General features: G+C 44.9%; 6 protein-coding genes across 6 annotated transcripts; 2 read left to right on the forward strand and 4 right to left on the reverse strand.

Annotated features, from left to right (window-relative positions):
* Positions 1-2631: 2631 nt before the first annotated feature.
* Positions 2632-7753, forward strand: srpra (SRP receptor subunit alpha). Its single transcript, XM_068745401.1, has 15 exons — positions 2632-2716; positions 2828-2965; positions 3166-3249; positions 3343-3506; positions 3661-3821; positions 3896-4058; positions 4244-4394; positions 4469-4617; positions 4687-4808; positions 4910-4996; positions 5092-5264; positions 5918-6131; positions 6244-6407; positions 6564-6662; positions 6745-7753. The coding sequence occupies exons 2-15, from the start codon at positions 2843-2845 to the stop codon at positions 6871-6873; spliced, it is 1983 nt and encodes a 660-aa protein (XP_068601502.1). The 5' UTR covers positions 2632-2716; positions 2828-2842; the 3' UTR covers positions 6874-7753.
* A 776-nt stretch (positions 7754-8529) lies between these two features.
* On the reverse strand, positions 8530-12872 carry fam118b (family with sequence similarity 118 member B). Its single transcript, XM_068745602.1, has 6 exons — positions 12790-12872; positions 12330-12639; positions 9742-9969; positions 9108-9236; positions 8708-9020; positions 8530-8600 (listed from the first exon to the last, which is right to left on the reverse strand). Exons 1-6 carry the CDS (start codon positions 12870-12872, stop codon positions 8530-8532), a joined length of 1134 nt encoding a protein of 377 aa, XP_068601703.1.
* A 3250-nt stretch (positions 12873-16122) lies between these two features.
* ilvbl (ilvB (bacterial acetolactate synthase)-like) lies at positions 16123-22083 on the reverse strand. Its single transcript, XM_068745569.1, has 14 exons — positions 21979-22083; positions 20812-21013; positions 20477-20604; positions 19665-19915; positions 19387-19486; positions 19139-19236; positions 18812-18948; positions 18544-18678; positions 18239-18353; positions 17754-17923; positions 17588-17658; positions 17410-17481; positions 17082-17187; positions 16123-16988 (listed from the first exon to the last, which is right to left on the reverse strand). The coding sequence occupies exons 1-14, from the start codon at positions 22081-22083 to the stop codon at positions 16810-16812; spliced, it is 1869 nt and encodes a 622-aa protein (XP_068601670.1). The 3' UTR covers positions 16123-16809.
* A 660-nt stretch (positions 22084-22743) lies between these two features.
* glb1l2 (galactosidase beta 1 like 2) lies at positions 22744-27901 on the reverse strand. Its single transcript, XM_068745568.1, has 18 exons — positions 27738-27901; positions 27452-27520; positions 27275-27370; positions 27085-27193; positions 26909-27001; positions 26740-26821; positions 26116-26180; positions 25953-26037; positions 25732-25869; positions 25563-25643; positions 25355-25461; positions 24845-24991; positions 24660-24731; positions 24437-24515; positions 24242-24329; positions 23769-23883; positions 23501-23617; positions 22744-23360 (listed from the first exon to the last, which is right to left on the reverse strand). Exons 1-18 carry the CDS (start codon positions 27899-27901, stop codon positions 23250-23252), a joined length of 1818 nt encoding a protein of 605 aa, XP_068601669.1. The 3' UTR covers positions 22744-23249.
* Positions 27902-28941: 1040 nt separating this feature from the next.
* Positions 28942-44748, forward strand: LOC137901529 (beta-galactosidase-1-like protein 2). The gene is made up of 19 exons (XM_068745566.1): positions 28942-29048; positions 29631-29816; positions 29932-30000; positions 30376-30471; positions 30933-31041; positions 31534-31626; positions 31738-31819; positions 32208-32272; positions 32793-32877; positions 35063-35206; positions 35876-35956; positions 37718-37824; positions 38703-38849; positions 39099-39170; positions 39290-39368; positions 39455-39542; positions 40458-40575; positions 40902-41018; positions 42082-44748. The coding sequence occupies exons 1-19, from the start codon at positions 28942-28944 to the stop codon at positions 42166-42168; spliced, it is 1932 nt and encodes a 643-aa protein (XP_068601667.1). The 3' UTR covers positions 42169-44748.
* Positions 44741-53287, reverse strand: LOC137901532 (galactosylgalactosylxylosylprotein 3-beta-glucuronosyltransferase 1-like). The gene is made up of 5 exons (XM_068745570.1): positions 53176-53287; positions 50640-50711; positions 50013-50524; positions 47024-47320; positions 44741-45217 (listed from the first exon to the last, which is right to left on the reverse strand). Exons 1-5 carry the CDS (start codon positions 53285-53287, stop codon positions 45131-45133), a joined length of 1080 nt encoding a protein of 359 aa, XP_068601671.1. The 3' UTR covers positions 44741-45130.
* Between the last annotated feature and the right edge of the window lie 15560 nt (positions 53288-68847).

Raw genomic sequence — 68847 nt, forward strand, 5'->3', positions numbered from 1 at the left:
AAGTCGCTTTCTTTACCACTTTGGAAGGAGGGAATAATGGGTTTAGGAATGCCATAGGACAAGGTATTGAATGAGAAGGCTGCCTGTGGCTGAAGAGGGCCTGGTTGAGGCAGAGCTGCAGTAAAGCATGATGCTGTCTGGGCTGGGTAGGTGAATGCTGAACTGGATTGGTAGTGAAATGGATGATCGGGACGTGAGGTCGTTGCAGGGGGAACAGCCGAATGTAGCAGTGGAGGAAGTGATGAATACTGCACCGGAGGCGGGGCCGCGCGTAGGGCTGGAGTTGGAGCTACAGGTGCTTGGGGTGACGCCGCGCTGAGCGGTGGTGGCGATGCTGCACGGAGTACTGGATATTGGGCCACAGGTGCGGGAGGCTGGGTTGGACTCACTGCAGGTGCTGAGGGTGGCGCCGAGCTGAGTAATGGTGGCGATACTGCATGGAGTACTGGATATTGGGCCACAGGTGCTGGAGGCTGGGTTGGAGTCACTGCGGACGGAGACACCGGGTGACCTACCTTGCCATAATATGATGGACATGGTGAAGGTTTGGTGTCATTAGGTTCCTGTGTTTTCTCTTTAAGGAGAGAAGTAACCATCTTAGCTAGCTCCAGCTCGTTCACACTTTTCTTTAGCTGTCGTCGCTTTTCCAGCTGTCTGGCTAATGACTCTTGCTTTCTAGTGGCTTCCTCTTGTAGCTGTTGGGCCTCTTTAGCTTGAGTCCGAAGCCGCTGAAATTCACCTTCAACGTGTTGATCCTCCTCCATTTGCTGCTGTAACTCTTGAAGCTCCATTTCCTTCGCTCGCTCTTCGAGCTGAGCTGTTTCCAGTTCAGAGAGAACATGTGTGGGGAACCTGCTCATGGTTGAGTGGGATGACCGTGTGGACCTGGAACTGGAGCTCCTCAGAGATGAGCATGTTTTCCTACTGTGTGACTGTTGGGACGAGGGAGCCCGTTGTGTGGTGTGGGTTTGTCCCATTGAAGGGAGAGTTGCAACCACATAGTCATTCAGGTAGGTTGGAGGGTGTCGCTCTCTCTGCGAAGTTTGTTGGGTTTCAGATTCATGCTGGATATCTGTGGGTTCCATACCTTGATTGATACTCTAATCCGGCTCGAAGGACCATAAAAGGAAGAGAGGGTTGTCTTCCGGGAATGCTGGTGGTGTAGAGTGGCAAGGTGTGATGGAGGAGTGTCCCCATTAAAGGACACGGATACAGATGTCCAACTTAAGGTCGTTTATTTTGGCTGTGGTCTGTAATAACACAGTAACAGACATAATTATCGACAAAACTCAACGGTTAGAACAAAGGACTGTATTTATAACTCGGCGACACTAGCATGCACAGCTAAACGAGCACACATTAACACAATGTGCACATTCAACTTCTAATAAATAGCTGTAATTACACTAACCTTCCGGCATGTACGCACAGCGCTGAACTGAAGGAAGTAAACGTTATCTGTTAAGACAGAAAAGCCACGGTAAAAGGGCATTGTTCCGTGTGTGGAAAGTGAAACTATTTCCAGCTCCGACGCTGCACACGGAGATATGGTGCATTCAAAGGCGTCGGAGAACTATGGTGCGTTCACGAACGTGGGATATGTGACGATTTATGTCAGAAATGAACAATTGTCGACTGAAATAATATGGGCTTTCTAACATGCTGTGTTTAAAGAATATCTGAAACTGGGTGTGTTTTTTCTTTTTTCTTTTTGGTCAGGAACAATTTTATACTTCCGCTGTGAGAAGATGATTCTCCCGTCAGCGGTTTGTTTCCAGTGGGTTTTGTCTCACTCTCAAGTTTTGTGATTATCGTTGTGAATAAAACAAGACAAATACTCATCCTAAACAGATTACATTCAATCCAAGTCACGATGGATAAAAGGGGGAGAAACGCGCCCTCTAGCGGCGACTGCCGGTAACGCAATACAGTGCTTTCTTTTAAATTAAATGGACTTCAATTTATCTCCGTTAGAACACATTTCTCTTCATCCCATAAAGGAAATGAGCTGAGTACATTTCCTGTTGTTTACCAAAATAAAAAAGAGTTAAAGTGTAAAAGACAGCTCTCAATATAAAGCCATACAACAAGGAGAGCAAGCGTAGTTCATGGAAGACTTTATTCACATTGTCCTTTTCAGTCTGACAAAGTTCAATCTTACCAATGTCTAAAGCTTGATTTAAGTATTTAGAGCAGGAATATGGAAAATAAAATCTAAATTTAAATAACAGGAAGACATGTTTCTGAAATAACAATATAGGAACATACATCTAAGGTACAATTATACACATTATCATTAACAACAGCTATAAAATAAATAAGTCAAACAGTGTTTTAGTGTTGGCTAAAAAGCCTCTTTCTTTTATTAAAGTAAGTACTCAGAGGCGTTAACTTCTAAAAGTCAGAAGTTGACAGACATGCATTTAACATTTCAAGAGGACAACAATAAAATAAAATAAAGGTTAACAGCTACGAAACTAAATTCACAAAGTTACGTTTCCTCTGGAGCTGCCATATTTTTCGTGGCCGCACATGAATCTTGTGACAACGCTTATTTGGAGGACTGCGCATGCGCACACTTCACAGCGTAGAAAAAAAGAGTCGCCGGGAAAGTGCGTCACTTCCTGGTTTTGCATCTGACGTGTCGAACACACAGTTCTAGCCCGGCGTTGGATTCTCCTGCGCGAGGATTTATTATCGCTTGAATTATTATTTGGTGAGCTATAAAAGAAAATTAAGAATTGACGCCACCATTTAATTCGTTTTACGACCAACCGTACCGTTATTTTCACCTTTATTTCCCGTGTTTTTTTTTTTTTTATTGTAGATACGCGGTGGCAAGATGCTCGATTTCTTCACCATCTTCAGCAAGGGCGGCATCGTGCTGTGGTGCTTCCAGGGAGCCGGCGTGGCCGAGTCCTTCACCGGGCCCGTCAACGCTCTGATCCGCTCCGTGATCCTCCAGGTGACGGTGGTGGTTGTTGTTGTTGTTGTTGTTGCCGTGACCGGCGAATGCTAGCGCTAATAGATAGCAAACGTTAGCGTACGGCCTGGCTATTTAATACTAGATAAAGTTGATTTAATTGAGTTTAAAGACACCGAGCTGACCGCAGCGAGCAGTGACGTCATGCTGATGACGTCTTAACGCCCTTTGTGATGTTACAGGAACGAAGTGGGAACAATTCATTCACTCATGAGGCCCTGAGTCTAAAATACAAACTCGACAACGAGTTTGAGTTGATCTTTGTGGTGAGTTTCTCAGCCGCACTTCAGACTTCGGTTGTCGGATTCACGTTTAACCCCCTTTTTCTCGCTTTTCTTGCACCCCGTCTCTCCGTCCAGGTGGGTTTTCAGAAGATCTTGACGCTGACGTACGTCGACAAGTTCATAGACGATGTTCAGCTCCACTTCAGGGATCGGTACAAGAACGAGCTGGAGCAGAAGGGCTCTTTGAAGCTCCTCAACTACAGCTACGATTTCGAGGTCGACTTCAAGATGCTTCTGAGGTAAAGACAGGATTTATGTCACGTAAGAGGAACTGATGAGGAACTCTGTTCCGTACGAGCGTCCATGTAAAGAATATGTCGGCAGTCAAAAGTGTATTTTTTTCGTGATCTAACCCCCCCCCGTCCTGACAAACATCAAATGTTCGGCATAAAGAGGGGCGGAGGACAGCAGCAAAGCTCGGAGCCCCGCCCCCATGCGGACCTTCAAGGAGTCCGACAAATCCCAAAAAACTGTGAAGTCCATGATCGAGACGAAGGGGGGAGACAAAGGCAAGGAACCGGGTGGGAAGAAGAATAAAAACACCAAAAAGGACGGTAAGTTCCGTTGGAGGAAAAGCTTTTTGCATCGTTTTCTGGCCGGCTCGATTTGATCTGCCGATCCGTTTCAGCTCCTTCAGCCGAGCTTGTCAAAGTGGATCCGGCCAAGACCTCGTCTGCCACTCCGAAGGCGGTGGAGAACGGGAACCGGGGCTTGAACTCTGACGAGATCATGCAGAAGAAGAGGGAGGAGTTCTTCCGCAAGCGGCTGGTTGGAGCTGCTGAGAAACCGAGGCAGGGCGAAATGCATTCAAAACAAAAGATTCGATACGAGATTTCGTCCAAATCAATTGTCAACGGGCACGCTCTGGGTTGCCCCCGGAAGCAAATCCATTTCACCAGCATGCGTCTTGATCTCCTCGTGGAACGTCTCGACGGGCGTGTCTTTTGTTCTGACTCTCTCGTCTTCATCTTCACAGCAAGTCCCCGAAGCCTCAGAAGCCGAGGGAGAAACAAATGCGCGTTTGGCACATGGGCGGCAGCAGCACCAAGGATCTGGACTACAGCGGGAGGAATGGAGAGGGTTCTGCCAACGGAACTGAACAGAACCCGGGAGCACAAATTGACCCAGTATGTAGTGCCCCCCGCCCCCCCCCAGCCCTAACGTGATCCCAGTCAACGAAGGGTTTGTTGATTCCTTTCAGGAGATGCGGTTAAGGCCCATGGTTGATGTGCCTTCTGTGGAATACGAGTCCAGTGACGAAGGGGGGATGGAGGAGGAGGAGGAGGAGGAGGAGGAAGAAGAAGAGGAGGAAGCGGGGCGAGTGGTTGTCCGTGAAATAAGCAAGAAGCGGTGAGAGCTTGCAGCGCGAGCGTTTCTGTGCACGTGCGATCGGTAAATGCTTTCGTTCGCTGATTCCAGCCCCGCAGCGGCCGGCGGCTTCGGGGGCATGTTCGGCATGCTGAAGGGCCTGGTGGGCTCCAAGAGCCTGAGCCGAGAGGACATGGAGTCCGTGTTGGAGAAGATGAAGGACCACCTCATCGGTCAGGCATCTCACCTCTCTCTCTCTCTCTCTCTCTTTCACTCGCTGCATGTTTGTTTTTTCTCTCTTGAAATGAATCGTCTGTAATTTGTTGTTCTGCAGCAAAGAACGTAGCGGCCGACATTTCCTCCCGGCTCTGCGACTCTGTCGCCAAAAAACTGGAGGGCAAAGTCATGGGCACGTTCACCAGTAAGTGGCCTCGCTAGCAGAGTCCCGCATGAATGAACCGCAGCGGCGCTTTTCCTCTCCGAAGTCGCTCTTTCAAATGTTTCGCCTGTCTGTAGCCGTGGCCTCAACGGTAAAGTCGGCCCTGCAGGACTCTCTGGTGCAGATCCTGCAGCCCAAGCGGAGGGTGGACATCCTCCGGGATGTCATGGAGGCGCAGAGCCAGCGGAGGCCTTTCATTATTACCTTCTGTGGCGTCAACGGGGTCGGAAAATCCACCAACCTGGCCAAGGTGAGTTAAGAGTTCATGATGTGAACACCTTTTTGAGACGACGCCCGGCGGATCTGTTTCTGCAGCCACCGTTCTGGCCTTTGTGTTGCTTTGTGGGGTTATTCTTGATTTGGGAGTCATGGGAAGTCCCCCCGGGGGGTCTTTGTGTTTAAAATGTCTGCACCGAGGGCTCTGGGTTAAGTTTGTTCTAGGTGTCGTCCTGAATCTCCGACTAAACAAGCAATAGTCTTTAATCTATACAGCTAAGCCTCATTTAGGCATTTTATTTCATCTGGATTATTGGTTTCAGCCCTTGACCCCTGCATTTAGAGAAAAGGAAGATTCAAACCAATTTTCCATTGTTGATAAAAATCTGAACTTTTTTGATTCATGGAAAATGCGAAAGTTTGTATTTTTTTTTTCTTCTGAAAAGAAATGAACAATCATCAACCATCTTTTCTTGAAGGCTGATGCTCAAGTGACATGGAAATAAAAAAAACACACAAATAAATTCAACTTTTGGGATTAAACGGGCGTGAATTTCGGTGTCAAAACATCCTCATTTATTGATTTTTAAAACCGATTTGTTTAAAAATGCCGGTGTTTATTTCTCCTATGGTAACCTCGCGTCCACACAGAGACGTGACTGCGTCTTCGTCTTTCCCTCCGTCCAGATCTCTTTCTGGCTCATAGAGAACGGTTTCACGGTGCTGATCGCGGCCTGCGACACGTTCCGCGCCGGGGCGGTGGAGCAGCTCCGTACTCACCAGCGGCGCCTGAACTCCCTGCATCCTCCGGAGCAGCACGGAGGACGTCCGGTCGTCCAGCTCTACGAGAAGGGCTACGGGAAGGACGCCGCCGGGATTGCCATGGAGGCCATCGCATACGGTACGAGGAGCGTTTGCTGTCCAAACCCGAACCCAAAGTCCGCCGACCAGGAGTCCTGTAGTCTTCCGTTGTGGTAATCGGTCTGAAATGACGACGTCCTGAATCTCTCCAGCTCGCAACCAGGCCTTTGACGTGGTGCTGGTGGACACGGCGGGGCGGATGCAGGACAACGCCCCCCTGATGACCGCCCTGGCCAAGCTGATCGCGGTCAACGTGCCTGATCTCGTGCTGTTTGTCGGCGAAGCTCTGGTGGGAAACGAGGCTGTTGATCAGCTGGTGAGAAACCTTCTAAGCGCAAACGTGGAGCGTTCTTCAGTCGTTCCGATTCTTCCTCCTGCAAAATGAAACTCGTTTCTGTTCTTCATAAACTCTCCAGTAAACCATTTTTTTGTAAGGCATAAAGTGGGACTGTCCGTCTCCTCGTGTCCTCAGGTGAAGTTCAACCAGGCTCTGGCGGATCACTCCATGTCTGACAAGCCCCGCCTCATTGATGGGATTGTTCTCACCAAGTTCGACACCATCGATGACAAGGTAAGATCTGAATGTCCCCAGAAAGGTAGTGCGGCCTCTGAAGGGGCGTTTCCTTTGACGAGTCATCCCTCGCCCCTCGCAGGTTGGCGCCGCCATCTCCATGACTTACATCACGGGGCAGCCCATCGTGTTCGTGGGCACGGGGCAGACGTACAACGACCTGCGCATCCTCAACGCCCGCGCCGTGGTCAGCGCCCTGATGAAGGCCTGATCGCCCTCGAGTTCGGCTGTCAATCCGTCATCGCAACAAAGCCAACAAGTTCCGCACGCCGCAGTGAGACGTTTGCCCCCCCCCCCCCCCCCTCCCCCACTGATCTGCGCATCTCATCCACCTCTCCCCGGCTGATCGGGAATAGTCACAAGGAATCACAGCGAAAAGGACAGAACGTTTAGAGGAGCCTATATCTGCCTCTTTTTGGGCCTGCATTGAAAAGTACCTCAGATCAGCGTAAAGTCGCATTCAAACGGCGTTTCAGCTGATGAAATGGACCTCGGCTGTAATTTTCATCAGTTTACATAGTAAAGATTTATTTAAATAAGAATCCCCTTCCTGGCATTCTGTCAGTTTTCCCTTCTGCATGCGGACGAGGTCAGGCTGCGGTGGTGTGCCGGGCATGGCATTTCAGCCGCTGCCCAACGTCTGAGGAAGGATTAGTGACCGCAGTGCCTGTCTCCAGTTCTCCATTAGCATCACATGGTTATCCATCGGGAGCCACGAGGGCTACAGCTAAGTGGTTTTGGATCCAGAACATTTATGAGCACTTAAGCAAGTAGATATTTTACTCCCTGTCCAAAAAAAGGTTTGTTAAACAGGGCAGTTCCGGGTGGATTGCATCGAGTCATCTCTGAGCTAGATTTACAGATGGATTTTTTTCAGGTTGTATATTTAATTTAATTTCTTACACCCTGTGTGATCGTTTAGCCCCTTTTTATTTTTTGATTTACATTTCGACGGCAAAGACAAAATGAAGTCCCGAGTATCATCCAGCCCCCCTGTAATATGTCGTGCAATATGAGAAGAATTTTAAAGAACATTTGAGCTAATTTATGAGAATGTGAACATTTCTAAATAAAGCTGCTACATGCAACTCGATGCTGGAGCGTTGCCTCGTGCTGCAGGTGGACGAGCAAAACGGAATGGAGGCCAAAAAGCTTTATTTTCAAAATAGTACTTATAAATACTAAGCTCAGAACACACAACATGCAAATATTAAAAATACAAAAGGGTTACGAAGAACATTTCCTACGACTGAGGAAGACGCGTGCGAAGCAAGTTCCTCCAGCAACATAAAGCTGCTTTCTGATAACGGCATGTGTGCGTTAGAGAAAACGCCGAAGCTGATGCGAGTCGGAACGGTGAATCGATGCGGCTGGAGCGGCGTCTCATCCGGGGTGGGAGGAATTCCCCCCCCCCCCCCCCCCACAGAAAGGGATCCGCTGAGCCATCCCAATAGAGCAACATCATTAAATATAAAATGGATTGAGACATTGAATGCTGGTACTGAAGATTCTACTTTCCCTTCAAAAGCGTGAATAGAGTCAAACTTAAATAGAGCATATGAAATATATTAAGAATTTATATTGTATAAATATAAAACAGACACCTGTAACACTGATATTTAGGGCTGGGCAATGAAATAGAAATGTATTGAAGCCGATTGGAACCTTAAAACAAACTGTCATGCACGCCGTCCTGCAGAGTCAGCATCCGTGGGCCTTCATACTGAACATCAAGAACACGCTCGGGCTTTCTGTCTAGCAGCATGCAGTAGGAAAACACCGTCCCGGACAGTGAGCTGTTGTATTACTCTGGAAAATGTCTTTCACAAGCGGCCGCTGCCCAAAGCTAAAGAGAAGCTTCCGGCTTCTAGCCCTGAAGGAGGCTTTTCTGCGTGTTAAAGCCGTTCTGCTGCTCCTCCCCGTTTTGTGGAGGAGACCCTGAGGAGAAAGATGAAAAGACAAGAAGAACATTCAGTCGACTCGGGACTCGGCGTGTTCACTTACGTACCGGAAGAATGAACCACGGTGCTGAAACGCCCGCTGACCTTCGTCCTCTGTGCCCCAGCCGTTCGTGGCCACGTCACGGTTGCAGATCTCATTGGCCAGCCTCTCAAAGTACTCCGGGAGGTCGGCGTACTCCTCCCCGTAGGAGATCACCTTGATGCCCTTGTCCAGCATGTTTTCGCGCAGCTTCTTGAACTCGCCCACGTCCTCCCGCCGCACGAGCATGAAGTGTTCCAGGTCAGACTTGTGCTTGACCGCCTCCAGGAACAGAGCCTGGAACGTCGTGTCGTCCACGGTGCGCCCGCAGCCCAGAAACACAAACGATTTGGTCTCGTACAGCTTCTGGATCTCGCGCTGTTGGGAAGCCAGCGTTAGGTGAGCCGGTCGATCCGTCCGTCCGTCCCCTCGTGAGACGGCTTTTAGAGTCTTCCGGCGACTCACCATGACCTCCGTGTTCCGCAGTACGTTCTGGTAGCCAGCAGGGTGCAGCACAATCCCTCGGGGGTTGGTGTAAACGCCGTGGATGTGCAAAACACTTAGCCTCCGTTTCTCCTGAGCCCACTCCAAAACCTACGCACACACACACACACACACACACACACACACACACACACACACACTTAACAGTCCATTGCACCCAATCCTGTTCTGGCTGGGCTAACAGCAGAGGATATTAGCCCCGATGGAAACGATTCATAAATACCAGGACTGGGAGGCAAAGCGACGCGTCGCTCAGAAAACGACGACCAATTCTCGCTAGTTTTGGTTCTACCTAACGAATAAGTAAACTAAATTTAGATCGACGGCCACCTGACATGAAGGTTTGACATTTTAGCAGCGACACAAACCTGTTTTAGTGGGAAAACAACAGGCTTCCCCTTCAGCGAATTCCTAAACCTAAAGCAAATGTTGTTCAGACCATAAAATGTGACAGCAGCTGAGTAACGGTTGGAACTTTAACCTTTCCCTGCCTGTCAATACACAAAAGGCTCCTTCAAGTCAAAGTCCATTTTAGTCAAAGCCAAGCCAGCTCAGAACTCTTATTAGGACAGCATTTAGTTTACTTTCCGCTCACCTTCTTCTCATCCGTCAGGTCCAAAGACTCCAGCTTGGTGCCCTGATGGGCCGCGTAGATTTCCAGCAGGTTGTCGAAGTTCGTTGTGAGGACCAGCGCGCCGCTCTCCATCAGCTGCAGCACTGAGCACAAGAGATGCTTCCCCGCGTGCTCCATCTTGCACTCCAAGTCATCAAACACCTCGTACAGACAGTCTTTGAAGAACGTGGATCGCACGTTGCCTGTTCTCTAAAAACAAAATAACAATAAATCAGGAAATGCAAGGACTATTTAAAAGCATGCAGAGACTGGATGATTCGTTCCAAATTCATTTCTGTTTCTGCTTGTCTTAACCTCAGCCGCAAACAAGAAATAATTGACCTAATTACCATACATTATGCCAAACGCCAATGCAGAACACTCGTTTGTGTGACTCTCTTTTAAATAAATGCACGTAACCTGGTTTGTCAAAGAGAATGGGAAGAAGAATCATCAAGAACCGGAACCGAAAAGCAGAATCTGAGCGGTTAGAATCCAAACAAAGCCCTGCCATAGATAACGCTTCGTGGAAACATCACACGGACTTCAGCTGCATTGCAGAGGAAGAGGGGTGGCAGTAGAATGGAGACATTTTAATGCAAGCAATGGCTTCTTGATTTACACCTGAAGAACCAGCGCGGCGCTGCGTCTGCTAATGCTAGCAGTGGGAAAGCGCGACAACCGTCTTGGGATTTATCGTCTTCTCAACACACTCGTTCCCCTATATATGAGATTCCCAGCTGTCACTACATCACAGACTCAGCACTAGCAAAGGTCAGACTCCCGCTACGCCCATATGAGGACTGGCGGTGTTAGCCTGGCGCTGAGGGCAGCGGGGGATGCCGGACAACCGAGCCTGCCATGACTTGCTCTTTTAAAGCGGTGCGGCGTCTCTGCACTAGTTTCCTAAACAGGTTTAAATCTCCTCCTCCTTACCCGACAGACAGCCCGTCGAAGGCCTGTTGAAGTGCTCTTTGCTATTCTTAGTAGTAGTTCAGAGATGTGGTGACCAAGGTGATCCCAGCACGGGGGAAATGCTCGGAGATTACAGTTCTAACAGGAACAGGAAGAGGCTTATGATCCGCATCCCGTGTTGACAGCATCCTGACCAGCATTGTCCACGGACTCGCTCGTGACTTGTGATAAAAACCAAAGTGCACATAAACAACTAGATATCATTGTGTTGTTAGTTTTAGATAAACCAAAACACACAACCCGTCCCTGTTAATCTCCGATTATCACCACAATAACTGTCAACACACGATTCCTCCAGTGAGCTCTTGAGAAATAAGCAAAGATTTCATTCCCTTTATAAAAGCCTTCTTTAGAGTGTTAATGTCAGATTCCCCTCATTACCCGACCCGTGTGCCACCGAACCACCGTCCCTGGAAAGTGGGTTCAACTCCTGCAGCCCCACTCTTGTTGGATTAACTCAAATTATAGAACATTTTCTCACACGCTCGTATCACTCTCAATGGAAAACGTACGCCAGGGGCTTGTTTTTCTAGAGTCTGCCGTGTCTGAATCCAACTGCAGCGGGCCGGCGTCTTGGACTAAACCATGGATAAAGCCATAAAAGTTCTGTTTGCTCGCTTTGTGACGCAGCAGCCTGAGGGCTGAAACAAAGAGCGTTTTATCAAAGTCAAAGATGCGATGAGACATGACTAACACCGGAGGCAAATGGTTTTAAAGCTCCCATCTGCCAGCGCCCTCCAGACCAGACTGGTCTGAGGCGGAGGAGGCCCAAGTCATCTGGAAATCTAAATATGTCCATTTTATATTCCATGACTATATATATATGTAACTGCTTTATATCTGCAGGGGTCTGAGAAGTTTTATATCTATTCATGTGGGCAACCATTCCTTGTAACAAGTAAGAATTTGTTGATTTATTTCCTCAAAGTTGTGTTTTTCTGCATGTTCTCCACTGACACATGGCGTGATGCAGCTTATTCTTCTGCGATATAAAAACAACTTCACGCATTACAAATGCTAAAGAAAAAATATGTATGAAATCAATCGTGCGTGAACGGAAGATGAAACGGTGGTTGCATTTCTCGTTTTAAGATAGCGGTCTTAAGACGGGACAAAATGAGAACCGTCCCGCACGAGAGAGACATTTAAAACTTGGAAGGGCTTCACAGCAAAATAGTTTGGCAAAGGTCTTGCCCAGTGAATGTTTCAAATTAATATAAATATTTTTTAAGAAGACAGGAAGAGTTTTTCAGCACACAGAACATTGGTTCACTGACGCTTACACACACATATATATATATATATATAAACCTAGATTAAGGAGAGAACAGGAGGCTTAAGAACACTAATCCGGTTCAGGAAGGACATCACAGGTGCTAAATGGGAAACAGGAAGAAAACTCTGCTTCTAGCATGCGTGGTTGGATTCAACGTCAACCGACTCAAACGTTTGTTTAAACTGACGGAAATCCATTCTTTGGAAAAAGCAGACAAACATTCGCCACCGGTCTTTTCACCGACATAAATCGAGGAACAACGTTCCTGCTGGAGAAATGACAGCTAGCTAACAAAAATAAATAAATGACTCGGGCTTACCGGTGAAAGTTTCTGAATGAGGTCATGAGCCACATGCACCAAATTCTTATCATCCTGCATGTGTTTCTGGAAGCGGCGGCTCTCTTCCTCCTCCAGCAGGTCGAAATCATTGGCTGCGTCGAGCAAGGCCTGGATGAGACCTTTCCAGGAGCGGAGCGCGGGGACCTGAGGAGCTACCGCAGAGCTAACCCCCGTGCCGATAACGAGGACGAGCTCGGGGGCTCGCTTGGTCTTCAGGCTGGGCAGCAGTTTCCTTTGGGGCAGGCAGAGATTGAGTGATGATGGTTCCAAAGACGACGTTTCCCAAATCCTTCCATCAGAATGAAGGTTTAAAAAACACAAGAACATTTTCACGCACACTAGCATGCAGTGTGAAATTAAAAACTACCTTTATTATGGAGTAGAAGGAAAACGTTTTTAATGGGTGTGCAGCCTGCTCCACACAGGGACCCGGGCTTACCTGGGCTTTTTTGCATTTGAGTCTGCATCCTGAGATTCAGCCGCAGGTCGCTTCTCAATTCTCACTGCTACAACGGAGGCCATTCAGTTCCTGAGAAACGGGATCGAGCACATTCTAAATCTGACAGCTAACACGGAAACAGCAATTAAAAAATGAACGTTACATGCGTCATCTGTGAAGCTTCGCTCTTAGCGGTCTTTGTCAGATACAAAATGATCCAACAGTGGTTTTAGTTTGTTTTAGTTTGATTTGATTTAGCCGTTTGTCGTGACCAAATCAAACAAGAACAATTTCAAAAGCTCAATACGACAGATAGTAATTACCATATAATATTGAATATTAATATTCCAGTCCTTAATGACATATACGAGGAATATTAGCCCATTCCTCATGGGAATCCGTGCACGTTTTCTGAAAATAAACCTCATGGACTTTGAGGAATGTTTATGATCGGCACCTTTATGGAATTGCTTCCGGGACAGCAAGACATTTTCCTATTGTTGTCAGCCTACGTGTCATTCCTCCTCCTACAGAGATATCACTAATCCAAAGGTCGAAACGGGCGTCTTTTCACCACTGCCCAAAAATGCATTCCAAAACACGCTTGGTAATAGAAATGCTGCCATTATAATAATTTTGACACTGCAGTAAATGCAATATTTAGCATTGATGATTTGCTTATTAATAAAGTTTTTTATACATATATATATATATATATATATATATTGTATATTAACTAAATATACATAGTTAAATACATTTTGGTGCAGCATGAATCCAAGTCCCTAAATATTTATAGATTGTACAGCCTTTGTAGAACATTAGCCGTCCCAAAATTAAGGATATAGTTTCAGGAAACCGACACAGACAGGATGAGGTATGAGTAGTTGGTAGTTTTCCTTAGCATTTAAACACAATTTACATTTTAATTCCGTTAATTTCTGAAGGAAGACACATTTCAGAACAGACGAGCCATTACGTCATAAGCTAACGCCTTTCTTACCTTGATACCAGTGTTTCTGTTCAATAGTAATTACAGCAATCCGTTGAATTCAGAGTCGGGGACAGTTCAAGATAAATAACTGAGATGTTTTTAATGCTAACTCCTTGACTGTATCAGTGCTACGTTCATATGACGTAACGATAACGATAAATAATCGCCCCAGCTAATGTTAGCTAAAAACTATCGTTAATAAATTAGGTGCGTTTGTCTCGTCCTTTGAGTCAAATTAGCTCCGTCCGAGGTTGTTAGAAGCACGAAAACCCCGGTAAGTGTCTAATTCAAAGTACCGGTAATATAATTCCGTTATTAATATCCCCTCGTACACATTACTTCTCTCTGTGCAAGTTTTGCGGATCTATTAAAGCCGCTACCTGAGCCGACTGAGGTGATGCACGCCGGGTGCCGTGATGCCTTCAGGTGATGTAGTAATTATCCTGTGATATCGACAGGTGAAGAAACGCACAAACCAAAACCAGGTTCGTGTATCAGAATTTAATTAAGTACACATGAAAAGACACTGTAACTGCATGTGTTTAATTTCATTTTCATGTCACCATCAACCTTGTTGTAGCACCGCAACGTCGGACCATCTGATATTCCAATATTGACCGTGACATGATTTATAATAACTTTTTAGTTCTGTCTTATCTGGATGTGCACGGTGATTGCAAATAATATGATTTTAATACTTAAATAAATCATAACATATATAAATACCAAAATTAGTTTTGCTAGAATATCACAAAGCATGTGTATAAATTCTCAAAACCATAAAATCGGACAGTTTCTGTATCACTTGAAAGCAGCAATGGCAAAGCTCCTTTTGAACGTAAGCATGTGACGTCAGAGAAGTGGAACACGTGTTGCAGTAGCCGACAACCTATAGTACCACTTGGACAACTAGTATTTATTGTGTACAGTACACATTGCCTGCTTGTGGTCTTCTTCTTCCTTTAACAGGGCAATTTAATAAAGCTTCATTCAAAAATTTAATTTGTGATTAAATATTATATATATATTTCAAAAGCTGTTAGAATAGAATAGAAATAGAATAGAAAGCCGCTATTGTCATTGCATAGTGGATATACAACGAGATTAGGAATGTTATATATATATATATAATATTGTATATATATATATATATATTACAGAAAATAACCACAACTTTACCGAATCCAAATGAGATTATCATTATTTCACTCAGCACTGTCACAGCCAAAATGATAATAATCGATTTACTACCATACATAATCATCATCCAGTCAATTTCTTAGGATAAACAGGAACACATCCGCGTTCAGTGTTTCAGTGTAACACTTAGCCTGCCATCTCCTGTTTAAAATAAAAACAGCACTTGAACCCTACTGTTATCTTTAAATATCATGAACACATTTAATCCTTGGGGTCAATCCGACCCCAGGAATATTTGCCTCCAGAAAATTAATGACCAAGTTTTTGTGTCAGGGAATTTGTTTATTCGTTGAATACATAAATAACCCCCTGATAATGAAACGTTGACCTGCACTTTAGCTCCACCATCAGGTCAAACTTTAGAAATACAGCAGTTATTTATTAGAATTAATTCATCTTTGAAAAAAAAAAATCACAATTTATAATGAAGTCTCAAAATCCTGGAAGGCCAAGTGTATATTAAATACTATCCAGTGGGCTTTAAAGTTAATTACGTGTAATTTCGAGTCCCTGACTTTAGAAACTGGTGTCATTGAACATCTACTAAATAACTGAACACACTGATGAACACCAACGAAATTAGGACCGCCTCAGAGGAGATGAAGTGATGGGCAAGTTTGGTATTCAGAGCAGAAACTTGGGATAGAACACTTATTTTCAGAAGGTGACTTGACTGTAAGGTTGTGGTAGGAGAGAATCTAGCCAGCCCACATAGGCTGGCGGTGCGTAAAATGACTCTAGTGGTGAAGAAGATGAAGAGGACTAAGGCAGAGCAGAGGACAAAGTGGTGGAGGCTGAAGAATGAAGAGTGTCGGCTTTCAGGGAAGAGGTGAGACAGGCTCTGGGTGGGCAAGAGAGGCTTCCAGAAGACTGGAGTACAACAGCTAAGGTGATCGGGGAGACGGGTAGGAGAGGACTGGGTGTGTCTTCTGGAAGGAAAGGAGACCTGATGGTGGAACTAGGAAGTGCAGAAGTGTATACAAGAAAAGGGGTTAGCTGAGAAGAGAGTCAACAGCAGTATAGGGAGATGAGACACACAGTAGTATTAATAGTAGAGTACACACAAATTGAAATGTTGAGGAATTGTTTAATTACTGAAATCATTGAAATGCATTACGTAATCAACACACAGTCTGTAAATATTAGTGCATTGAAAGACATTAAAATGCACACCTTTCTTCAGTTTGACATTTCCAAACGTTGACCATGATAGAATATCAAACCACATTATATCAAAGCACTAAAACTTCATATATCCACAAAAAAAAAACCTCCCTCTCCATTTGACGACAAGAAAAGGCAAACTGGTTTAATTTCAAAAATCACACCTCTGTTCTCTATCATGAGTGACCTCCAGTACTTCTTTATTACCATGAAAGAGTTAACTTTAACATTAAGTTAATGTTTGAAGGCAAAGCATTTGACAACAACCTCCTTCAGAGGTAACATCCCTAAAAAAACAACAACAAAAAACAAGGCTGTCTTGCTTTTCACTCACATCCATTTTGGAATTGCAGCAATTGCCTTGAAAAGAATGACGAACATGAAAGTAGCGTAGGGCAAAAGAAATGCCTTAAAGCAAAACTTAACAGCAAATAAGTCAAAGAAACAGATTATTTCGCACTCCTACGTTGAGGTAAGGACGGGTGAGCGATTCATGATGCTGAAAAGGTCATTAACAAAGTGAAATATGACCTTAAGTGCACAAAGAATTAGCATAGATTTGTTCACTCCAAAACCCGAAGGCATCGGGCAGGATCCCTTCCCATTCTCTGGAAGCGTTCAGGAGAGCCTGTTAGTGAAGTCGGTGAAGGAAGACAACTGCTCTACACAGAGACAGAACCCTCTCTAAAGTTGCTTTTCCCGATCAGAACATTGAGAAGAACAGCCTTGCCCTCCTGGGACTCCCTTTGAGCCTGTTTGATGATGTGGCTTAGCCTGTCCTCATCCTCACGCCGTATAAGGTAGCCCTTCCCGCCGTAGCCATCTGCCACTATATGATAGTCTGTAACCAGCAGAAGAAACACGATGAGTAAAAGTAAATTAGTGATGGGTGTAGCCGGTTCATGTTCTCCGCTTGCCACCAGACACAACGTACCTGAAAATGCCAGGCCGCATGCCACGTTGCTACCGAGCAACGGAACCTGTTCTCTGGATATCTGACTCCAGCACGCATCATTTCCCACCACAGCTATAACTGGCGTCTGAGAGTGGAAAACAGAAAAGTGGATTAGAAGAACCAATCAAGCAACAGAAATCAAAAATCAAAAGAAAGTTTAGCATCCTCGCTGCCATATTTATGTTTACAATCATGTATGGCGTCTATGGTTGTTGTTTTTAATGATGCTAATCAATTTAACCAACAAGTTTATGACACATTATAAAATATAAAACATCGAGGAACTCTTTGTGGCGAGAGATTTCACCTTATGGCGAGTGAATGTGTCAAACTCTGCAACGCTGTATCCGAGTGAGCCGTCACCGTACACTATCCACACCTGAAAAGCACGAAAAATAGCTGAATCAATTCAGAGTGACCCCCCCACCCCAAAGGAAGTTAAATCAAACACAACAGCGTCAAAACTTTGTGGATCGACGCTATACCTCAGAATCCGGCCTGCAAAGTTTTGCACCAAGGGCAAACCCTCCTCCAACTCCCAGGGTCCCAAAGGCACCTGAGAAAAAACAAAAAGTCTAATTAACCTCCGAATACGTTCATTTATCATTTTCGGTGACAGCAAAAAAAAACAAAAAAACAATGAGCTCCAACCTGGATCAAGCCAACACATGGGGCCTCTTGGTCTCACTATGTAGGACGCACTCCCCACAAAATCGCCTCCATCAGCTACAACGATGCTGTCCTCCGACATCAGCTCATCCACGGAGTAGAGGACTTTCAAGGGGTTCAAGTGTTGGTCAGTCTTCTCATTAGCCTTTGCCCTGGAGTAAGGAATACTCTCGTTTACTCTACGAGGGGTGGAAGCGTCATGGCAACCCTGATACAAGTCTATTTGAAGAACAATGAGTCACAGACCACACACGCGAATCCTTCTGCCCAAGAAACAACTATTTCAAGCATTCGTAATCATGTGTTTATCATCAACAGTTGATATGATGCCAACAAAAATATGACTATATAAAACATGCCTCCCTCCATTTGAATGACTGTGAATCTGCAATATCTCAGCACCATTTTTCCCACAATAAAAGATGAGACAAAGGCAAACAAGGCATCATCCTCGCTGCCTTCTGTACCTGTTAGCGTTTTCTTTGGTCAGATCTCCTGCTTTGAGGCTCTGAGGCCATTCCTCTGGACAGCGATGGCCCTTCAGGCCTTTGGCAAGCTGCACCAAGAATGAACCAGCATCGCCTGTAACAGACAGAAATAGACATTTTCAGATCACACGCACGGATAATCTCAAATATAAACCCACTACAGGATGTGGTGTCAGAAGGAGCATGGTGTGACCATAGTAACGCTTCGAGTAAGAAAAGCACCTCCCAGCCTTCCTATACTGTGATTTGTTTTTAGTTCTGATCATGCCCTATGGCCAACATACCCTGAATTGCTATAGCTGGTGTCCAGAGCATGCCGCTGTTTTTCAGCAGCTGCGTCTTGTCTCTGTTGACGGCGATGATCTTACTGCGTCTGCTGAGAACTTTGCCGTAGCTCAGCCTGAAGTCGCACACAGTACCTACAAACACAATCTTTCATTTCTTCAGGAATTACTGGCTATTTTGGAAATACAGTTGCTAAGGGTATTTCAAACAATACAACTCACTGCATTTTTCTAAAGAACCTTATATAAAGCATAATTATATTCTTACCTGCTAAAAGTACCACGTCAGCCTCCTTCAGAGCATCCCTCCTGTTCTGTCTTATGTGGATGGGACTGTTTATACCCAGCATGCCCCGAGACATGCCCCCAAGGAAGCATGGGATTCCCAGGTCGTCCAAAGACCTCCTGGAAAAGCAGGACAAGGTTTTTGACTGTCTTCAACTAATGTTACAAAACAATGTTGATCATGATCAAATGCAAGCAAAAAAATAAGACATTTTTATTAATTAAACACATTTTTAAGAATTATAGCAACTAAACCATATCATTAAAAAAAGGACGCAGGATTGAAAAGTAAATAGAGGTTGTCCTTTACCTGATATCCTCGACTGGAGTTGGGGGCAGTGTTGCTTGGCTACCAAGCAGAATGACAGGTTTCTTGGCTCGACTAACAAGCTCAACACACTTTTGTACCTGGTTTGCATCGACATAAAATAAAGTCAGTAAACCATTTAAAGCTCTGGTTAGTCATCTTAATGCTGTACACGTTACAAGTATTTTACATATACATGTAAAATTACATTAGCCAGAACGTATACGTAGCATCACACCTATAATACAAACCTGGTCATCTGTGGCCTGTGGGATGTCAACAGGAAGTGGAGACATATCTCTGGGCTCCCAGGCTCCAGCAAACATGTTCAGGAAGTGGTTAGTGGTATACCTTACGAGAAACCAGACCATCACATTTGCATTATTGCATTTGTAAGCAACGATAATGCCAAATTTGAGCTGAAAATGCACAGATTCATTTAGGTGTCGATGAATTTTCAACATTTCCTGAGCTACAAGCTGAAGAAAATGACTCTGCCATCACTGAAATACAAATGCCGATAACATACCATGATAGAACTTTTCCTATCAGGCCTTTGGGAGGGAACGTCTGTCCAAGCTCTTTGGAAACGAGATGAAAGGGATAGAGCGTGTCGATGGGGAACTCGATGAAAACAGGACCAGGAGTTCCCGACTGAGTGATGGCCAGGGCCTTTCTGAGAGTGGGCACGATCTCCCTGACGGTGCTGATGGAGGCACAGAACTTACACAGCGGCTTAAAGAAAGACATCTGGTCGATGTCTTGCAGCGCCCCTCTGCCCTGTACGAGAGGTAAACACATTTACCGGGTTGTCGTAAGCCATTGTGTACTCTGAACAAACTAACAGCAGCAGCCCTTTGTAAACACGCATGCGGGCGCATTACGGCCTTTGTGATGCTAGTCGAGCTGAAGGAAGAACTTTACACAGCAGCAAACTGATTGACTAAATAACACTGGAAGCGTCAGTCATTGCAATCAGCAAGTCATGGAGGCGGGTCAAAGCCGCCCTGGAACAGGTATAAAGAAAATATACAGAAGCCACTTGCAAAAGTATAAGCAGCTAGTGGGCTAGCAGCTAACTGAAAGAAGAAGAGTAAGAAACGAGAATGCTTTCGTGTTGTTCGTCGCTCAACATGGTTGGTCGCATCGGGTTTTTTTTCTTGCCACGTTAAAGAGTTCTTTACAAACGCGACACAAGAGTCGTGTTTGTAGCGTCGTAAAGCGTAACGCACTCGTTACGGAAGAAGGGAGTTCTGCACCAATGGGAAGGTACGTACCCTCAAACTATGGACTGCAAGATATTGTTGTTGTTGTTGTTCCAAAAGGCCTTTGCTAACGCACCTTAAGTAGTGTTCCAGCGGCTCCACCGATGAGCAGCAATGGCGATTCGGCCATCTGAGCGTTCTTCACTGCCGTCACCGTGTTAGTGAGCCCCGGGCCAGCAGTCACCGCCGCGACACCAACAGTACCTGGTGGAACAACAATAAATAAATAAATACTGCATATACACGACAATGACACAACTCTGACCTTATCTGTGTAACAAGTCTCCTCCAATTGCGATCAATTCCATTATTCAAAACAGAGAACACAACACACCGAAGCGGACGACTGTTCATGAATTCTGTTCCGACGTGGCGCGAGTTCGATTACGAATTAAATGAAAAGTTCTGCACCTGAGAGTCTCGCCACAGCATCGGCGGCAAAGACGGCGGTGGCCTCGTGTCTGGTGTCCACAATGCGGATGCCCACCTTCTCGCACGCCACCAGGATCGGAGAGATGTGTCCGCCAACCAGGGTGAAAACGTACTTGACGCCGTGGGCACGCAGAACGGCCGCCACGCTCTCGCCGCCATGCCTTGGGCTCTTCGTCTCAGTCTGATGTCAGTCAGAGGAAAGGATGAACGTTAAGAGTCAAAGATCAGACAATTAGATCACGAGCGCCATTTTATCATGGTATGGTATAGACTTTATCGTCTTTGCCAGTACGGTACAGACAGCGACATTACATTCGATGAGTCGGCATCGGGCTGCAGCGAACGCACAAGTCAGAGAGTTTTCTTTGGATTAGTCATGCTGACATGGAAGATTTTGATGTCTGGCCAAGAGACAGGAGGCTGTTCAAACTCCACCGTCTACAAAACCAACTTATCGCTAACGTACAAGTCCCAGCATGAAGACATCCGCACGCTAAAGCGCATTGCTTTCACCTCATCACAATACTGATGCACTCCTACTAAACTAGACAATAGTGACCTCGACGTGGGTCAGAAAATGAACAACATCATGGCTGATCCTTCGTTCTGAGCTTTTGTTGAGGAGTGGAACAGTAGGAGCAACAGTGGAAACCAATGTTGATATTTTTCCACTACCGGTAGGTTGTTGTTGTTGTTGTTTGAGGGCAGGAAAATAGTCAGAAACACAGACAATGAAGAACACCCACAAATTATAGCAAGTATTCCAATCCTGCGTGGATTTCGGGTCAGGATGCGTCTAATAATCCTCTGTTCTAGAATACACACAATGCTGTTGAGCCCTAGTTTAGATGCCCGTCGGGTATGTGGTTATTTCATAATTGCAGGGCAGTTCCCTGCTATGGAGTTAGTTATATGTGCTATCCCACTAGTAGACAGCCTTCATGAATGAAAAGCCACAAGGACGGTCAAAGTCCAAGTACCGCGCTCACCTTTCACCTGTGACAGGATGAAGGCACGTGATTTCCCCTAAAGTCAGCTCGACATGGGTTATAAATAAATAAATAAATAAATAAATAAACGTGGGAAAGGGCGTGCGAAGGCCTCGCCGACACGAATGCCTGCAGCGCGGCATTTGGGGCTGCATACCTTGTGGAGCAGCTGGTAGAGAACGCCAAGTTTGTAGGCTGCAAGCAAAAGCACAACTCCCACAAGTCCTGCAGCGCATCCGAGGAAGATGAGCAAGAACTCCATGCTAGGACCAGGAAGTAAAAAAAAAAAAAACTACAACTAAATTAGGCTAAACTTAACACTGAGTCGCTTCGGCTAAGCTAGGATAGAATGGAGCCGCTAATGCAGCCGCTGAACTCCCATTACGTCTCGCTCGTAAAGTCCTTCTTTGGTTCAGCGCGGAACCTCAGACATCCCGAGAAGGTTGCGGTAAAACTATTAGCTGTTGTTGCGTTGCAGTTTAGATGCCCGTCGGGGCTGAGCTCCGTTTATTGTAATATGACGCGCCTTGCGTGCAACGTCATCAGTTTTGTCGTCATCACAGCAATCTTGATTGGCTAGAACGCCGTCACGTGAATAGACACGGAAGTAGACGCTGGGCTCCACATAATGATCGATTTGGCAATTAAATAAAATAAAATTAATACATTTGATGCAAGTATCATGGGATAATCATGTATTTGTGTATTGCTCGCATTATTATTTTCACGGATGGTGGAATATTCGTACATAGATCTGTAGTAAAATAGCACTTACGCGAATGACCTTAATATTTTCAAAAAAGGTCAACAACATCTCTGTTAATTAAAGTGGAGAATGGAAATTACATTTCGTTTTACCATGTTTATATAAGTACTAAACATACGTATACATTTACGGGCAATGAAAACTGGGATTACGATATTTTCACTGAAAATGATTTAATAAAATCAATATGAATGAATTCCAGAGCAATGCAAGTTTACAAAAGTTCAATACGTTGAATAATTTTCTACGGTTTTGATATACAGAGCATGACATCATAAAAACAGTTTCAACAGCAGCACTGCTGTATGAAAGTGGCAGGGATAAGTCAAATGTGACAATATGTTGCATGTTATTTGCGCTCAGCAGGAATTGAAGAAATAAAAGGTGACTAAATAGATAGAAAGCAAAACAAGTAATGGTCAAGTAAATGGGGCCTGTGTCCCAGTAAAGGTTTCCCCACCCTTCCTTTTCCAAAATGTATTTGGACTACTATTTCATGCACTGTCCATTTTTACAAATATGTAACTTTTATTTTGAAGGAAAACAACTGCAAATAATTCTGCTCATTCAAATATTATGACTTGTAATTTAAGAGGAATATCTGCGACAATAACTGCCACTATTAATAAACTCTCAGCGTATGTCCGAGCTGAGCATTATTTTTAGAACACTGTGCAAAAGGGGAATTTGTAGACATCAACTGTTCTTTGTTGATCAGGATTTTCGGCAAACAGTATTTTGTCGTCCACTTTTTGCTCCTCGAAAACAATAATCTGAAAGAGAGCATGAGAATTGCATGACATATTGTACACACACAATGTGCAACAAATTATGGAGAGTAACTACAACAAGCAGAGGCTTTATCTCTGTGAAATCTGACCACTACCCTTTGATCGAAAGCTTTTTAGCATACCTGGTTTTCCCCACCTTGAAGCCAAGGTCCAGGGAGATAAAGGAAGCGTTGGGGGCCAATAAACCAATAACGTCCCAGGTTCTTTCCATTAACAAACACGACTCCTTTACTCCAACCCTGTGGATGATGGATGGACTTGATCAATAAACGATGTGGAACGTCTACCGATGAAATCCAGTAAAAACACTTGTGTGATTTTGAGACATCAGAATGCATTAAACCTATCCACAATGTTATATTCATGTGCTGTAAGCATGACTGCACTCACGGGGAGTTTGATGAAGGTGTCTCTGGGAGGACCGTCCACGCACAATGTGGCCTGGAAAAATCCTGGAGTAGAAGTCGACTTTAGGTCAGCTTCCCACTGGCCTGAACTCATTAATCTGAAACAAGATCAAAAATATAAATCTGCCAAGATAAGCATCACATTTATTGTATCCTTGCAGCCGGCCCATAACACACACCATGATGGTGTTACCAAGGTGATAATGCTTTAAGAACGATTTTCCATAATGTTTTTTTTTTGTCTAGATACCATTTCGATCTTAGATGCATGAAGAACTGCTCTAATCCTACATTATCTCAGTGACATATTGGTGGGAGTGTCTTGCCCCCCCCCCCCCCCCCCCCCCATTTATATCATGTAATGGATATTTTAAGATTAATCTAGCTTTTTTTCAGTGTTCATCTGGCAGCCTGGTTATTTCCATAAATACAAAACATAATATCCAGCTGACCAACCTTTTTATAAAGCCTGGCTTCATATCTAAACAGAAGGTGGTGAATTGTCTCAGAGGGGAGCGATTCAACAGAATGTCCCCCACAATACCTGTAACACAATGCAAATCAGAACTGTGCAATAAATACATAAATAGAATATATAAATAAGTCAAATCAATACATCTGTGTATTGAAGAGCACACAAAACAAGAATACCTTTGCGCTGACTATCCAAGTTTTTCCCATAATTCACTCTTCCACAGTTCTCCACAAGCAAGCTCAACGTCCTCGTCCCCTTCGACGTACAAAAAACGTGTCATTAGGAAAGAGACATATTGAAATCAACCCCACGCTCCAAAGCTCGTTTGAGCTCAATCTAAAAGCCCATCTGATGAAAATGTGGACGACGTATAAATTAAAAGGTAAGAAGAAACCGTACTTCTCCACCGGGGAGTGTCAGCTTGTGAATCTTGTTGTCCAAGTTACCGACCCACTTCCTGTCCACAAAAACCTCGAGTCATAGGAAGTAACAGAGAGAGAGAGAGCATCACGTAAAGTCCTGATGATGTGCGAGCCTTGACGTCGCCATCATCATGCATCATGTCTGTGTCTGTCTGTCCTCACCAGAGCTCTGTCTCTGACGTTGTTCTCCGAGCTCAGTGTTCCTCCACTGGTGATGGTAGTTTCGTACAGCGTGTAACCGCATGACTGACCGTTGTCATTGTTGGCAGGGAGGTTCTCCATGTTCACCGGCCTCTCTGACCTGTATGGCTGCATATTAGGTTAGGCTAGGTTCAACGTTATTGTCGTTATGTACAAGTACTCGGTAGCGAAGTGCAGTTTAGCATCCAACCAGAAGTGCAAGTACTAGACAGAAATGTGCAAAAGGTTTTACAGTTCTTATGTGCACAGATTTCATGCTATGAGCATTCTGTAAAGCTAGACATAATATATATATATGCATTTCTATGCATGGATATAGACAAGATTATATATACAGTAGTATACAGATTGTGTAGACAAATATACAGATTAAATTAGACTAGACACAGATTAATGTGCATGAAACATATACTGGTGGATATGAGACAGGCTATTAAAGAGCGTGTAGAATAACATTGACAGAGCGCTTACCGCCTCAGTGAAGGGCAGGCCGGCCCACAGTGACAGGTGCCGCTGGATAATAACAGGGTCGTATGCTTTCCTCTCCTGGGGAGGAGGCATTTCCGGAAGAGGCTGAGCTAGAACCCGTTGTTCAAATATTGAGTCAAACAGGTGCACTATTTGAACAATTGGTGCACCTGTAATACAACAGGTGCACTAAAGTAAGTAAAGACGTTACAGTGGTACTGGCTGAACAAGTTCCTCAAGAGTTGATATTTCGGGGTGTAATCTCCAGCCTCTGAGAGCGGCGCATCATAATCTGGAGACAGAGGCACAAACAAATCCATTTATTGAGGGGAATTACGCTCATCTGAAACCGTTCTTTGTTCTCCGACTGCCAAACCAACCGTAACTGGTGACCTGAGGTTTGTAGGTGCTGAAGTCTGACGCGCCATTCGTGAAGCCAAAGCTGGTCCCCCCGTGGAACATGTACAGGTTGATAGAAGCACCTCTGTCCAGTATCTCTGACACAATACCCAGCATGTCTGGAAACCACATGACAACAAATGACCACATCATATAACCAAGCCTCACCGTAAAAAGGCTGGATAAAAAGGGCTTCCTTTACCTTCAGCGGGGAACACGTGATGACGGTCACCCCAGACGTCAAACCACCCAGACCAGTACTCCGTCACCATCAGAGGTTTGCCGGGCTGCGCGGAGCACAGACCAGCAGTCAGGCATCGCTCGTGAGGGCAAAAGCCATTTTCATTTATCTGTGATCGACCGACCTGCATGTAAGCCAAATGCTGGATCGCTCCAAATGTCAGTCTCTGCAGGTTGATTGTTTTCAGAACTGAAATGAGAATTAAGTATAGAGTCCGTTAGAGGTTGGTTATCGATAATGTCAATCAATTTAAAGGGACAGTTCACCCCAAAAGTGTAAATTCTCTCATCATCAACCCATCCTTATGCCAGAGGAGCCCTTCTCCACATAATATTTCACACTCAAACTTCACTGCAGCATCCTCTTAAAAAATATGCAGAAGATGGGACTTATTTTAGTGTAAAATATAAAGTAAGAAACAAAAAAGATAAGCGTAAAATAATTCCATGTAGCTGATATGATGTAATCCAGGTTGTCCAGATTCTAAAATGCTTTGAAAATACATTATTTGGACCCTTTTTAAAACTGAACCCTTCACTGTTCAGCTGCTATTATGCCTGTTGTATAGCCGTATGCTATCCGTTATCATGGGAGTGAGCACATAATGATTGAATATCCAGTTTTGGATGGATGGTTCTCGTTTTAATGTTTAATTCATTGTTGTTGTTGTTGTTTTTTAAAGATATAAAATGATACACTTTAAGGTATACAATAAATACATATAAATGTTTGAGGCGGTTTTCATGACCTCCTGCCACTCCTCCGCTTCTCAAACCTGCCCGGCCATCCGAGGTTATCAGGAGCTCCTTGATGCCCCTGGAACGAAGACACTGGAGGAAGCAAAAACGCATTACGTGTACAATTCACTCCATCCATGAGAAGATGCAGTGACACATTCAACGCACGAGGCAACTCACATTCTTTATAAAGGGCATGTATTTCTCATCTTTGGCGTAAGAGCCGTACTCATTCTCAACTTGGACAGCGATGATCGGGCCTCCTGCTTCAAACTGAAACACACGATTTTCTCTATTAGATCTCCATGAATTCATTCAAGAGATGACTGACATTTTTAAACGGCGCTTTTAGTCACCATCAAAGGTTTGATGACCGATATAAGCCTGTCAAAATAGAGGTTCACAGCTTCTACAAATCCGGGGTAAGTCGTCCTCAGCCGCATGCCTTTATCTTTTAACAACCAGCTGAAAGAAACACGAGGAGAGCGTCGGTGGCCACCTCTGGTATCTGGACATATTTCAAAGCACATGGGCATTTGGCATCACCTGGGCAACCCACCCAAGTCCCATTCAGCGCAGATGTAAGGTCCAGGACGCAGAATCACCCACAGGCCCATCTCTGCTGCTAAACTGATGTAGGCCCTGAGAATGGCAGACACATCCAAGGAAACATTCCGCATGACTTACTTTATGTCAAAGAAGAATAAAAGATGTCATCCTTACGTTAGGTCCAGCTGATCCTGAAAGTTAAACATTCCTCTCTCGGGCTCGTGCAGATTCCAGGGCACATACCTGTCAAATAAAAGACAAAAAAATATATATAATAATTTGTAGCTTCAAAAAACACATTGCTTTAACTTTCATCAGCAGGTACTTGTTGCTTCTATTTCCTCTAAAGCTGAACTGTTTCCTTTCATGAAAGCACTGCTCTGTATTTGCCCGTCTCCAGCAGAGCAACAGTGAACAATGCTGTGATGTGAGTCATCGTCAGGCTGCAGCGGGAGCCTACGTTGTGAGAGTGTTCAGGCCACAGGCCTTCATCTTCAGCAGACGGTCCGCCCAGTAGGATCTGGGGACACGGAAATAATGAACGGAGCCCCCCAGGATCCGGAAGGGTTCCCCTTCCAGAGAGAACTGCGAGGAGTCGGCTCTCAGTCCCTCAAGGTGAGTCATTCTTCTGCGTGAAGTGCGATCTGACTGGGAAACAACAAGTCGATGAAATAAAATAGGGAAAACATTCCTATTTAACCTTTCAACACCTGTCATAAATTATATCATAGATATATATATATATAATACTAAATACTAAATAGAGTTAGTGTGGAACTGAACAGCGTGGAACAAATTATGAGCACAATTCAAGATAAGACTTACTGATTTCAAATGCAGAACAGGAGATTCCAGTTACGTGAAAAACATGGAGAGAACTGAACGGTGATGGGAGGTTGTTTTTAGATAAAGGAAACTATTGCTGCTCCCCAACAAAAAAATAGGTCAGTGCTCCATCTCTCTCCCTGTCGTTCTGTCCCTGTTGAATAAATGCAATATTAATACAGTAATAAATACATCATTTATATGAGGGGAAAAAAGATGCCTGGCTTAAAGCTACGCTAGAGGAGCATTCAGTAGAAAACAATATCCAACAATACAAATTCCTAACGCAAATGTAGTTTTCTGTGATCGAAGTCTCTGGTAATTTAGTAGGCAAAATGTCACAATAGTTTTATTTTGGAAGAAAAAACAATTCATTTCCGTTTTGCTTTGAATGGAAATGTAAAAAAATATATATCATTTTGGAATATAATATTTTACTTCTGTTATTTATTGGTGTGGATTTAGTCCTAAAACGTTGACGGTCCCTTTCGTACAATAAATCAATCTAATTCTTCTAAATTAAAACGTCTGAACTCTGGGCCAATCAGGGGGCGATTAACTTTTGTAACTTTTAATGAAACTATTAAAGTTTAGTGTTTGTACATTGTTCATGAATATAATCCCGTGGATAAAACCTGTTCGTCCTGATTGAATAAAGCCCGCACCGCACCGCGTGGGCCGAGCCAGGCCCGAAAAAAACGCCTCTTCCAAAGACGCCGCCTCCCATTGCTCAAGACATTGCGATAAGACATTTAAACATCTGTGACCTTTAGCTGCTGTCAGAGCAGATCCGTTTTGCTTTGCCAATTTAATCTTTAACAAATATCAGTTGATAACAAATGGAAGTCATGCCGCTTTTACATCTACGTTTGTCCCTCAAACAAAGATACGCGCTCCTTGCGCTTGTCATCGTCGGGATGCTCGTGTTCGGTTCTCATCTCACAAGGTAAGGTCTTTGGTTCTAAGCGTGGGACGCGTTGGAGCTGCGGACAAACTTCATGGATGACGCGCGGACCGCACTTTGGTTTTGCGCGACCGGCGCTTCTCCGCGCTGGTTTCGCCGCGTCGCTGACAGGAAACCTCACCTGGTTCACCTGGTTCACCTGGTTCACCTGCAGACCTGCTGACGCCGATCACATGTTGCATCAACATTACAGCTGAGACCGCCTGAGTGCTGAACGTCGTGTTTTACCGTCGTTTAAACTCGAGGCGAACCTTTTCACCGCCCATAAATCACGCGTAATTGCTGCGTAATTAACGTTTTGTGCGCACAGATCAATGTAAACTCGAAGACATTATGGAACAGGACAGGTCTGACGAACTGAAAGTAAACGACGTTGCCGGTTATCTGTATCCAAACACACGCTTACCTTATTAAAACGCAAAATGCAACGACTTTGTTTGTTTATCATCCGTAAACAACCCGCAGCGCGATCTCGTTGTTCGGGCTGAACAAGTTCCGCTCCCAAACTGCTCCGTGCGCAGATTCTTGTAAATGATAACAGACTTGATCTTGTGTCCCATGCAGGAATCGCGGTGCAGTCAGATTTACGAACCGAAAGCTGAGTCTGAACGCGGAATCCCCTCAGTTCACTCTGGGGGGGGAACCCTTCCGCATTCTCGGAGGCTCCATCCACTATTTCCGCGTCCCCAGAGCTTCCTGGGAGGACCGACTGCTGAAGCTGAAGGCGTGCGGCTTCAATACCGTCACAACGTACGTCCCCCCAACTGCAATCAGGAACCGAGCAGGGCCGCGCAATAATAGGAATATAAAGTTCCCACGGTGGGAGCCCCCCCCCCCTCACTAATTTACGTTTGATCCTTTACAGGTACGTGCCGTGGAACGCGCACGAGCCACGGCGAGGGGTGTTCAATTATGAGGATGATCTGGATTTAGAGTAAGAAAAAAAAAAAAAAAGCTTCTCCTGAATCCCTTCTGCTTGTTGGTCCTTCATGGGGGCCCCACAGTCTACCCCCCCCCCCCCCCCCCCCCATTACATGGATTGGTTGACCTCTTCTTTTGGAGAGCTACTTGCGCATCCTGCAGATGGCGCTGTTGCATTTCAGCAGGGTTTTATTTATGCAGTACTGAATTGCCCTTCATAAATGGATTAAGAAGAATCCTTATATCTTCGTTCAAACAGGTCACTTGTAAAAATAGAGTGAAATATTACACAGCTGTAGGCGAGCATCTGCTTTATGTTGTTAACAGTACTGGCAGTAAGTGGATTCTGTTTACAGCAACATTTCTTTATTTTATACTTTTGTGTCAGAGCCTACCTCCACCTCGCAGCCAGCCTGGAGCTCTGGGTAATATTGCGTCCGGGGCCGTACATCTGCTCTGAGTGGGAGTTCGGAGGAATTCCCAGGTAAAAATCAAACATTTTGCAGCCGTTTCGTTTCTGTTTCACAGCCAAAATACCACTGTTTAGTTGTTTTTTTTGTTAAACAGAAGATGGTGTGATAAATGAGATTGGAAAATGAAATCTTCTGTCAGGAAATCTGTTAGCTCTATTTTAGCTTCTGGCTACATCCATTCAACTCTTGGGATTAAAGTGTTGAATGGAACGTTTTCAAATAATTTTTCCTGATGAGATTATTCCAATTAACATCTTTGCAAATCAATGACTGTATTGACACAAAATAAATGATTGTCAGCTAGTAATGGAATTCTATATCTACAAGGTGCTTAGTGTAGTTTTGCCTCCAGGGAATATGTGGTTGAGTAAAGAACGACTTCCTTGTTCCACATGCTGAGGTTGATGCGATCATTGATGATGAAACAACTTCTAAGAACCTTTTGGGACCTTCTGTTGTAATGTCTTCCCAGCTGGTTGCTACAGGATCCCAAAATGAGAGTGAGAACGACGTACAAAGGATTCACCAGTGCCGTCAACTCCTTCTTTGATGACCTCATCAAAAGAGTTGAGCCATATCAGGTGAAACACATTTAAAAGAGCACAAATTGCAGGATAGTCTAGAAATCTATTTCAGGGGAAATATTAAAACAGATATATAATGCAGGTCATTCTCTGTTGAACGTTTCCGTGGAAACATGCATTCGGAGTATGTTTGCTCATCTTTAAAAGCATGTCAAAAAGACTTTGCAGTTCCACAGATCAAATTCTCATCCTTGCATTTAACATTTTGCCCCGCTCATCCATAAAACAGATGGAATAAGTGCTCCTGTTGACTTTGTGATAAACATTGTGGGCAGTAAAATCTACCACGCTGCTATTAAAATGATATTGTGATGGCCTTCCATCCATCTATCTGGCTTGTCCTCCTTGTAGGTCGTGCCGGTCTTATTTCCTTGTTTACCAGTTGCATTTATTATTACACAAGTGCAGCTGTATTCAGTTCAGGAATGGTCCAAAGCTGATCCCAGGCCCTAACATGCATCCTTTATTCATTGGCTAATTAATATGCAGTACTCCAAGGGTGGTCCAATTATTGCACTTCAAGTGGAGAATGAGTACGGCGCCTATGCCAAAGATGAGACGTACATGGCTTTTGTCAAGGAGGTGAGAAACTACATTTTTGATTCATTCCGGCAATCGATAGTGGAGAATAATTATTTGCCTGGAACTCGGTAATATGTCAGAGAGTCCCTCCGCTGGTTTGTTTCTTTCCAGGCGTTACTGTCAAGAGGCATCGCAGAGCTGCTGATGACCTCAGACAACGTGGATGGACTGAACCGTGGCGGCGTGAAAGGAGGTACTGTCAGTCTGGCTGAACCAGATTCCACACACAAGCGTTTCTGTGAACACTGCCAGGAACATTGTGATACTATTTCTAATCCATCTGATAGCATTAAGCGTTGCGTAAAGGCTAAATAACAGGGATGTTGCATGAAATAATTTTACAGATTAGTGTGAAAGTAAGAAGTATTTCAGTTTTTTTTTTCAACCTGCAAACCATCTGTTTTTATTCACTGTATGTATTTATATTCTATCATTCTAACAAATAAAAAATGAATCGTAGGGTCAATTCAGCTCTAAACAATAATCTTTAATAATTCTTCTTGTCTTCGTGGCGTAAATGTTTGTTGTTCTACATCCTCAGACAGCCTTTTTTTTGTTTTCTTCCCTTTCTTGGTCTAAAGTTCTAGAAACTGTTAATTTCAACAAACTGACCTCGGATCACCTCATTCATTTGGACGGATTACAGGTAAATTGCATCTGTGTGTCACCGCCTTGATTTTCATCATGATTGAATATCTGGGATTGAGTCGTTGCTAGTTTGCAGACCTGTAGTCAGCGTCATGCTGGAGGCAGCATGACGGATCACTGACCTCATCAGTGCAGTGGCTGGAACGCGGTCGGATGGAGCTGTTGATGGGACAAAGGATCAGGCGGAGACGTACCTGTCCCTCAGAGGAGACTCATCCAGCGTTTCAAATAGCTTCATGCCAGATGCAGGCGCATTTGGCTTTTGGGGATAAAACCGATTCAATAATTTTTACGCCCCCCAAACACATGATTAAATAAATCTGCGATGAATTAAGACTAAACACAATAAATACAACATTTCACTTTGTGCCACTTGCTCCAGGTGCTTCCTAACTTGTAAGATTTAGATGCACATTAAAAGCCCTTTTGAGTGCACTGTACAGCGTTTAAATAAAAAAAAGAGTTCCTCCAGTCACAGAGTCACTGAAAGTAGGAATCTTCCTTTTCTCCTCTGCCAGCCTCAGAGGCCTAAGATGGTGATGGAGTTCTGGCCCGGCTGGTTCGACTTGTGGGGAGAGCATCATCACACGCGCCCGGAAAACGGTGAGACGCGCTGGCTGGAGAACCGAGCAGCAGATATAGTGTCCGTCAGAGGGAGTTAGATTCTGCTGGTGGAGTCTCGGTTGAGGATAAGGTAGCTTTCGTTCCGTGCAGAAGGTCGATAAGGGCAGTTAATTGTGACCGGGATGAGACAGGGCTTGTGCTGTGAGCCGATACGGGCTCTCTGATGGTAAAGGGGACTGTCTGGACCTTAGCTGGGATTAAAACCGTCTCTGTGCCAGAGGACGGAAAAGACCCGGCGATGTACGCACATCATTTCTCCTTCCGTCTCATTCTGTTGCTGGAGTTTTAGCTCCTGCGTGCTGGCTGTCAATATTTCTCCAGATGGATTCTACTTTTAAGGTACTTTTTGTGACCTCTCTCTCGGCTGTATCTCGAATCATTTAGCACCGTGCGCGCCAGCACGTACTCCAAGTTCCTCAGGTACGGGCCTTTTATCTATTCCACGGGTCCGGCTAAAGATTAAAGGGGACAGAGCGTTTGCAGTCAGGGGCCCTGAGGCTCTGGAATAATCTGCCTGAGGACATTGGGTCGACTGAGCCAGTGATTTCTTTCTATCCCCTCTGAACCTACTTTTAATGGAAGGAAGGCGTGAAAGTCTTGAACTCTGTAGGAGTCGCATTCATCTCGCTTCTTCTGAATCCGCCCGGAGCTCCCAGATGTAGACGTATTGTGATTTACTTCTATTTAGTTTCTATTTCTACATTTCATTCATTTGTTTCTATTTAATCAGAGATCTTCGAGCATCCGTGAGAACACAAGCAGCAAACCGAAGCAACTCAACTAGGAGTTCATTAAAACATTACATTACAACAAAGAGGAAATCTTCATAGCAGTGTTTTTAAAGTCTCCGAGGGAGATGTTACTTTAGTCTGAGAGGAGTTTGCAGCTCCTTCTGTTTTAAAGGTGCCATTTACCTGGATCCAGTTGTGGCCAACATTGTTGCATATGTATGACAGTTCTATTTTGGAACCACTTGTCTCTACTTTACTTCAACCTACCTCCGAAGACACTCCCTGGAATTTTGGCACTGCAATCGCATTGTATCGAGCAACGGCTCATTAGCTGAGCTCACGGCCACAGGTGAGGGTTGGAATGCAGAATGATCGGTTTTTCAAAAACAGAAAACAATCCCGTATAAATGCCTCCCCTTTGAAACGATTCTTGGGTTCTGTCCCAACACAAAGGAGTACCTTCACCACCGTCCACCTCAGACTTGTAGATGCAGATCCTGTCTTATTATCACACACGTGTGCTTTGGACTCGTCACATTAAAAGTCTACTAAAAAATAATAATTTCAAATGGTATTCTGGCTGCAGGAATGTCCTCCAGGTGGTAGGACATCGAGCAAAACTCATTTCTATTGGAATTTGGGAGAACGTGGCAATAGACCACCTGTAAATATCCCATTTTCTTCACCATATGAGACACCCCCCCCCCCAGACAGCTGGAGCAACAGTTTGCACAACCGAATAATGTCTGCACAAACTGTCAAAAGCTGTTTTCTCGATGTGCTTTAAAGGGTGACTTTAGCGCCATCTGGTACTTTGGAAAAGTATCCTCTTCCCATGCAGATGAACCGGTTTAAACTGTACATGGCAGATGGCATCATAGATCAGCTGTTCCACATTGTCTCAGCTCTTATTCTCTTTCGGCTCGTCCCGTTCGGGGGACGCCACAGCAAACCTTCTCCCACGTCACCCTGTCCTTTGCATGGTCCTCCCCTTCTCCTATAGGAGGTCGACCACGTGGACGTAGTGAGTCGTGGCTCGGCTGTCTGTATCCGGAAGAAGAAATGAGAAGGGAGTCATGCAATATAACACGGCCCACGTGGTTCAGTAGGAGGGGGCTATTTTTAGCATAAAGATTAATGGACATTCCCAGCTATCACCATCTCAAGCGCTCTCAGAAGCATCTTATTTCAAACGCACAGCGCAGAACCCTTTGCCCCATAATGAATTTCAGTAACCTGTAATAGACACACGTCACAGGTCTACTGAAGGGGAACCGAGGGCAATAACTCTATGGAAGTAGTCCCTTTAGCCTTCCACCTGATCTCATTGTCTTTTATTTAATCTATAGTTACATGAGAATTTATGAAATCTAGACTTTGTGTGATAAATTATTATTATTTTTCTTCAACTTCACTTTCATTGTCTCTAACAGACGTCATAGCCGAGGTGACGAAGATCCTTAATACGAACATGTCCATGAACTTCTACATGTTTCACGGAGGAACAAACTTTGGTTTTATGAATGGGGCAGCCGCCACCGGAAATACAGGATCCACTGGCATGGTGACAAGCTATGGTAAGTCTAGAATACATGTTTGTAAATGTGTCAGGAACCGACACTGAGCTGCGTTTTAATAGCCGGACCAATTACAGACTGCTGCTCTGACACAGTTTGTTGAAAGCAAAGCGATTCTAGTAGAAGAAAGGATTTGCTCACACCAGTCATTAAGTACAGTTTGACCTGATGTGCTTGAAACATGTGAATGGGATGGTGAGAACAAGAGTGGCGCATTTAAAAAGTCTGTAGATGGATCTAACACAACTCCAGCGCCGCGCTGACCTTCAGCTAATTTGACAACTGAATGCTTAATACACACTAATGGATTTATTACCTCATATAATGCGTGCTAAATGGAAATTAAAGATGGTACAATGAATTTCCTGTCCTCCTCGAGGGCGCGTAATATTGTAATGACCTTGTTCTTCAGGAGGAGAATATTAAAACGGCTCTTCAGTAGCTGTGTTTACTCCTCTGAACTCCTTTTTTTCCCCTCTCCTCTCAAACTGCTCCGTTTTCTGTCAAGATAAGCTAAAATGTGTCTTGGTCTGTTGCTGTCTCAAGATATTTGATAGGGGAGGACAGTGAAAGCATCTCCACTGGGTGAGAGGCATCCCTGCTCCCCCCCCCCCCCCCCCATCCCACCGTCCTCCTCCAGAGCACTTCTGATAGCACATTATCTTTCAGATTACGATGCTCCATTATCCGAGGCTGGGGATTACAGCATCAAATACCTTCATCTGAGGAAGTTATTCAGCTCCTTCCACAGTGAGTGTTGTTGCAGAGACGGGCCTCCCATCTTCCGCCTCCCTTTCTGTCCTCTCCCTTTCATCTCGGCTGCTGAAGTCAATTCTCCTTGTCGCTCCTGCTGTCTGTTGGCTAAAGTAGGATAACTTTGCATGTGATTACAAGCATGGATTAGATACGGGTTTGCATGTGTTTGTGGATGCGTTGGTGATTCCCCCGCCAAATCAGAGACCCTCAATTACCACCTATTGTGAAAATTACATACCAGGCCTTTTAATTGCGCTTAGGCAGTGTTCTTTATTTGTAAAACAAGGGTTTGCGGTTGAGGCTAGAAGTCTCGAGTGTTTTGTGGCCAGGACGGCAGTCTGGGCCGGAGTCCATCGTAACAGAGGAATAATTTGCCCAGACTGGTGTCCATTGAAGATAGTTTGAAAGGCTGGCTGTGATTCTTTTTTCATGCTTTGCACAGTGGCTTGGATATGAGAGCAAACGTGAGGCTTTGTTTTCCGTTCTGCAGCCACAAACACACGGCCCAATTCTCTAATTGGATCAGCTCAATGTTTTAGCATCATTCGGATGTCAAGTCAAGCACATACCATTTCTATCTGGCATTATTTTCGCTTTAACTCGCCATGGATTCCGGCTTACCGCCGACCTTTGACCCATAACAGCACGTTTCTCCTATCTGGCGACGCGTACTCTTTTCTTTCCAATGCATCCTGTGGATAGCGTGGAATAAAAACAGGCTTTTGCCTTTGGGGAGAAATCAGATACGTTGTGTCGGTTTTTATAGATTTGAGGCATCCTAGGCAAAAGCACTGGCTTGCGAGCGATTTGGCGACCCGTTCCGGGGGACGTTGCTTCCCATTATCCTCAAAGCTTCCCTTGAGTGGTCCAGCTGTTACCGCTTGGAAGCGCTTAAGAAGCAAACGCTGTCAAGCCTTTTCTAAAGGGAAAGCCGGAGTCTCTACGTGAGTTTCCACCTTTAAATGCCGTCCGAGGACACGGGTAGCCACTTTTAATCTCTGTGAAGTGACTGTTCTGCAACGCGGAGCACAAACTGGATGCCGCACTGGAAGCCAAATGGCCCACCCTCTGTCTCGAAATCGCTTTCCGAGTGACAGGATTCTTTGGAGTTGGGTGATTCATAGACTCGGATGTTAAATGGAACATCCTGCAGTGCTTGAAAGAAGTTTTGTGCGGGAAACTCTGCAAAGTTTTCCTTTGTTTGTTTTGCCACTGACATATCTTTGTCTTTAGAGACCAAAGGCGTCTTTGTCTTTAGAGACAAAAGGCGGATTTCTTGCGTGCGACCGAGCGGAGCAAGTTTTAAAACGGAAGAAATCATATTTTACACAAAGGTGTCGTGATGAGTAAATGCCGATAGTGGGACGTAACGGCGAGAGAAGAACAACACCATCTGTGCGCAGAATGGTTGCCTATAAAACCGCCCTTTCTGCCACCGGGCACGAAACGACGGCTGAGTGACGATCCGGTCAGACCGGGCCCGTTTCTCTCTACTTTCATGCCTCCATTACCAACTCAATGCTCCAATAAACCCGCAGTTTTGTCCTCCATTAGAGGTAGTTGTTACTCTGAGGACGGCAGGAAGTGCTGCGGCAGCCTTTGCTGCACTGCCATTAACAGTACTACTGCTTTTATTTCCACCTTTTTGACTTTTATGCTTTCAAATAAACATATTTGCGTCTTATTTCTGTGTGCCTTGGATATCATAGAGCAGAATTTCTGCGGGCTAAATATAGGATGTTCTGTGTTGTTCAGCTGAGCCTCTCCTTGACCTGCCTCCGCTTCAGGAGAGGAGCGTTTACGAGGCTGTCGTCATCCAGCAGCACTTCTCCCTGTGGGACAGTCTGGACTTCAGCGGCACGGTAGGCTACTAGCAGAACCCCATTCTATTATTTAACGAGACTCATAATCTAAAACAAAGATCATTATTCGACGATGAATGTGCTGAAGGCAGAATTCGGTCGCATCATTTGAGGCCTGAAAAGCCACTCTGAGTGGCCAGGCGCCTCCCAGAATGGACACACCGCCCGACATGGAAGCACACACACACACACTAATGCCGCAGGTATCCTGCTGGCTACCGAAAGTAATCAGCTGTACTCAGCTCCCCCCCCCCCCCCCCCAAAAAAAAAGGGTGTGTGGAGGGGGGACAAAAATCCAATTTGGAAGGTTTCATCATGTCTCCTTGCTTTCATGTCCACGAGTTTAGTTGAGCCACTTAACGCCTCGCTCTTCAGAGGCATTTATATTCTGACCAGATGTAGCACGTCTGGAAGTTGCTTACAACATAAATTATTCACTCCCTGTTGCCGTAATTTGCTTCCCTCCGAGACGTCGATTACTTTGGCCTGGACTATCCACACAGCCTTGTTTAAGAGAGCGCCTTCTCTTCGCTGGCTTCGGAGAGGCTGAGTGGGATGTGTGAGCGTGAATGTGTGTGTGTGTGTGTGTTCAGAAGGAGGTGGTTAATTGTGTCGTGTAGTGGGGAATGTTTATTGTCTTGTGAAGAGTGCATTACATGCCTCCCAAGGGTGTTGGAAATATTGTTGCTGAACAGAAGCGCTGCTTTGAGTGTCAATCGGGACGGCTTCATTAGGTTTGATAAATCCTCGTCATCGCGAGGCAGGAATCGTAAGATATCTCACACATCCAGAGTGGAGGGGGGGGGGGTCTGAGTGTTTTCATGTCAAACCCCGCATCAACGTTCGAATGTCTCCTATTAAAAGCCTCCATCTTTCAGGGGTTGACGTCGCAGAGACCGGTGAACATGGAGAACCTCCCCGTCAACGACAACAACGGCCAGTCGTACGGCTACACCCTGTACGAGACCACCATCGCCCGCGGGGGGAGCCTGAACGCCATGAACAACGTCAGAGACCGAGCGCTGGTAAAGAGACAGGATGACCGACAGCGGCACGATGGCGTCGCAGTCACACGCTTACACTCGTCTTCCTCTTCTTCGTAAGAACAGGGAGGAAGTCGTTATCTGCCTGTTAGAAATCACAGCTCCTTGCAGGGCGAACTCGCGGCGAGCAAGTTCATCCTGTGACCAGCTGCTCTCGTATTACATGAACTGGTTGTAGGAGAATTTAAACTTTGATGTGACAAACTTTCCATTGCCTTTTCTTCTACCCAGGTTTTCCTGGACAGACGTTTTGTCGGCGTTTTGGATTATACGACGCAACGTATCGATATCCCCGACGTGAAGGTACCTTCTCTTTGTCTGTAGGCCTCCTGCTAAACGCTTCTTCCAGAAGAGCACGTGTGTTCGTGCAAGCCTAGTCTTAAAGTCGTGCTTCTCATGGTTTTTGTATTTCTCCACTCGAGACAAAAAGAATTCTCAGTTTGCTGGTGGAGAACTGTGGAAGAGTGAACTACGGCACGAGCCTGGACGACCAGCGCAAAGGTACGAGCTTCCTGCTAATCTTAGAAGTCCAGTTGGCAGAATCCCTTTCCCTGGAGACCTTGACGGAGACTAACTGTACCTTCCAGGTCTTATTGGAGACATTACGTTAAACCAGATGGCCCTCAGGGACTTCATTATTTACAGTCTGGATATGATGCCAGGCTTCATAAAGAGGTTTGTGTCTTCCAATGATAATTCAGTTTCCCCTCCATGTTTTGTGTTTCTTGTCCATTACACCTGCCTGCTCCCGATCCAATCCGGCTGATTATCTCCCTGTTAAACACCATTACGACGGGAACACGACGGCAAAATGCAGGAGAACACGAGTCTTCTGCTTCAACGCGAGCAACGTGGTGAATCCTAAGCTGCTACAGTCAGTGGATTACGTTGCAGCTAAGGCGATCCGCGTTTCATTTCTCCTCCGATCACAGGAGAGATTCCACACTCTGTTACTTCTAGAATAAATAAACAAAAGCAATTTCATCGTCAATCGGTTCCCAGGTAACGGCGTGTGTCTGATCACGAAGCACTTCTTCCTCTCCGATTGCCATTTCATTTCCCCTTTCAGCTCGATGCGTTCGAGGCCGCCGTCCATCAGTCAAAGCATAAACAAGAAACATTTGCAATTTTCTAAATTCACAAATGGGCTATTTCACACTGGCTAAACACAACCGCGTATTGACGCTTGGCATTTACTGCAAGTCGACGCGGACGCATCCCCGACTGGAGTGTGCGATGGATGTCTGAGCACTTTGAGGCATCGCTGCAGGATACAGTGCATCCAGGTTTACGCACGCTTTTCCCTTGGAGGCGTCCATATTGCATGGCGGTAGAGTCTGCGTCCTTTCATGGACATCGGACCTCAGTGTTTGTATTTCATTGCTGGATTTCCTGAAGCCTGAATAAAATAAGTCTTAAAACTCAAATCAAGAGCGGGAAAGTTGGTTTCATGTATTGGAAATGTTTTTTCCTTTCATGCAAAACAAAGGAAAGCATTCAGGATATTTCCCCCAGCATCCAGCATCCATCCTTATGCAATCTTTCTTCAGGCAGACGAACGTTTGACTTAAATGTGCTCTGTCTTTTCAGACTGGAGACTTTAGCTGAGTGGAAGTCCATGGATGGGATTATCCCGACATTCCCGTGTTTCTTTCGGGGGACATTTTACGTGAACGACGTTCCAAAAGACACTTTCATCATGCTCCCTGTAAGTGTTACATCAGCGACACACACGCTAATATTAAAAAAGGAAGCAGAGCAGTATCACTGACTGGACAATGGTGTTTTATTGATTGATAGTCAGGTTGTTTTCCCACTGTCTTACATTTTCCCAGTGGAAATTCCCAAGTTTTAAAGTGTATTAAATCAGATTTTGCTCTAAATTTAAGAGAAATAGAGCGTTCTATACTTTTATACGTTCTGCACACACTACTCTACCGTATTGTCCATGAAAATTGGCCAGTCATTAGAAATATTGCATTCGATCGACCAAAATCTGCCTGTTGTCATGGTGATGACTGGTCATCCCCGCAGGGCTGGAGCAAAGGCGTCGTGTTCATCAATGGGAAGAATTTGGGACGCTATTGGTCCATCGGTCCTCAGCAGACTCTCTATCTGCCCGCCTCCTGGCTCCACAGCGGGACAAACAAGGTACGGTTTTCATCTTTGAGCTCATCTCAGCACAGTAAGGCTTAAAGATTAGTGTCTTGACACAAATAGTTACGCGGTGAAACGATCTGGCCTGGAACTCCATTTGGCTCAAAAAGCAGGTAGAAACATAAAAATGGTCAAAATGAGAGAACTTTTTGATGTGCGTCCAGACGATCTTCCTCACCTGCCCTTACCGGCACACACACGCCTTTATTTTCTTTCCAAAATCCGATGCCCTCCTTCAACACAAAGTTCCAATACAGCACTGGGAAGCTTTCTTCTCGCTCTTTTCCGACACCGTTGGGTTAATTGGCGCTCATTTATCGCTGCGTTTAAACGTCATGGGTACGAGGTGCTGATATGTCCGGTTCAAAGACATAAACATGAATATTAATGAAAGCCTTGTCCCATTTCTGTTTGCTGAAGATAAGCAGCCTGTGATTCTCACTCTCTCTGTGTATATATATATATTGTTGCTTTAAGAGAGAGAATTTGGTTTTTGTTTTAGATTATGTTCCGATGAGTGCCTTAAGCCGTGGGCCTTCACACGATTTTATTATGTTCGCACAATGATAATAAAGTATCTTGAATCTTAAATCTTGAATCTGAGCCGCAAGTTTCTTCCCGAAACCATATTTTTATCTCACGGAACAAAATTTGACCAATAAAGATGCGTTTTTTTTTTTCTTATGAAGTCTCAGAATATGACATCACTTTGAAAGCCTGTACACAATTAAATGAGTTCCTATTGCCAGTATATACTCTGTGTATTTATATCATGAATTTAAATCACATGTTCCTCACCTCGACCAACAGACCACAGTAAAGTTAACACCAGGCCAACAGTTCTGCTCTCCAGCTCCTGCTTTTCTTCTCCCTGTGGATTTGATGGTTTGCAGCTGCATGAGTTGCAGCTCCTTGGTTTTTTTGTTTGTTTTCCCTTCGTGCCTTTCCAAACTTTTCTTCTCTGTGAGAGTGCATATATTGACTCTTCCACCCTCTTCCACCCACTCCGTGTCCTTTCACGACCTCCTCTTAGCCGGTATTTTTGTCTTTCTTGCAGGTCATCTTGTTCGAAGAGAAACAAGCAGCTGGTCCGATTCAGTTCACCAAGATCCCCGACTACAACACGATTAATAAGCTCTTGTGAGGACAGGAGGTGAGGGGGCCGCGTGAACGAAGAGAGGAGGATGATGGGAGATTAGCCGTGAAGCTTCGTGACGCCAGCGCCGATGCCGGCCTGCGGCCAACAGCGTCATGGACTCATGAGACATTTTTCTGTCGCCATGATGGCAGCGATACAGACAAGTTTCTTATTTAGTGATTGCATTCTTAGAGATATTTTATGGATTTGGCTCCAATTACAATTACCTTGAAACATAAAACATAGCACGACGCTAGAAGCATGGCGCCTCGTCAATCAGACCTCAGAGCGGAACCACACACACACACACACATCGTGCAGACAAAGAGTTTATTCTCAGTTATTTATTGTTCTTTTGATTCAACTAACATCTTTCTCTGAGACAGAATTGCTGTGGCAAATAAAACACCTTGAAAGTCATGCATAAAATATGAATCACATGAGGCTGGTATGGCGCTGGAGATGAGGGAAAGGAAAAGGCCAGAGGTGTGTGTGACGTCTATTGTGCCTTAGAGAAGCCCTCACGGGTTAATGCTCATTAACATTAAATATCTGTAGCTCTGCAATCGGCTACGCCTCAAGTTGGATGCTCTTTTAATTATTAAATATCGCAAATTTCAAGTCGGAAAGTTGCAGCATCACCTTCAACTGTACCTTCGCTTCAGGACGCCGTAAACGACACGTGACATTGACAGGAAGTCGCACCCCTTCCAAATTAAGTATTTTACACCCTGGCATGTTTCCATGAAGGACCAATACTCTTCATTCATTTTTATGCTAATTCATTCATCCAGATTAAAAGATGATAATGACCACTCAAGTAGATTAAACAGCAGCGCTGCAAAGGAGATGCGTGTCTTCCTGTCGCGAGCACTTAGCTCCTGCTACGGCGTGATATTCCATGTATTCGACGCACACGCTTACTTTTTAGAGTGCATTTGAGGGCAAACGGCTGTGACTCACTTCCACATCCACCCTTGAAATAAATACATAAATTATTATATATTATCTTCTTTTCTTTTTTTAAAATAAATAATGGGAGGCGAGATCCATGACCGATCCCTGTTCAGTGTGATATCATGCAGTCACTGATAACAGCCGGATGACGAGAGACACATTAGAGCCTTTTGTCTAAATCTGTATCTTATCATATTCAGAGTGAAATATGTAATAGCACATCTGATGAGGCCGGAGAGGCTGGAACGTCTTTGTGAGTTTTTATACCACAGCGGCACATTTTAGATTGTGTGTGTGTGTGTGTGTGTGTGTCGGCAGAGGGGAGATAATCTGGCAGCAGCACAGAGGCTCAGTGTTTGAATTATCTCCAGATACTTCTGCTGGGCAACGTTAGATAAGAGCTGCTGCGCTTGTGTGTTGCACCAGACGGAGGATTTATCAGGTGGCGGAGACGTTCTATTATATGAGGCGTATAGAATAGCTCTGTTATAGCGTTAGCTGCCGTTTTGGACGATGTCTATCGCGAGAGGTGCAGCGGCTCTGGCCCGCGAGCCGGTGGAGGAAAGACGGATGCTAACGCTGAAGGAAACTACGAGCGTTAGCAGAAATGACATTTATTCTCATTGTGCTTCAGCCTGCTATCAATTTAGACGAGCCCGTATAATGGGAGCCATATGCAGGGGCCTTGAATGAAAGATTCTATAAGAGAAAAGGGACCGAAAAGCTCATTAAAATCTCCTTCTTGGACTTTGGCGCCATTTAGTTCAGCTCTTCCTGTGTTCTTGCGCTCAGCTCACCGCCGTTAGCCGACAGCTAGCGCCAGTGTTAGCATGCATAGACAATACGAGGTGGCGAGGCCAGCGGTTACAAGCCTACCATGATGCTGGAGGAGAAATCATCATCTGTGTGTGGCTCATCATGAAAAATTCACCTGGTGGGGACAAAGTAGAGACATTTTTCACCTATAAATACATAAACCTTACATGAATGCTCATCGATATTTTCCTCCAATCCCGATTGTTCTCTGTTGGATTGACTATTTACACTTTTGTGTGTTTTCTAAGTGCTAAGAGTAAGATTTTTTTTTAATTTTTTTTTATTTTTTACATGTGTTTCAGTTCCCGTCCATGATGAGGGTCCCTCTTCAAGTGTAAGAATGGTGACTTGGATGCATGACTTATAAGGACACTATAAAATGAACAGTGACAACCAAGAGTAAGAGTCAGTAGAAGTGAACTAGCAAGTCAAGTGCTTGTAAAACACAATTTAAATTAAAGCAAACATCTCGTAGTTATCAAAAGAACATTCCTTCTCTCCGCGAGGCGCGCTTGTCTTTCTGTTTTAATCCGGGCTGATGATGTCCTTAAATCCAGGAGGACATTCCCTTTCTTTCTTCTTCATAGGAATGATGTTCTTTAACCTGTTTTGGATGAATCTGCTGGCTGTATACTTTTCATATTGTGCTGACTTTTTTTCCTGTCAGGTCGTCTTCATCGGGCGGCGAGTCCACGCCGCGCCTGAGAGACATCCGTTATCGCACCTCCTCTGCGCCCGAGAACCGACAAACAGCTTCCACCTGGTGCTAATCTGTGCTTTAATATGATACCTTTTTTTTTTTTTTTACTGTTTTAGTCCATATTTTAAGTCAAGAGGATCAAATCCCCTTTTCCATACACGAGTGCCGGTTACACTTCAAGAAACTCGCTTTCTTCCTCTTCTGGTCCAATCAGCTGCAAAAGAATGAATCAAGATATGCTGTGAAAGCGCGTTGAGTCTTAAGTAAAGTTAATTGCAGCTGTTTATTTCATTGGTGACATTTAATAATAGCAAACAGCTGATGTAACAATACTTCACCTTAAAAACACGAAACAATACATGTATAATTATTAGAACATTTGAAAAACACCTGCTTTTTTTGTCAACTAAATGAAAGCACCTGGAATAATTGAAGGAAAAAAAAGGTTAAGATCCAACAAATGAGACAGAATCAACTCACCGGGACAGGAAGTGGTCAAATCTCTACGTTGGGATCTGTGAATCCTTTTTTCCCCTCATTTACAAGGACAGGCTTTTCTGTCCTCGTGTGCCAAACGAGTATCTAAAGGGAAAAAACACAAACAACTGCAGCTTTAGCAACGTGCCATTCCCTTAATGCATGCATTCAGGCCATTCTCGCTTTCAGCTCCCACTCTGCCACAGAGAAAAGACCATTTCACCTCCAGCAGGACTCGTCTGCGAGGTAAGAGCTCCTCGAGCGTGAACACCTGCATTAAGAGGGAATAAAGTGGAATCGCACGGCCACAGGATAATGGCTGCCTTCCGATGACGACCAACTCACAATGTAAAACATCGTATGAATGAGGCTTTTGCTCCATGAAGCTCTATGCGCAGTCCTTCTGGGCGTCGTTCGGCCTCAAGGAAGCGTCAAACATCCGGTGAAGATGGCAAAAAAAAAAGAGTCAAGCTCATCTTCCCCGCTCTCCTCTTTGTCAGAGCCGTCCTTCCTTTCATCTCACCATGGCGGATGAATTATATATAAGGTGTGTTTGAAATGTGCCAGGTGCCCCCCTCCCACTTCACTCAGGTGCAGGGAGAGGGGGCTAATTATCACGCTCACCTCTGGAGTGGTAGATTATAAGGAAGAGTGATGCCCAAGCACTATTTTGTCCATCCCATTCTGCAATCAGAGTGACGTCCTCACCCCCTCACCCCTGAAGTTCAATCTGCTTTCTCAGCAATCCCCCCCCCTTTTCCCCCTCTTGCCCCATTGAATGACGGGATAAATCACTGGCTGGCCGCTCTCTCTCTCTCTCTCCACTCGTTTGTGATTGCAGCGAGGCTGCTGGCCAGCTCACAATCCTCCGGCTGACTTGTCTTAGCCCAGAGAGAGGCTCAGGGATGTGACCCAGACCACAGTGTGGAAGAAAGAATGACGCTGGCATGGAGAAGAAGAATGACCCCGCTGCCCCCAAGACACGAGCTCCAGTGTGAGTGTGTGCAGGAGTGCATGTGGGCAGCGCAGAAGTATAATCAATGATATCCAACTCTTCAGCAACAATTTTACATTCTGACTGTCAGAAAGTCTGAATGTTTCCAGGGAATCTTTGTGCAGAAGTACGGATTTGTGTGATTTTTGGTTATAATAAAAGGAACTTATGCGTGGTTTTAAACCTGTAGCCTCACGTTGTGTTTTGGGCATCACGCAACATTTGGAGAAGCATTATTTCATTTTCCATCAAGGTGAAGATTCACATTTAGGAAACGTTAGTGTGCATAATCAAAGTCTGATAAGATATAATACCGGTATGCTAAACACAAAAGTAGCTTAGCCTAGCATAAAGAGAGGAAACCGCTAGTGAGTGAAAAAGCCTGCGTCTCAGGAACATACATTAGAATTAAATAACAAAAGTCAAGAGCAGTTAAAAAGAATTAATAACGTATAATACCGGTATGCTAAACCCAAAACTACCGGTAGCTTAATTGAAGTTTAAATTAAAATCACTCATAGAGTCCTTTAATCTTCTTTTATTAGGGGCATGCACGTTTAAATAAAGCAGCAGGCTGGACATGAGAGTCGAAGTGAGAGCTGACTTTTGAGGCGCTGACCAGGGTGCTGAAGCAGCCTATCAGGATGTGGAGAAAAAGGAGCCCCTTCTTTATGAACACTTTTTGAAACATTTTCACAGAAGTTGCCATCATTTTGAATGCTGCAACTCTTTTGCCGTGATGTCGGATTTTTGGGGGGTGAACTGTTCTTCTAAATAGGCTAAAGGATCTGAAAGCTTCCATTGCCACAGGCTACAGCTGGTTTAATACCTTCAAAACCATCCTCGCAAACAGTTTAGCAGATCCCTGGAGTAAATGCTTAAATCCTGCAGAAAACATAAAATAAAAAGCAAATTACCTTAGTGCAATTGGCTGCTTTGGGCTCCAGGTCGTTGAGTGTGACGAGCTCCCGGAGCAAACTGCTCTCCTGGTAGCCTCCTTTAACCCCGCGGAGCTTAAAATATGCCTGTGGCTTGAAGAGGATCAGCCGTAGGTTGATCGCAAAGCCGGCCATGTCGATGGCAAAAGGCCGATGGGGGTCGAACACCGTCTTCCAGCCGTAAACCTTTCCGGCCGCGTTGACCTTGGGGGATTCGTACCGCAAGCCGCCCACAAAGGCCACGGGCCACACTGAAACTTTCCGAGTGGATCTCATCTAGCGATGGGGAGATGCAAGAAGAAGAGATGGAACAGATAATTAGTCATCTTAACAGTTGTGTGGCATTAGGGCAGATGTGGATGGAGGCTTTTTAGATCCGCTGGCATCCTTCAGCCTGAATATTGACCACGCTATTGGGCGCATTGTTAGATGAAAACGGGCCAGGCACATTGTAAAGCAGCTGCCCTGCAATGAAATAATGAAAGAACCATCTTCAACAAAAAAAGAGCACAAGCAGAGAAGCCAAGATGCTTTGAAGGAGCCAAGTGGCTCGAGATGCCGGTGGGCTGAGGATATCCTTTGAAGGCGGAGCACCTCCGTCGTCTTCTCCTTTTGTTTGGCCCTTTAATCTTAGGGCATCAAAGGATCCTGTCGCTCGTCTCTTTGTCTGCCTCTCGGCGACTCGTCGTCATTCAGGAGAGAACTGCTGCAGTCATGCGAGGAGGCTTTCCAACGAGGGCAGAGGAACTTTGAAGAGTCCTTTAATCATATTTAATGAAGTGGGAATAATGATGCCGGTTTCCTCCCAGTACATGATCCAGTATGAGGGTACATTAGTGCACTTGCATGCATGTGAAAGAGAGCCTGTAAATATACTGTTATGTGCCTGTGTAAGCCTGTTTGCACATGTGCATCTGTTAAAGCGTGTGTTATCGGCATGTTTGCATGTGGAAGCTTCAGGAGCAGTCGTAAACTTCATGAGGTGAACTGGTGGCTAACAGGAATCCGGATGTGAGCATCAGCGCGCCCAAACATCAGCTTCATATGTCGGCCCCTGTTTCCTGTTATTGACACCAGCATACATCTGAAAATCTGCACTTAGAAGATAAAGTCTTTGTTATTTAAAAAAGCGTCAGGGTTGAGAAAATGACCTCCACCTGCCTCCACCTGTAACCAAGCAAAACGTGACTGTCTGGGTCAATAAGACGCTTTGTGTATTTGTGTTGCTGCGGAGTGTACTTCAAAGTCAATAGGTGCATTCAAGATCTGTTTGGCGCTTCGCTCGGGGAGAGACAAAGCAGACGTGTTTCAGGAGGCAAGAGTAGAAAGGAAATAAATCCCGAAGTCCTAACATAGAAAAGATGGCGCAGACCCCCGGGCGTATTAATCAGTCCTTAAGGGCGCGGCGAGGAAACAAATGAGACACGTCCTCCTTGGGAATCTATGTCTTTGTCCCAGCAGCAGAAAAAGAAGAGCGCTGCAGTGATTCAGATTGGGCATCATGATTCGAGCAGAAAAAGACATTAAATGGGCCACTTTTTAGAGCATTAACTGGTTTATTTCCTTCAGCGTAGCAGCAAATCATCAACAGTTCCAGTATGAATGCGCCAGATTTGTCTAGAAGTGATGCTGATAATGAGGCGACGAAAGTCATCTGTGACGCCACGTCCTCCGGCAGCAGATGATGCACTTCCAGTCAGGATCTTTTTTTGGGGGGGGACGATTTGGGGCAGACGATCTCTGCAGACGATTGTGTGAAGCCATTCGAAACCAAACACCTTTGTGTTCACCAAACGGCACAGCGTTCACTTCCTGTAGGCAGGATTCTTACGCAGCGACATCCCAAATTTGTTCCTTCAAGTTTCGACAGAATGAAGTGATGCAGCTCGTCAGCACATGGCTTTTCATGCTTCTCTTCATTAACCTTTACATGAAATGGCTTGAAGAAGAAATTAATAAATCACATCTGGTTTGGATTTACTACCGTTCTGTTTGTTTGCTTTTGTTTTTGTCAACACTTCACCCGACTCTAACTGAAAGCGTTCTAGTCATTTATAAATGTCTGGTCTCGGCTAACACTTCTTTTCCCTTCCTCACACTTCATCTGCACTGCATTTAACGTCACAATTAGATTTGAAATGTTTTGTAATTGCTCCAAATCAAAGGACTGGCTCCCTTTAAGCCTGTTTTCATCCCGTCAAGCACAGGCTCTTGGTTGTTGCTGCTCTGTCTTCGAGCGGAGATGCTCTGAATATTTACTACGGCGTCAGCAGACTGTAGTCGCAGTCACCTTCAATGCGTTCTGTATATCTGGCTGCCACCTCCCTTTTTCACTCATTCTTTTTCAGTCTGACTTCCCTCTCCCCCCAAGGAAGGCCGTTTCTCTGGCCCATAAACAGGCCTGTTGGAGGTGATGGAGGGCCTCTAAGGGAGACGGAGCACTTCAGCTGATTCCCAGAGAGGGGCAATGACAGGCCCCGTCAATACCCACTGTTCCATTTACTGCCACACCTGCTAACAAGCCTCCAGGCTAATACGCAGGAAGACCTGGACCGTGTCCGCTCAGGCCGAGACGGATGGGCTGACGGGCTGATTACGTGTCCAAACTTCTCCCGCTTAGCTCCACATCCTGACTTCGATTGTTAAACTAGTCAGATAACTGGTATTTTATGGTTAGACCTCCTCCTGGTACGTTCCTGCAGTGTAAGTGCTTTATAATATATTGCACTTGCGAGTCTCACAGAGCTGTTTTCATTCTCTGGCAGCTCCTGCTGTGATAAAAGGTCCGTCGCCGGAGTGATTTTGAACCCAACTCCTTGGAGACCCAAACAACGCCACCTGTGTTTCTCGGGTGTAATCTTCTCTATTTGTTGCCATGGACATCGCAGTCATAATACAAAGCTTTGATTTTGGCCAGCCACAGACACAGATGAATATTTTAATGTAAACCGTGAAGTTTATTACCGACCTCCTCAAAAAGCTCCAGGCTGTACGTGTTGTCGTCATCGGCGAAGTAGACGATCCCTGCTTGGCTGCTGTTGGCGTTGAAGGTTTCCCGCAGCCACCTCAGAGCCAGATTCCTCTGCATGGTCCCCCTGGGGATTCTTGGGTCTCGGGTGTCACTCCGCAGCTTATAGTTCCTGGGCGTTTCTACGTTGAGGTGGGTGTAGTTCAGCCCCGTGTCTCGGAGGAGCCGAGTGACCAGAGGCGTCCTCCTTTGGGAGTCCTCCACCAGGATCCAGTGCAGGTTGGGAACGTGGAGGAAGGTGTTGGCCAGCCGCGTCAGCTCCGCCTTCTGCACCGGTCGACTGTACGTCGGGGTGATGATGTGGATGGTGGGAAGCACATCGGACCAGGGTGGAGGTCGCGTGTAAACATACTCTGTCCTCACCACCTCCACGATGTCCTTATCTGAGGCGCAGTATTCCTTGGAGTCCTGTGCCGGCCCACCTGCCTCTCGCTTGCCCTCGACCCCATCACCTGCAGATTCGTGGGTTAAGAAGACAAGTAAGGCATTAGTGCAACCTTGGGCTGCCCTTTGTATATTTGCCTCAGGTGACTTAAACCCAATGGGGGGGGGGGGGGTAAAGTGTACCTGAGAGCCGGTGGCGGTGGACCGCAAGCCTCTCTGGAATGATAAAGATCTCTTTTACTAGGTGGTGACAGGCTGCGAAAAGTGAAAGCAGGCACCGTGAGAGGACAGAGAAACAGCTGATGGACAGAGAGACAGCGCAAGCACAGGGAGGGCAGAGACGATCCCCCCGGCGACGCCTTCGGGTTTTCTCTAGTGAAACGGAGAAGCCGACCTCTTCTATTCTGCCTCCATACTCTCCTTAACCTAGCTTTGCCAGTGCTGTGCTGTTTTCCTGCAATCAGCATGGCTGTAAGGAATGTCGTAAACATCAGGGAGACCCAGCGTTCAGATTTAAGTGTATTGTGTTGAGGAAGAGGTGCTTTGGCTTTCAGGCAGTTCAAGAGGCAGATCCGTGATACTCTTTGCAGCCGTCGGCGAGGTGTGTGCTCTCCGAGAGCCCAGCCGGCATTTGCTGTTGACCTCACTTTTTATCGTTAACACGGAGACCAATGGAAAACGGGTCAGATCTCCACTGCAGAGATATTTAGGCCCATAAATCAGGGCTGAACATTTCAGCATTACGATGTTTGCACCGAGGGGAACTATACTTCTACTTTACATTTGCTACATGGAGTCTATATGATTCAGGCAAAAAACAGTTTAAACTTGGAAAACTGCTCATTATTTATTAAACCTTAACATCAACTCAAGGTCATGAAAAGTCGCCCTGCAGCTAAATTACATTTTTGGTTCCACCTCTTTATCTGAACCTACTACTCCAAAGTTCGCTGTTTTTGCTTGTACCACATAAGGAGTCTGTGCTTTGATAAAAATGTTGAGAGAAAAAAAGCAGCATTTCTTATTGTTAAACAAAGTAGCAGAAGGTCAGGGAATGGACGATTTATCCAGATCAACTCCAGAAAAAACTACAAGCAAATTATATTTCCTTCAATACCTGCTCCACTCCTTCCTGTTCCATATAAACCTGCCAGATGCTTCCTCCCACTGTTCCAGCAGTTTATGTGCAAATCCACCTCTGAGTTTTTGCCTAATCCCGCTAATAAATGCACAAACAAACAAACAAATGCTGCAGGTTGGAGGTAAAAATGACAGCTTAGTCACAACTCTTGTGTGAGCAGTGGTGATACCTAAACACACTTAACTCCAGAGATAGAGACTGTCATATTTTGTCCCCGATCGTTTGTTCATGATGGATAGAATATAATTATAGAATCATTTAAGAGTGTTATACTGTGCCACTGCTGATGGCAATCATTGTGACTGTTCTGCCCCAGCTCCATTCACACCTCCAACAGAAGGAGTTTTTCCTGCAGCACATAGATTAACACAATCTGCTGATGGCCAGATGTTCAGCAGAGCCTGCCAGTGAGCAAGCTGCCAAAAAAGAAGGAGCTCCAGCTTCACACAAAAGGGAAATGTTTGCTGAGATATGGGTCAGAATCTAAGCTATTAGAAATGTGTGTCTTTTCCAGTTGACACTTTCTGCAGGTAGCTCGGTGAAGGGAAAGTGCAAAACGTGTGTTTGTACTTGTGTACGACCCTGCAAAAGTCTCCTCGCACCTTCCGCTGACTGCCTCGGGGGTCATTTGTGCGAGCCTGAGCCGTTTGTTCACACTTGTATTTATGACACTTATGACATTATAAGGAGAAGGCAAAGCGCTCCATTGATTTGCTGTTGCTCTAATTCGGGTGTGTTTGCTCCGTGGCATGCTTGACATTTTACTCTGCTGGATTGTGGCTTTTTTTTGGGGGGGGGGGGATGCTGGGGAGGCTAATGAGGAGTGTGTATTAATGATCCAGACTGGTGTTCAAATATTAGGCAAGAAGGCAAGCTAAACGAGCAGAAAGTTGTGATTTCAGAACGCTGATTAAAATAACTTTGTAATTAATTTGATAATTCAAAATTTGATGGTCCAATCGATTGAACTAATTACTGATGCTGCTGTATGGATTTGAGCCAAGTGGGCAGATAGGCTGTTGTTTGAATTGTACCTTCATTATCCTCAACTGCTTGCACTGGTATTTCGCCGATTCATCCGCGTCATTGGTTCGAAATGCTCCGATACGAGCCCAGATAAAACACAATCAATGCCGAAGACCGACGGAAGCTTCCTCCGAAGCATCTGATTTTATCGTAGAGCACAAATGGGTGCTAGAGCAAAAAAAAAAGTGTTCCATTGCACCAATCAAAGCAAATCCAGTATAAACAAAATGCATCGTTTCTTACATTACAATTTTGTTCACGATTGTGTGATAATCCTGCTAAATTTACAGAAAGACAATCCAGCGCTGGCAGAGATAATAACTTAGACGTATGAAGGCATGCGTGTGATGTAAAACTTAACGATGCACATCAACAATCCACATGGTTTAGGATTACAATGGCTGGAATGAGTGTTGTTGAGCTCCGGTGAAGCTGATGTTCGTGGTCACCGAGTGCCTCTAAATGAACGGCCTGCCGTCTACGCCTGAAGCGCCGTATTAGTTTTAAGGACGCACTTGAGGCTTGCTATCACCAGTGGAGTGTGCTGCGTACCCTTGCGGATGGCGAGGAGCGGAGCAATAGCGCTTTGGTGCCAAACTGTAATGAGCAGAGTCCAGGGTAACACAATCAACACGATGGCAAGAATATCTCTTCTCTTCGGCATCTCCAGGATTGGTTATTTGGATCGGCATTACCTGGAGCGAAACAAGGTAGATGTGTTAGAACACCTATTTCCATAATAATAATCATACAACACTCATGAAAACAAAAACGCTTAACCTACACTAGGAACCAAAGACTGAACTGAACGGTCAACAAAGAGAAAGAAGAAATTAAATGATGCAGAAACTGTTGAGATAAGATATTATCCTGCAGCAGACACCGCCTCATTAAGAGACATTAAAGCTGGGATAATGGAGCAGGCGATTGTTGTTCAACCTCTGCACAAATCTAATATGTTAAAATGAATAAAGGTTGTAAAATACAACCATAACTACAAGCATGTCGCGGGCCAATGAGATTAAGGTCAAAGCCGCTGGAGGAGGCCGTGGAGCAGGAGCTTGTGGCCTCTGCCAACCCGATGAGCTCATTGGACCATCAATGACTTCATGCCCGGGGCTGCAGCCACGCACCGGCCGGAGGGCAGGAAATGATGTCACCAGAGAACTGGGCAAAACGGTGATCACACTTTCAAATTGATGGCACATAAAGGCTTGACATAATTGCACATGCCAATTATCTATATTGCTTTCGGTAAATAAATATTCCATTAATGGCGACGCTATCAGGTGAGATTGACTCCAGTCTCAAACAAATCCTGCACCGTATCCGTCATAAATTGGTCGGGTGAAGTTTTAAAGCTGCGTTTCTCTTCTCCGGTGGAGACGTGATTTACAGGGAAGTCTCATTGCGAATGGCTCTGCATGCTTATGTAGAAGCACAATAAAGAAAATGACATTACCCACATTTTTTTATCCTTGACTGAGCGGTATGGCAATATCACTGATAAACACAGAGAGAGCATCCCATTGAAGCCGCGTGTTAAGGGAGGAACGATCTCCTAGCAGAACATAAAAAAAGCCATCTATCCACTTTTTGGAAGAAAGGTTTGACTGCAAAAATAATCTCTCAGACCTTTTCATCATAATATGAAAGAGTCCTTTTTTTTAGAAATGCAAACAATCCTTTTACAGCCTATAAATATTTCAACGGCACTCACAGAGAACATACCCCTCGAACAGCGACCCATCAGATATCGCTTTTGCAGGTGTTTTATGTGAAGTGGATTTATTGGCCTCGTGAATATGCCCTGAGTGTTGGGAAGCGTCCGTCTCTGCTTTATAATGTGGGATTGAAAAGATAAAGAGAAAACCTTGAAAGGGCATTATCGCTTTTTTTTTCTTTTCCTTTTCGGAAATCCAAACAGTCAATTTGAACACCCTGCAAACCGTCCTTTGCAGGAACGCTATACGCCATAAAGCCGAATTATTTCTGAAAGGAAAATTCAAATGACAACATTAAAAACCTGAGCAGCAGAGGCTGGCATATTCTAACTTTTGGTCAAAACACTCCCACACTACTTTTCCCATGATGCACCTCGGCGCCATCCATTGTTAAGCCTGCATTTTCCAGACTTTGTGACTTTCATAGTCTCTAAAACAAAGCTGAAATGACCCAAATGACATCACTATAACATCATCAGCACCCCCCCCCCCCCTGCGTGTGAATATGTGCATATGCATGCATGACGCTTCGGAGGCTCACCCACAGCTAGAACTGGATCATGGCACCGCTGGTGTCACACAGCAGGGAAGACCACACTGTGGTGACATCCTCCTCCACACCTCTGCTAACCTTTTTCTTCTGCTCCGCCGTGACCGCTGACGGCAACACGCAATGCTGCGTCCAGACCTGTATGAAAAAAGAAGACATTTTTATTAGCTTTTGAATTAATGCGCCCCCCCCATGAGACGTTCAAGGACAGTCAACAGTTTAAGCATAGCGGTGTGGACAGGAGCTGAGAGCAAAAATGGCTCGCAGAGATTCTCGGCTGCACACTTCTCTGCGAGCAGCGTGGTTCTGTGATGTCTATTCATTATTTAGCATCAAAAAGCCCGAGCTGGAAATGCAGCCGAGAGAAAAGTGTGTCAGTATAAATTAAGGGCCTCTAATTTGGATGCACAACATTCCGATGCAAGGGGAGGGATTTCTCCCCCCCACCCCCGAGGGCCGGCAATGAGCCGCCGCTCCTCTTTAAAAAATGCCGCATTGTGTATTGATAAGTCGTTTTACCGCACCGACTCCAATCTCAACTGCACAGACACAGGCTCAGTATGCTCCTTTTTTCTTTTTCTTTTTTACATTGAAACTGCAAGAGGGTTAGTCACAACGCCATTGCTTGCCAACAGTCCGGGATGGGGGGGGGGGGTGTGCTATAAAAATAAACTGGCATCATGTCTTATTCAAATACATCAGAGGGGGGATGCTGCTTCTGTGGAGGCTTATGCTTCATTCAGGCTGTGATGTGTGAACGCTGCATCGGCTCCAAACACTGGATTCCTTGCAGCTTGGTAATAGAGAATCACATAAAGTAGTGCAAATGTGGATATGAAGGTTTAGCCCAAGGATTATTTTACTCAAGCGCGGCGTGATCTACATCATCTGTGATTCATTCACGCCAGAGTGGAGGGTAAGGCCCAATAATTTAGCACCATCTATTTCCAGACTGTCCTGACTTATTGTCCAATTCCTCCTACAGAAGGAATATTCATGCATCCGAGAGCTGATGAATCCAGTTTAGTGCAGCCACTGCAGTTCCTGTTTTTTGTCGCCGACAAGTCCAGAACGGCGGTGACAAAAACAGGACTAAACAGCAACACCGGAGACTCTTTAGGACTCGCCGCCGGGTATTGTAAGCTGCAAACTCGCTACGACAGCGTTGTCGCGCTGATTCCCGTACAACACTACCTTCTATGCGCTTTGTGATGGAGCGAAACAAGGAAGGAGGAAAAGGAGTATATTAAAACAACCTGCCAAAAATCTCCACCAAAACCACAGTCCCAGAGGCGCGTGAAAGGAAAAGCAAACAATGCAGCTGCCAGCGGAAGGGAAGGCTGGCGCTCCGATCGCTGCAGTGCACCGAATATTTAGAGCTTCCAAAGCATTCATTAAGAGTTTTAATTTCTTCTTTTGGCATAGTGTTGTCTGCACCCTTTAGCGGAGTTGGGCCTCGGAAGATTAATATCGTTTTAGCTCCGGCAAGGAGGTATTGTTCTGTCTGAATGTACATGGTGCAAAAAATAAAAACAACAAGTCGATCAAATACAAGATATAAGCAACAAGAAAACGACTTTGATATGAGGGAAGCGATCCATCTACGCGTGCCAAGAAAGAATAAAAGAAAAAGATAAACTAGAAAAGCACTCGGAAGCAAGCACCTCAGTCTCCCTATATTGTGATTTACACCAAAAATAATTGTTCTACATTTATTTTATCTATATTTTTAGATTCCTTAAACATGAAAACAAACCTTTAGTGATTAAATCCACATTGATATCATTATTAGTTTAGAAGTTAGTCACTGAAAGCATCACTTTCAGCTTTTGGAGATGAAACAAATCCGTTGGTTCTCGACTAATTCCACCGCGTCCCGGTAAAGGCAGCAGAAACGGAACCTCCTCTGCGGAGCTAATAAGAGAGAGATTATTGAAAGTGTGAAAACATTTGTGGAGGTTTGAGCCTCTGTTTGGAATCAGATTGATTGACTTTGCAGCAGTTTGGCTTTAGGTGCAGGGATCAAGGCTTATTTACAACACAGAGTTGTGTAGCCAAAGGCCTGTTGTAGACTCACAAAACAAACGTTATATAACTGGCACGGGCTTAAATGGAATGAATGAGTATAGGTGTGGAGGACCACAGGCCGGTAATGGAAGCTGCTCCGCAGTCTGGCGGTTCGGCTGCAGACGCTGCCGCCTGCCTGCAAGGAGAACCGGTGTGTTTTCATTTCCTTTGTTCCCGGCAGATTTAATCACCTTCTGCAGACCTGGCTGTGCACATTCCTCGCCAATTTAGGAATTTTCTAGTCTGGATTGCTCCTAACAACAACTTCCCATGTTTGTGTGTGTTTGTAGAACTAATCACCTTTTTTAGGGGATGTGTGAACACAATTGTTTTAAATCTAATTGGAGTCACTTTCATCTATGTGTCCCTAAATCATATCCCGTTTGTGGATCCGCCACCAGAATGCGAACGGGCCTCTGGAATTGATTAGTCAACAGCTGAAATAAACCAACTCCGACACAAACAAAACAAAAAAAAAAGTCACAATCATCACAGCTCATTCTAATATGCTGCCACTGACGTAAATTTCTGCTCAACAGTCGGTGAAGCAGGTTAACGCCTGCTCACCAAACGAGTGCTCAGGCGGCCGGTTTGTGTGTCTGCAGCCGCTGAACTGTGTGATGTGGAAGAACACTCGACACAGCAGAGAGACAATGAGGCTTGATAGCCTCTCGCATCAGGGCGGGTTAACCAGCTGTGACGAGAACACCTGCCTCCTGATTAATAAAGAATCACAGCAGCATCGCCACCTGAGACAATTGTCTCTCCGATGAGTTCGAGAGCACCTGGGAAAGATCGGAGCTTTGGCAGCCAGCATTTCCCTAATGGTCCCTCGTTTGGTTTTATGATCTTTGATATCAGTATTAGGACTTTATGATTAGATTGTAGTTTATAAGCACCAACGGGTCCATTCATCTTTACTCAGCTCAACAGTTCCCTTATTGATCCCATATTGTACGGTTTCATTTTGTTTTTGTCAGAGCATAAATCCATCCATCGATGCATTTCCATGTCGTTGTGCTCAAGATGTGACTGAAAGCACATTAGGATAGAAAGGTAAGCAAATTCGTAATAGACTCGTCTCACCACATTTGGTCACCCATTTTGAGATCATTATGCTCCAGAGAAAGAAATTTACATGTGTAATTAACATAATATTTAAGAAAATAAAGCACTCCCAAATTTGAATTACATTTTGACGGAAAATGTTGGAAGATATTGTCATTTGGGTGACAACCGTCATTTAAATGAGCACCAGACGGTGAACTTCGATAACTTACGGCTCACATTGTCCCTCACATTGACAAATATATCAGAGCCATCAGGACAGCAGCGACAGACTCTCCTTCATCTCCCTGCTCGGCCAAAGATTTGTAAGACGAAGCACTGGCGAGGTTCCAAGGTTTGTAATCGAGTCTGCGTCTGACTCCCCCAGACCACCTCCTGTTCCCGAGGATCGACAGTAACATCATCTTTCCCTTGCTTGCTTTGTGGCAGATATTTGATGTACTCCCCGCTCACCGGTCGGCAGGAAAGCGGAGAGGCTCTCTGGAGATTGCATGTCCTGCTATGTCCATCGTTTCTGCATTCATTGGTCTCTGACCATGTTAGTAAAGCCCCGGACAGCTTTCAGGGATATCGTGGGAACCTTTGAAGATAAGGTGCTGGGATGCATCATTATTCACGTTGTTGTGACAGCTTCCAAAAATGGCTTCACCTATGGGGTGCCATTAAAAGTGAATTCTGAGTCAGTGGGTATTGATTCAAACAGGCCGAAGCGCTTTCTGAAACAGACCCAAGCGCTTTCTGAAGTAAGTTTGACATTTTACCGCCCACATAGTTTTAGATTAATGATTTAAAGACAACAATTTACACAACAGGAGAGACTATTTGATGCGGTTTACAGTTCTGGTTTAACAATAACAATTTCTGGAATTAAGTTGCAGACAAATTTAATGGACTGAAAACCATTCCTTTAATTATTTCTAGCTCTAGGGTGAAACTACAAAACAGAACATAAGAAAACGCGGATTTAAACATAAAACTGCAAAGCAAAATTTCTCTTGAAATTATTATTATTTTTATTCCTCTGATGTAAGAAAAATGGAAAAACATCATAAATGTGCAAATTAAATTATAATTTAGCGGTTTTTATTTTTTTTTAGATTTTTAGAACAACCCCTGTATCAAAATAACTAATGTCTCCTTCCGTCTGTGCCAGTAACCGATGGTAACGTATGACGTCACACACGAAGTCAAAGGCCCCTACTGTTTAATAAGGAAACCGTGTTTCATTTTTCATCTCAACTGGTTGGAATTGTCCCATTCGCATCGATTTAATACATGAACAACGGCGGTGACACGTATGACCAACTTAGACCAACGGCTCTGCAAATTGAATTGAGGTAAGGACGAAACAAGTTCATAACTAAAGATCTGACTAAAGAGTCAGATCTCTAAACATCAAATCTCCACAGCTGATTAAAGCTCATCCTTTCCTCCATACTTACTATTTATGGCAGCAGAGTGTGTGCGTCTTCTAGTGTATAAATAAATTGTATTTATGGGCTCATTTCATTAGCATCTCTTTCTCCCCGGGCAGAAAAACTGTAAAATATAATGGACAGAAAAACAATTAGAAGCTGCCTCGGTGGCGTAGAGAGGAACAATCTCGTGTTTTATAGACCGGCGGGTCGCTTGAATCTTTTTAGTCTTTCTCTCATCGACTAATTAAACTCATTTGCGAGTAGAAGGGGAACTGATGACACACTGCGCCGTTCGTCTGAAATCTCCTGCAGCCGTGCCAATTGTGGTGTTTTTCTTTCTTTCGTTCGCGAAGTTAAAAACAGGCATGAAGGATTGTTGAGGGTCTTGATGCGATTTGCCTTTCAGTTACAAATGGCAGATGCTTCAGGCCCACCTTGATTTCTGGATTTGATCCTGTCCCCAATAAACACCTTCCCATGTCGTCGAGCTAATAATAACACAAGGCAGGCACAGCTACTGTGTGACTGCTGTGTGTCTGTGAAGCACAGGACATACTGCATCTTCATATTTAGGTGACAGCATACCAGCTGAAACAGACAAGGGTGATAATTTATGCATTGTTTCATAATCTAAGATGGATCAGAAGATCTATTACAAAATGCCAACTGTCAATTTATGCAAGATTTTTCTGCAGGAGCAGTTTACGCAAAAATAATTCTTGTTTTCGTGCTTGACTTTGACGAGGACAAACATTTGATTTTTCAGGAGCGCTTTGGTAGCCCATTAGACGTGAGCATCGACCCTGATTGATGGCCCCAGTCCACGTTGGGATCAGGCTGCCTCAGCAATGATGACAAATTTAAGAGCTCCAAACCCTCAGGCAAGCTCTTCTCCGCCGATAACTGTGGGGGGATAGCTTAGCACAGCCCGCCTTCAACTTATCCTGACTAATTTACAGTTCGCACTTCCACCGCCGGACCGGCCAGGATTCCCGATTTCCTGGACCTGCCGTGTTGGACCGGCCTGGCTCAGCTCTCATCAGAATGGTGTCAAAGGAGGCGTCATTTTTGGGGAGAGCACAGAATTAACTTGAAAAGCAACTGGAGATCGTAAACCTCCACCAAGGCACACACACACACACACACACACACACACACACACACAAAATGTCATTTAGAAATTATGTGATGTGGATAGTGAACGCGGATCATCATCAAAAGTTTCTAAATGGTTCTTGGTGTCGTTATACACCAACCATGAAAAATAAAAGTAAATTGCAGTTAATGTGTATTTTTAACTGATTTATGAATCCATAAATGGGGTTTTCAATGTTAAAATGTAATATTTCTTCCTGACCCCATTCTGTATCGGATCCAGAAGAGATTTTGCATGATGGTGCATATCCGACCCCTTTATATTCTACAATATATGATTTTTTTTTAAAACCTCCATTATAAGTAAATGGAAAAATCCACATTTGTTTTTGTATCCAGACGGGTATCCGGATCGCTCTCAAAATGAAATGGGATCTAAGTTAGACCAGGACCCATCTTCAGATTTCTTTTCATCAAGCTCCATCCAGCAGCTTTTCCGTAATCCTGCTAACAGACAGACAAACACTGGCGAAAAAATAACCTCCTTGGCAAAGGTAAAACATTTTTTAAATAAAACTCACAGCAGCTTTTCATTGTTGTTGAAATGAATAACACATTCGGGATCGTTGATGTTTTCCCGTGGCGGCCATCGGAGCTTTGGGTCATTCTGTAAATTTGACAATGTCCTTTGTGAGCCAACACTGTGATAACAAATATCAATCACGAAGCTCAGGCTTTTGTAGAAAGTGACACTAAATCAATAACATTACAACCTCTGGAGAGTCTCCAGGAATGATTCATGGTTGTGGACTTCAGCGGCTCCCAAACAACGGAACAGACAGCGCAACGTTTATCTCATTAAAATTGGGTTTTGCGGTGCGGGGGAATCGATTCCGACTGCATGTGACACGTCTTGCACCGCGAGCAGAAGTATTCCGTCTCGGCACGAGGTCAGGGGTCGACAGAGGGAGCTCCCACATTCATTAGTTAATTACAGCCTGCTTCATGAGTGGAAGTTTAGGCGCTCGGTTCTACCGCGCCTCCCTGCTCACGAGCTCGGAGCTTTAATGAGGGCAGGCCGCTAGGTTCTCTAATGGAATATTCCCCAGCGTCGAAGTCCCTCAATTATATGCACGTGTGGAGGGAAAGTATATATAATTATAAATCTGATCATGACTAATTAAACGTATGGGATTCGAGCCAGAGCAGTGTCTTTGGGTTGGGAGTTAACTTGTGTAAATAGAACGGATAAAACAGAGCCTTTCTCAAACGACCCGATGATTGATTGACGGTTGAATAGAATCATCAAACACCCAATCGCAATCAATGGCGATCAATCAGAAAAGTGACAATGAGAAATATTTAGCGGTTGTCCCGATTTGCATCAGACACAGAGAGAAAAAGCTGATGTGTTGGAAGGCTGACGACATGAAGGACGACACACGAGGACGCCATCGGCCTCGAGGAGCGAAAGGTCAGTTGGGAAAATGGAGTTGGACCACGTGACAACACAACTGGTTGGCTGAATTAGAACAGGGATGCGCCGGAGGACAACATGCCTCCTCAGCAGAACCTACCGTAGGATACGTGGAGGTTATGAGGATGACATGGAGCCGGATAAACTCGGAACATCGCAATTATGGACTCAATCCAGCCGCCAGTCCGCTCATGGCTATCTGTGGTGTTTTCTTAATGACACAATTAGTCAGAGTTTTTTTGTTTGTGAAGTCCCTGTAGGACAAGCTGTCATTATTGTGCCCCCCCCCCCCCCCCGGGAGATGACGAGTCGTGATGGGATACCTTTGGAAGCCTTGCTGTGCTTATTCTCTGTGTTTTGTACACGTGAGTCATTCACACTGCTAATGCATCATGCAGCGATATCGTGAAAGCCCTGCGAATGCATTCATTTCCTGACACATTAAGGGCTGCAGACCAAAGGCTGCGTAAAACAGACAAACAGCAGCGATTCAGCACAAAAAAACAAACAAAAAAAAAGGCTGGCGCTCACGAACGCAAAGCCTTCCGGTGAATTACAACCCGGAAAGGAAAAGATCTGCAAATCCCAGATTATTTACACCCATTTCAAACAAATCTTCCCTTCTCTTTCTCGCATGGAGGCATTGACATTTAAAGACCCGTGGGGAAAATGTCAAATGAGCGATGATGATGATGATGATGATGATGAATGCGGTAACCTAATGAAGAAGCGAGTTTCCAGCCGGATGTAAGAACAAGCCACCTTTGACATTTCAACCCGAGCCTTCCTAATCTGCTCTTTGCTTATCGTTTGCTACTCTTGCGTGTCCCTTCTGCTTCCCGTGTTCGCCGCCACGCAGTCTCGTTCAAAGAGCACCGGAAGGCACGGGGAAAGATGACACCGACAGAACAGCGTTGACACAGCAGCTGCGCGTCTGCTGACGCTGACATTGCAGAGGTGTCACCGGATCAACGGAGCCGAGACTTTGCTGTGATAAAGAGCGGGGCAGTGAGTGACGGCGTGTCTTCAGAGGCCCCGCCGGCACCGGATCCACCAGTAGGTTTTTTTTATTTATTTGTGGAGGCTGCGTGAGTATCCATGAAGACATTCTATATGCTGTCCTAAGCAACATGACAAAGACAGCTCCCGAATGCAACTGAAGACGCCTCCTTTACCAGACCAATCTCTCATCATGTAAGAGGGCAGAGTCTGAAATGAGCCAAATAACAAGCACAAAGACAAGGGGGGACTATTAATCTCTGGCTGCTTTATTGAAATCTCACAAAGCAACAATATCTGCAGATCTGTTGGAAATGCCCGATTACGTCTTGGATTTCCTTCCACACAGCGTCCTTGTTATTTCAGCGACTTTTAATTTACCCTTTGGTTCTTTTAATGATTTAAAAAAGAGGTTGAAACCGCTTCATATCAATACTTTGGCATAAAACCTTTGCCTCAATTACGGTCTTGTCCATGCTAATGCCTGAAGCCCCCCCGGTCCCATTTTATTCCCCATTGAAAATTGCATTAAGGTCAGTTCTTGCAGAGGGTCCGCACCAAGGAAAGTATTAATCAAAATATCAGTGACATGTTCAAAATGTCGGTTGACAGTCTTGTAAATCATCCAAAAAAAAATTAGCAGCAAGAAGGTAGGAATTTCACATTCAAGCCTGCCTCACATTCTCCATCAACGACTGCAACAGTCATCATGCAGCTCCCTTTACCCCCCCCCCCCCCCCCACACACACACACACACACACTCACACCAAAGCCAGCATGACTTTCCTCCCTCCTACGGTTGATCGATATCCTGTAGGCTGGAGCAAACCCAGCTGTATCTGTCACCAGACTGAACCACAGAACCCTGATAGGGGGGTGGGGGGGGGCTGAATAATAGCTGATGTGGGTCGGCCCAGTATCCTTAATGAGCCCCCCTGGGGGTTGCTACGTTAAATGTGGAAATGGCTCCAATTAGAGCATCCAGCTGTAAAGTCCATAGAGAGAGACGGCTGGACGGTAACGAAGTCAGTGGGGAGGACAGGGATGGGACAGAGTACAATACGGTGCTCTCAGAGGTGCGTTCAATCACTCTGTCCTCATCCCGCTGCCTAAAGTCTGCTGACTGCATAAATCAAAGGCTATTTTTGCCTCCCGTTTTTAAGCCCAATGAATCTATCAAGCAGATTTCCATGTTAAAGAACACAAATATGGTTCTCCGTTCACCGGACGGTGTAACTTCACGTCGGCTCCCAATGCGTGCATATTAAATTAAATTTGAATAACATTTAAATATGCTTTATAATTATAACATCTTCAAGCGAAGCCTTTCATGAAACTCTCATCGCTCACACTGCGTAGGAATACCGATGATGAGTAGATTTCTGCCCCGGAGAAAATGAAACTTGCATGAGCCCCCCCGGATCCGACGCATCATGATCAGTTCGATGAGCGTATCCCTGAAGTTTGACTGACCCCGTCTGGCCCTTTGACCTTTGAGCAGAACCAGGACTTCTAGTTGAATGGATGATGTATAAACATTAAACAAAAGAAAAAGGAAAGGTCATCGGCATAACGCTTCCATTCGTCAAGCGGTAATCAGAGAATAATGTCAACTGCTTGCTTGAATTATGTGCATCATATTTTATTATTATGGAGGATATTTTCCCCTTTGATGTCCAACTCATGGCATACTTTTGCAAGATTTCCAATATTTTCTGAGTATTTTCATTTGCACTTTTCTCTCTCTTTACACGCAATCATACAGACAGACCTGTCATATTTACTTATTTCTCCTCCTAACTTTACAGAAGTGAAAAAAAACATCAGTGAATAAAAAATATTTTTTGACAAATGATGTGGCGACGTGATTAGAGCTGTCACAGCAAGAAGGTATCGGATTGAATCCCATCTGTGCAGAGTTTGTATGTTCTCCCCGCGTCAACGTGGATTTTCTCCGGGTTCTCCGCTTTCCTCCCGCCTCCAAAGACATGCAATTTAGGTGAATTGGTTACTCTAAATTGTCCATAGTGTGTGTGTGCTTGAATGGCTGTCTGTCTCTGTGTAACCCTGGCGATGCATTCGGGGTGTAACCCACTTCTTGCCCATAGCAAGCTGGGATAGGTTCCAGCAACTGCTGTGATCCGCAAAGCGGAAAAGTGGAAGGGAATCGACGGATGGATGCTGCGGCAACAGGCTCGAGATAAAAAAAAAGCACCTTGCTTTGTGCCTTCCATGATCAGCTTACATTAAACGTGGAGAAGCTAAAGGGTGAAGTGACGCCGTCTTCATGTTGTCACACTATGGATCGATTTTCACAGATTGATTAGACTCTAAATCCTATTGCGATGCAAGCATGGATATTTTTTTTTACTAGAGGAGAACCGATCATTGGACTCTGAATCACAAACTAGTTTCCTTGCATATTTCTACATCTCTGCATGGAAGCGTGTTTCTCTGTGTGTGCGTTCCAACCGGGTTTGTTTTGTCACGGTTGACGAGCTCAGAACATTGGAACGCCGCTTCTCTTCATCGCCCTTGCCGCATCGGTCCAGTTTTATGATTAAATCAGACCATGTCTGGGAAAATCTTGATTGAGACACGTCTTCTTTTCTTTGTGAGTGCAAATCTGGATCATAATGATGCAGCTCAGTCGTCGTAGTTTTCAGGAAACTTTTTGGTACTACACTGATTACTGGTACCGGAGGGGGGGGGGGGGGGGGGGGGGGGCATCGGCACTAGCAGACCAAAACAAGGTGCTACTGATTGGACCAGAGGCACTTCACCTTGTGGATGGCATTGTACAGTTGCCTGGAATACAAATCAAGCCACTATGTCGCTGCGGTTTAACGCTTTTGGGTTTATTTGCTGATTGGTAAAACCCAACAGACATTCTCCTTCACAGTTGTTTTTAGGCTGCGCAATGGATGACTAAAGAGCTCTCCCCTCATTTCAGATGTCCTCATGAACTTTTCCGAAGCCTAACTGAGACCGTCTTCACCAGAAAAGCAAAAAGGCTCACGTTAGAATATGATGCGGAAATATCTCACACCGGTGTCCAGACAGACTTCCCCGTCCCTCCGTCACAACTGTCTCCTTTTTTTGACTCTTACAGCGAGAAGGAAATCATCAGGGAGCTTTTTGATGATGTACGATGCTGTTTCCTTCAGCCGCTGCATGGTGACAGCGAGCTCCCTTTACTTCACCGATTTGTCCATCTGACTTTTTCTATTAAAATCAAAGCTTTTAGCACACATTACTGGGAGGAAGAACCGCGCTCCCGCACTCAAATTCACACACAGCCCCTCATATCCTGGGCTAGAAAATAGAGCAACACGATCGCTGGAGGGGTTTGTTTGGGCTGCATCGCTGCAGGGCTATACTCTCTCTGCATATCTATTTTTGATTTCCCGGCGGAGATGGTACAAATATGGAGGGGGGGGGGGGGGGGTGCTTCATTTTAATGCTGCTGTCCTGTTAACTGGTGCAGGTTGGACTTATCTAACACACACACACACACACAGACTGATCACAGAATGATGTGGTCAGATATGGCTTCAGGATGATTGTGAAAGCCTGCAGGATCGTTCTGTTCTGTGTGCAACAGCGAGGCTGCTCGCTCGCTGTGCGTGGGTTTCGGCATTAACTTTCACAATTCCCTGTGACTGCACCGAATCTCGGAGCAGTCCCAGTTATCTCACCTTGCTAGAGCGCTGACTACATGTAGGTGTACCAACTGGCTCGTCGATAAATCCCAAAGCGGTCCGAAAGACCGAGCTGCTTATTTGGGTCATGCTGGTTGAGATGCATAAATGCTGAACTGCTGAATCTTTTTGTTTTCCCAGCATTATTTGGAGTTTATTTTGTTTGTTACAGAAAGCCATAGTGCTCCCCTGTGAACAGTGTGTGCTCCAAATCCAGGCTGCTCTCTGCTGGATGATGACATTTTTCTAAGAGGGAAACTTGAAATTGCAAACAATTGCATCATCATAAAACACTATTTTACTATCTCTAACCTCCTGGCAGGACATTGTCCACGTCTCCTACAATATTTTATCCCGGTTCAGAGCATGCCTCCGAGCAGGTTTAACAGAAAGGGAAATTCTATTTATTTTGCACACACACACACACACACACACACACACACACACCACACACACATTGCTTTCTTTTTCTTCCATCCCTCCGCTTGGAGTCTGCAACACTTCGCCTGCAGGGCTAGTTGACCACCATCCCTCCATCCCCTAAAGAAAGGGAGCACACTGCACTACACAGAAGTAAGGCCAAGTGATGGGGCTCAGGGAGGGGATTGGGATGGAGCCATAGTGCATGCAGGAAGCCGGAGCACCCAGAGGAAACCTGGGATGAGGGAAGAACATGCTAACTCCACACCCAATTGCTCCTGGTCTGTCCTAGAATTCAGACTTTATTCCTGTGAGCTAACAATTAGAACCACAACAATGCTGCTGCATTAAGGTGAAACAGATTTTTCTCTACCAACAATTTTCTTTTAGGTCAGACATTCACTTGTAAGAATGAATACGACAGAAATCCACCTCGAGGACAAATGTAATTGTAGTTTAAATGGAAAAAGAAACACGCAACCATTGACGCATTTAAGCACTTACTAACACCACCTAATGTGCGAGTTATTATTTTTTAGAGCCTTATTGCCCTGCCCCCCCCCCGTGTAAGTAATCACACACCAGTACTAATGATTGTGCGTCATGCTTGGAAAATCATCATTAATCTGAGAATGATTCTGCAGCTAATATTCTGTAATTGAAAAGAAAAAAAACAGCACCCTTGGTATTTTCTTTTATTTTTATTATTTTTTTTGGTAGCAGGTTTGTGCCATTACAGAACAAAGAGCTGCAGAAGGAACGCGCACCGTGGATTCAGCGGAGTGTAACCGGATGGGATGTAATTAGGCAGGCAGGTGTGGGAGGGAGCACCTGTGGCCCATGTGCCACTGATTGGGGGGGGCGTATATAGGTGCTTCCCTTCCCTGGGTCCTCATTTGTGTTTTCCCCGTCTCGAAGGCAGGTTGGCCGTAGACTGTCGCTGCCTTGTCGCTCCTTTTCTTTTGTTTGTAGAGTGTTTTTAAGGAAGCGTTTTTAGAGTGTTAAATAAGTATTTTGAATTGTTGAATGCCGTGCTGGTCGTCACTGTGAGCGGACCTGTGGTTGGGGAAACCCGCTAAAACGAGCTGGGGACCAAAGGAACAAAAAAAAAAAATAGATCTTTAGGTTGCAAGTCCTAAGGTGGCGTCGTCAGCAAAGGTCGGACCGTTTGGGCCCGTATCCCCAACGCCACAGGAGCAACAACGTCTCCACAATAAGACCGCAGAGCTCCAGGCGGGAGCTTCAAGAACTGCCGACTTTGCAGTCATAAGTAAAAAAAATAAAAATAAAAATGCATGCTTTTTATTTTATTTTGGTGAGGCACATTCTTGGTTAATAATTTATGTTTCAATTTCTTGTTCTACAAAAACCTTGGTCTCTAGCGTGTTTATCATCTGGGGGGAAAAGGGAGAGACACAGAATGGGAAAAGCACAATGCACGTTAATAACAATGCCCAGAGCTGAGATATAGAAAATGATGGTCTGTTCTAAATCTGCTCTGCAGCCTTAGGTCAGGATATGCATTACTATAATGCATTCCAAACAGAGACTGCAGTGTTCTGTATGCATTTGGCTGTGTAGAAGTTGGTAGTGTTCCACTGTTCACAAGATTAGTCCGACTGCCGCAGCCATGATAAAGACCGAGGCGGATTAACACGGAAAGTGCACCCAATGTTGTTTTTCTGCTTCGAACATGATGTCTGAC

Source organism: Brachionichthys hirsutus, chromosome 11 (assembly GCF_040956055.1).
Source record: "Brachionichthys hirsutus isolate HB-005 chromosome 11, CSIRO-AGI_Bhir_v1, whole genome shotgun sequence".
Taxonomy (NCBI): Eukaryota; Metazoa; Chordata; class Actinopteri; order Lophiiformes; family Brachionichthyidae; genus Brachionichthys; species Brachionichthys hirsutus.

What these genes read in the sequence shown, in the direction of transcription:
- srpra (XM_068745401.1), top strand. Translation starts at nt 2,843, where the DNA reads ATGCTCGATTTCTTCACCATCTTCAGCAAGGGCGGCATCGTGCTGTGG. An exon ending in GATGAAGGACCACCTCATCG is followed by an intron (nt 4,809 to 4,909) that starts GTCAGGCATCTC and finishes GTTGTTCTGCAG; the next exon opens with CAAAGAACGTAGCGGCCGAC. An exon ending in TCGACACCATCGATGACAAG is followed by an intron (nt 6,663 to 6,744) that starts GTAAGATCTGAA and finishes CGCCCCTCGCAG; the next exon opens with GTTGGCGCCGCCATCTCCAT.
- fam118b (XM_068745602.1), bottom strand. Translation starts at nt 12,872, where the DNA reads ATGGCCTCCGTTGTAGCAGTGAGAATTGAGAAGCGACCTGCGGCTGAA. An exon ending in TCAAATGCAAAAAAGCCCAG is followed by an intron (nt 12,640 to 12,789) that starts GTAAGCCCGGGT and finishes TTCTGATGGAAG; the next exon opens with GATTTGGGAAACGTCGTCTT. An exon ending in TGCGGAACACGGAGGTCATG is followed by an intron (nt 9,021 to 9,107) that starts GTGAGTCGCCGG and finishes GCTTCCCAACAG; the next exon opens with CGCGAGATCCAGAAGCTGTA.
- ilvbl (XM_068745569.1), bottom strand. Translation starts at nt 22,083, where the DNA reads ATGGAGTTCTTGCTCATCTTCCTCGGATGCGCTGCAGGACTTGTGGGA. An exon ending in ATAGGAAAAGTTCTATCATG is followed by an intron (nt 19,487 to 19,664) that starts GTATGTTATCGG and finishes GTTTCTCGTAAG; the next exon opens with GTATACCACTAACCACTTCC. An exon ending in ACCAGCTATAGCAATTCAGG is followed by an intron (nt 18,354 to 18,543) that starts GTATGTTGGCCA and finishes TGTCTGTTACAG; the next exon opens with GCGATGCTGGTTCATTCTTG.
- glb1l2 (XM_068745568.1), bottom strand. Translation starts at nt 27,901, where the DNA reads ATGACTCACCTTGAGGGACTGAGAGCCGACTCCTCGCAGTTCTCTCTG. An exon ending in TCACGTGTTCCCCGCTGAAG is followed by an intron (nt 25,870 to 25,952) that starts GTAAAGGAAGCC and finishes TGTGGTTTCCAG; the next exon opens with ACATGCTGGGTATTGTGTCA. An exon ending in GCCTGCCCTTCACTGAGGCG is followed by an intron (nt 24,992 to 25,354) that starts GTAAGCGCTCTG and finishes CCTAATATGCAG; the next exon opens with CCATACAGGTCAGAGAGGCC.
- LOC137901529 (XM_068745566.1), top strand. Translation starts at nt 28,942, where the DNA reads ATGGAAGTCATGCCGCTTTTACATCTACGTTTGTCCCTCAAACAAAGA. An exon ending in TCGATATCCCCGACGTGAAG is followed by an intron (nt 39,171 to 39,289) that starts GTACCTTCTCTT and finishes TCTCCACTCGAG; the next exon opens with ACAAAAAGAATTCTCAGTTT. An exon ending in TCCACAGCGGGACAAACAAG is followed by an intron (nt 41,019 to 42,081) that starts GTACGGTTTTCA and finishes TCTTTCTTGCAG; the next exon opens with GTCATCTTGTTCGAAGAGAA.
- LOC137901532 (XM_068745570.1), bottom strand. Translation starts at nt 53,287, where the DNA reads ATGCCGAAGAGAAGAGATATTCTTGCCATCGTGTTGATTGTGTTACCC. An exon ending in CCACCGCCACCGGCTCTCAG is followed by an intron (nt 50,525 to 50,639) that starts GTACACTTTACC and finishes ACGAATCTGCAG; the next exon opens with GTGATGGGGTCGAGGGCAAG. An exon ending in GCCTGGAGCTTTTTGAGGAG is followed by an intron (nt 47,321 to 50,012) that starts GTCGGTAATAAA and finishes CCCCATCGCTAG; the next exon opens with ATGAGATCCACTCGGAAAGT.